This window comes from Panicum hallii, chromosome 6 (genome assembly GCF_002211085.1).
Source record: "Panicum hallii strain FIL2 chromosome 6, PHallii_v3.1, whole genome shotgun sequence".
Taxonomy (NCBI): domain Eukaryota; kingdom Viridiplantae; phylum Streptophyta; class Magnoliopsida; order Poales; family Poaceae; genus Panicum; species Panicum hallii.
Window position 1 is genome coordinate 38,748,451 of NC_038047.1, and position 69,455 is coordinate 38,817,905.

Below are 69,455 nucleotides of genomic sequence, written 5' to 3' on the forward strand. Positions count from 1 at the left end.
TTTTCTTTCCCCAGAAATAATTTGTGAGCACCGTGAACTATCGTTAGCTGCAGACTGCGGAGCTTCGCGCCATGGTCTTCCGAGGCCATTGAATGTGTGTGTGGGTGTGTGCAGTATGCATCATCAGCTGTTACTTCGTCTCTACAGATTTCCGTTGCATCAGCTGTCAAAAGCAAGGTTAATTTCTTCAGCTTAGCAGTTCATCATCCTGCAGATCCCTCCCTCAGTTGCATCAGATGCGTGCGAAGGCTGGTCTCCTGTACCTGACCAAAGATAAACACTGTAATAACCTACTAGCTTACTTATAGAGTTCAGTATCTGTTGTTGTTCAGTATGTGCACTCCGGATGGAAAGTTCAGGATTTGGACCGGCGCGACGGAGGTTAACAGATTCAATTATGCAGTGGCAAATGGTCCAGAACTCTGGACATATCTTCCCTACCGAATTTGTCAGGCTCCATGGTCCAGCCACAAGGAGCAAACAGTTCCAAAACATGGCATGTCATGCTAGTCCTGCAGCGAACTCTAAACATGGCAGAAGAGGTGCAGATTTGGACAGAGTATAATGTCTTGTCTGCACAGGAGCTTGTACAAAACATGGCATGCCATGCTAAGACTGCTTCTGGCATATTGTCCAACCGGAACGGCTGGATTATAGCAGAAAACTAAATGTTCAACTAGGATCTGGTGTCAAGGTTTCTTAAATCTAGGGATTTAACTGGGAATTCAAACTTAAAGAATTAAGAAAATAGGATGAAATGCGAACGGTAAATCAACTAGGACAGGGAAAAGATTTGACCTGACCGTAGTCCGAAAAGTACCTGCAGTTTTGCTGCCGTAGCTAAGAGCTCTTTGCATTGATCAAGAGCAACCTTTTCCTGCCTTGCCATAACCAAAAGTTCAGAAACTAATGATGTCCTATCTTGGACCTGGCAAGCATGTCCTAGCGTCAATAAGAGAAGCAAGGATGTCCTATCTTCCACCAAACAATGTACTTAGCAGTTTATGGTTGTTACTTTATAAAGAGAACAGTTTATATTGATTTTGATGTTCCAAATTATCGAAGGAAAAATATTTTCAAGAATTGGGAACTAAAATCTGACCTTAGATTGCAAGTAGAACATCGAGGAACTCAAAGCTTGCATAACATCAACAGCTGAGCTTATAGCATTCCTAACTGCAACTCTGTCAGCCTATTCATGTCATAGTAATGTCAATATATCCTAGTAAAAAAAAAAGCAGTTTTTTCATAAGTTCAAGCAGCTATGTTGTTCACCACACACCTGTGCTCCTGATATAACTGGAAGGCACAACGTGGTTGCTTGAAGAGCCTCCATCGCCTCAACTACAGTACCAGTGCTCTCTTCTTCTAGTACCGGCCATTGCTCAAGGTAACCAATCTGAATCACAATAGCATGGTCAATAAACTGAATTTTTTATTTTTTCACATGACCCAGTTTCAGAAAGCAATAGAGAACTAGGATTACCATAAAAAGTTTTCCTTCCCTATAAATTTTTTAAATACATTTCAATAATATCCAAACCTTTCAAAGTTCCTATGATACTACACTCATGAACTAGTAGAAATACAGATAATAATAAGTGATACGTGAATACGAACCTGCTCTGTTAGAATGTTGTACAGATTCAGCTCTTGCTGAAGGCGTTGCACATTAATTTTTGTTATTGTTAGAGCATCACGCAGTGTCAAGGTACTTTCCAAAACACTGTAAAAAATGTTCTGTTTGGACAGGGGAAAAGGTATTATGTCAGTTGAACGTTGCGCAAGAAAGGGGCATCAAGAAAAGTTATGTAGTGAAGTTCATCAACAAATGGTCACATCAATAAATTATATAATTTCACCTGAAACATCTCTGACGGATTACAAGAGTACAGTTGCATCATTAAACCAAACATTAGGTTAAACACAAAACACATTATGAATAAAGTAGCTAGCATATGATTTTCCAATAAAAGTTCTTGTCGAGCCATTGAACAAACAAAAAAGGAGAAGATGAAATGGCCTCATCTGAGTTGTTCTGTATATTATCTGAATAAATAAGGACTACCAAAGAGCATGAACTAATTCAACTCAGGTAAAACGAGACTAGAAAAGGAACATAAGTAACAAAGGGTGTTAGATTGCCAGTGTTACCTCAACACCATTTTTCTGGGGTAGTACTGTATCTTCTGAATGTGCATTCACAAAGCGCCACTGCAGGTATCTATTATTCAGCAGGCGTAGCTGATGGACATTCTCAATCTGGCCTGCATTCTTCTTCCCTTTCCGGGCATCAACGATATAGTTAAACACAGGTTGTTCAGCACCTGATTGGGCAGCTGAAGGGGCACATTTTGATCTGCAAGGTGTCGAAGGCCTCGTCCGCGACGGGCTCTGGCAGGACCTGGAAGTAGATGGTGCAGCTGACAAGCCCTGTCTTGGCGACGACGATCTGTGCAGAACCGGAACAGGTGAAGAAATGGCCTTGCTCGGGTGACAAGTGGATTCACAGCTTTCCGACGTCTGAGAAGAGGTGTCACTGCTAGAATCTGCATTATCGTTTCTTCTCCGGTGAACGATCATTGGCATCTCCTTCGACGGTCGCTTCAGACTCTTGCCCGTTCCTTCAGATGGATGCAACCTCCTTGGAGAGCATCCTGATGAAGCATTTGGTGAAGTAACGGACCTGCTAGTCCTTTCAGCAGGAGCAGCGCTTGTCGAAGTGAGACCAGCAGAATCCCGGCCAGTCATCATCCCCGGCCACCGGTGTCGCTCGGTGGCTCTGTTGGCGGCAGATTCTGGTGACCGAGCATTCTCACATTGGTCGCTGATGTTGTTGGTTCTCCCTCTAAGAGGACTCCTCTTCCTCTCAGCCGCGGCTCCTGACCGCAATTTAGTCTGCTCTGAAGGTAAGCCATGGACTAGCCTGTCTATCTTCTTGGCAGGGCCTGCTGCTGGCACGGACTCTGGCCGGACCGAGGGAGACGAGCTCCGTACAGACGCCCACAAGCCATTGGAGGCCTTCGCATTCCTTGCACGGGGAGGAGCGCCGTGTCCGTGTGCTTCGGTGGCCGCGTCACGGGCCGGCGAACTGGACCTTGCCGCGGCAGGGGAGGAGGGCTTCGGCCGAGAAGACGGTGCAGCTGAAGGCGCGGCAGGCCTTGCTCTTTCAGCCGACCGCGCTCTGTTGCACGTCGCCGAGCCGTCGGCTGCCGGCGCCCGGCCGGGGCTCGGGGACGCGCACCGCCGCCCTGCAGGAGCAGCCGGCGCCGGTGCGGCTGCCGGTGGCGCGACGGGCTTGAACCTGGAGGGGACCTCTCTTCTCCGACCAGCCGGAGCAGCCGCAGCATTGTTCTTCTCGGACGGCACGAGCGGCGGCCGTCGCTGCGCGCCATTGGCCGCAGCCGCAGCCGCAGCGGCCTTCCTCCGCTCACCCTTCACGACGGCGTCCATGAAGAAGAAGAAGAAGAAGAGGAAGAATAGCTGCGCGCGCCGAAAGGCACCTCCCGCATCGGCGCGGCTCTCATCAAGCTACCGCGCCACGCCTGACGCCCCCTCTCCCGCGGCGAGGCGACGCCAAACCACGCGGATCTACCACCACAACAAGACACGATCCAACCACCGGGATAATCAGCCGAGGTAGAAGCTTGCATTAACCACCTTAGACACGAGAGAAACAAAACCCAAGTCCCCCCACCCCACCAGCACCGGCGCCAGCGGGGGGCAGGAACCCCGCCGGGCCTGTTCATGGACGCGAACGGCGCCGACGGCGCACGCTCCCCACCGGCCGATAGTGCCGGATGGCGACAGCCGAGTGCCGCGGCCATGCGCTCGGCAAGGAGGCATGGACCATGGGGAATTCCGTTGCTACCGCGCCGGGTCGCTCTCATCACGGGGATACCGTTGGCGCCATGCCATGGGCAGGTCGGGAACGGTCCCCTAGCTGGAAGAAAGCTCTCCATACGGCGACGTGGGGTCTCAGAGCCATGGCAAGAACAGATGGTGGGCACTGGATGAACCGACGAAGCTAGGCACTGTGAACACGGTGACTGAACTAGTAGCTCCAAACCGACCCGCTACCGTTTCGTGCCGCTACTCGCCGGCTGCGACGCCACAAGGGTTTCATCTGGAAAATCTCTGCGGCCGACAGAGACACATGATCGAGCCATGGAACTTTGTGGCCGAAGCAGATTTTCAATACAACTGGAAGCAGCAGGGGGAAACAGCGATCGCTCATCCGCAGCAGGGGACATGTTCGGTTCGATGCAGACAAAAGAACACAAAATCCAAGACCCCAGAATTTAAAAACGATGAGGAGCTAAACCAGAAGACGCTGACATGGCGGGTTTACCAGCACGCAGCGGTGGCCGACGATAAACTAGTGTGGTGGAACGCAGCCTGATGCATCCAAATTGGCTTCGAGTTGAGCAGTCTGCCGTCAGGCAAAAGGCAGCTCGCCGGAGTCGTCCGAGACGGGCGCGCCGCGACACACGGTGCGCGCGCCTTGGGATCTGAACTTTCTGAAGCGAGCGGCGCCATCGGTCTGAATGCGCACAGCGAATCAAGGCCGGATCGCACGGAAAGGGACGCTTGACTTGGGCGCAAAGGATTTCACCGTAAAGGTGCCGTACGGGTCGGTCACAGCACAGCGCGACGAGGACGCCAGGCCAAGGAGAAGCAGCGCATGCAGCTCGAGTCGGTCCCAAAAAAAATTTCTCGTTTTCTTCTTCCCAAATAAAAAAGGGTTTCGGTTTGAGCGTCGGAGTCGGAACTGAAAACCTGCAGGGAGAAGTTTGAGAAATCTGGACAGTTTTCGAAGGCAGCGAGGATCCATCGCTGGGGCTCCGAAGAATTTCTCAGGAAATGGCCCCCAATGCAGCGCGAGCGCATCGAATCGGCGCCGCTGGACGTGGGGCGCCAGGACGCCATTGGAACACCGAAGCACTACCCGATCCCAACTCCCAAGTTCCCGACAAGAAGCCGGTTCGGACCTCCCCAGGACGCGAGTGTGGAGAGTCCACGGCGGAGGAACTCGACGACGCGAGCCGATCAAAGGAAGCCAGCAAGCGAGTAGCGAGAGGAAAGTCGCCTACGCCTATGCCGATGTAAAACCGCGGTTGAAGGCTTCAGGCTTACCTCGGCAGCAGCACGTGCGGAGGATCACCGGGCACGGTCGTCTTTTGCCGCGGCCGCCGCCTCGTCGTCGTCCTCCTGTGGCGAGTGGCCCGCGGTCAGTGGGCGCGCGCGGGTGCGCCCGTGCAGTGGCGTGTAGCGAACTCCTGCAGGTGTTCGTTCTGCAGGGACTCTGCTTCGGGAGGAGTGTTCCTGCGGCGATCAGAACTGAGAGCTGCTGGCCAGCAGACGCGCACGGCTGCTGGCACGATGGCAAACGGCGCTAGCACGACCGGTTGGGTTTTATAGGTGCACTCACGGTGTCGTCCCCAGTGCGTTTCGAAATCGTAGGAATTTCTTTGAATAATCCACGGAAATTTCAAGCAGACCATCACAGTTATTTCTACCTCTATTTAGTTGATACTAGCCTATCAACCCGTGCTCCCGCACAGACTAACTAGAATCAATCTAAAAATAAAACTTATAACTAATAATTATAATTATCTATCTTATACCTTTTTCATCTATTAAATATTCTAACACATACTCTAAAGTATATATTATTATCTAGTTGCAATAGATTTCGTTTTGCATCACATTTTCATGTGTGTTTGATATATATTTAATTGAGCCATTTGTTTGTAAATTGATATTCTTATCTTTTCCATCATACATGAATATATGGTGAAGTGGGTAGTATTTTTATATAAATAATATATTAATATTGATAAAAATAGTAATTTAGAATTTTATATTGGGACACTTTAATATTTTGTTATAATTATATAATTTAGATTCATATTTAGGGGTTACTTTAACTTTTAATAATGAAAAAATAATTGGATACTTTACATGCAAATTTAGGGAGTTATTTGCATTATTTTTATAATGGCATACACGAAAATAGGGCTATTTAGATTTTTTTTATAATCGCAGAGGTAGGTAATTTATTAGGAAAAATAACAGATTCAATACTATTACGATTAGAGTTGTCGAATTGATGACCGGATATTTCTAATTTTTATAAGTATTTCTAGAATTTTAGAGTGTCCACCTAAGATCTCAGGTGGCTTCAAAATAAACCCCTGTAAAAGATTCAAATTTTTGATGTGCTAAAAATGTTGCTTTGAATTGTGGTATAAGTTATGTTTGGGTATCGCCTAAGAAATGTAATATATCGTCTTCTTAACGCATTAGTGTAAGTCATCGAGCCAAAAACAATACTGTTCGGGTGTCGCCTAAGCAATGTAATACTGTTGCAGCTAATATCGTCTTACAAACGCATTGGCTACTCACTACAACAAGCCAATACGCTAGGGCTGATGGATGCATTCATGCATATAGTCATACTATGCTTCATGTGTATATACTTCTCAAGTTTAGATACACGCGCTTGGTTTTGACCACTTTATAAGCAAATGTTACTTTGGTTTCCAAGCTCAACCATCAGCCTAACCCTTTTATATTAGAACTATTTTGGAATTACAATGCCAGTTGATATTATTATTGTAGTAGAATTTGCTCAACGAATGTAGTAAACCGATCATCATAAACATTTGCTCTAGCTTGGCACTACTTTTTTTTTTCTTTTCCACTCCGTTAACACTGCCACCTGGGCCAAGGCGTTCTCTATGTGGTATGCGTCATGTTTCCAGATGGATCCAAGATAATCTTTTTTTTTTGAAAAACTGCAGGAGCAGTGCACTGTCATGTAAGGGAAGAAGCAAGAGAGTTCGAGTTCAAATTACAGACCGATATTACATAAAACAAAAAAGCACTCAAACTCAACAGATACTGAACTAAACGTGGATAAAAGGTAACGCTGGGCTTCCACAAGCCACCGTGCGCATTCACACTTCAGACTTGATTTCCTGCATAATCTGGCTCGGTTGCATACTATATGATTGGAAGATGCGCCTGTTCCTTTCTTTTCAAAGGTTCCAAGCCACATATATCAGAAGAGCCGCCTTCACCTTTCTCACCTTCTTGTCGTTTGATACCACTGATAGATTCCACCAATCTTCTATGTTCAGATGTTGCTCAGGGACCTGTACCATTCCTTCAGTCCAAGCACTTGCTCTTGTCCAGACATCCATTGCAAAGGAACATTGGATGATTAAGTGTTGGGCCGACTCATTCGCCTGATTACACGAAGAGCAGATCGGGTTGCATTGCCATCCTCTCTTCAACAAGTTATCAGCCGTCAGAAACTTGTGTTTGCCCCCTGCTTGTGCTTGCCATACTGTAAGACCCAATGAACTGAGCTTCACAAGAAGACTTGGAGTTACATTTACCATCAGCCGTCCACTTCCACTGAATTTGATCTTGATTGCCAATGGATCCAATATATGCCTCTGATTTTGTGCACGTGACATGTAGGACCTTCTAACCTGCTGCCTAAGGCTAGTCTCAATGGAAGATTCGTTCTCATTAAATAGGGAATTATGTCAGTATTTTTTATGACCTGGTAAAAGATTAGGGAAGAGAAATGTGAAAGGGATTTTACCGAATGAAACTGGATGTACACTATTTTTAAGACTGTGAAACATGTTGAAATCGGCATTGGGAACTACACTATTTTCAAGACTAAGAGGATTTCATTTTATCTGGCTTCATCCAATCATGTGCATCACAGTAAAAAGCGATGTCTAATCTATGGAACCGTGAAATTAAATCATACATAAGAGTCCGTATCTCATTTTTAAATGACATGGTACTTTGAAAAACCGCGCAATAAAATTTTTCACAGGGAATAGACTAATGTGTTGCCCGTTTTGGTGATCACTTCGGATGTGCCTGCACTGCACGGAACGAAAATTTGAGCTGCAACAGGGCTTGCACTTCGCAGGCTATTCTGTCAGTAAGCAGTCGCTTTCTTCCATTTCGTTCCGAAACCCAAAGTCGAGATACCATTTTTTTTTTCCAAAAAGCCAGAGGTGACGGGATAGAAGTGGTCCGGACGGCGCATAGCTACGCGCCAGTTCTGTACCAGCATTATTGTAACAAGTTGTGTTCTGATTCTGAATGTAAACCTAGAAGATCGGATCATTCAGAGGCTAACCGAAAACTTGCCTGAATGTAAACTTGCCGGCATGCAGTGGCCGCAGCGTGTGAATCCAGCAGCTAACTCCCCGGCGGCTGGATACACCGGCGGGGGCCTATGCACGCACGCATGTGACGGAAGCTAGTAGCAGAGTCCATCTGGCCCACTGGCGAGTGAGAGACTGATCCGGCGAAAAGGCGCGGTGGCTGCGCGCGGCCGCGTCGCTAGCTCGCGCGGGGTCCCGGCAAGTCGTCGGCAGCGGCGGGCACGGCCGTGCACGTTAGCGGCGTGGCATCGGCGTTCGGTAGCCCGGTAGGGGGGCCGGCGGCCTCGGTGCACGATCGAGCTAGCGCTCGACGCGCGTCCCCGGACCACGCCACGGCCTAGTCGCTGGCACATGCCGGATTGAAGACGGAGAACCCGCGAGTCCAGGTCCAGATCGGATCCCAGGCTTCCCGGCTGGTCTCGTCCTTCGGCCAGCGAGCAGCCCAGCCCAGCACTGCACTGCGGCGGCTTCGTCCCCTGGACATTTTGAATGTGAGCTTTTCACTCTTAGAAGATTTTCACCGGATACTTGAAAACTGCAAGACTCTCGTGAAACAAATGGCATGCTGGCTTGTGGTGTCGTACTTTCTTTCTTTCTTTTTTTCCGGCCTCCGTCGTGTTCGCTTGCAGGATCCTTTCCATATATGGGCATAAAGGAATTGGACCATGGGAGCATTCTCTACACTTTGGGTTGGCACGTGGAGTGGATCGGATCGGTGGAGCAAAATAAAAGAAACCTCTAGCCTCACGTCTAGGCTGGTAAAGGATTTTAAAATTTACTTTAGATAATTTAATAGCTAGGTTCTAAAAGAATCGAGCTCTGACCTTATACATTTTTAAACTAAAAATATACCAATGTCAAATTGAAGAGACCACCGGAGCTCCGTTACCACCGTGCCCACGTCTCCTACGCGCTGGTTCGTGCCGGCTCGTCGAGAAGATACCGAGCTGGCTCGCCTCAGCTCGTCAATGAAACGAGCGGAAAATCCAACATGGCTCGGCTCGCAAAAGCTCGAGCCAACTCATTTCAGCTCGCGAGCTCAAGTCTTCTGTTGTAAAAGGAGAAGCACGAACACTAAGCAAATAAATTAAGCGAAGCATAGATCCACTTTTGAGATAAACACATGGGAAATAGGAAGAAAAATCAATCTGTACTTACTTGATAAAGCACACAAACAAACAAAAAAATCCCAAGACTTGCCTCCCAGAAGCATCAAGATCGGCAGAAACAAGCTAATGCAGAATAAGCCAACAAGGAATCATCAAGCAGACTAAAAACATGTTGCTGTCGTTGCTGTAACGCCCCAGTTCTAAATATGGCTCAGTTCTACTCGCACGTTGAGTAAAACACGCACTCGCACCAACCCCGCTTACGCTTTTGTCCTCGCTTCGCGTAAAAGGGTTAACCCGGAGGTTGAAATGCACTTGGCACTTGGGTTTATACGTTGGTGAGACTTACCCTCAACTAGCATGGTGGGACAACTCCCCACACATGCCATGCCACTTACACTTGGGTCACTAGTGGGCTCAAATTCATCCTTGTTGGACCGGGATGTCACATACACCCCCCCTAAAGGACCCGACGTCCTCGTCGGCAACATACCCGCACACTGGGGCAATCGACCAGGAACTTTCCCTCTTAGCACACGTCGTCCATGCGTCTAGTACCGGCACACATGCCATGCCGTGTGACCACACACGGGTCCACACGCGCCATGCGTCATATGTCCGCGTTCCTAGCACGCACACGCCCGTGTAACCGCGAGGGTTGGCTCTGATACCAATTGTAACACCCCAGTTCCAAATATGGCTCAGTTCTACTCGCACGTTGAGTAAAACACGCACTCGCACCAACCCCGCTTACGCTTTCGTCCTCGCTTCGCGTAAAAGGGTTAATCCGGAGGTTGAAATGCACTTGGCATTTGGGTTTATATGTTGGTGAGACTTACCCTCAACTAGCAAGGTGGGACAACTCCCCACACATGCCATGCCACTTACACTTGGGCCACTAGTGGGCTCAAATTCATCCTTGTTGGGCCGGGATGTCACAGTTGCGCATTGCCCCGTCATAATCTTCTTCCTGCTCTGCTTTCTACTCTTGTTTCTCTGGCTAGCGCTGGCACCTGATGCTGAGAGAAGAGAGGGAGCGAGGCAGCCACGCAGCAAACTAGCTAAGGTGGAGGGCCAGATGGGCATGGCCGCATAGCGCTGCTGGGCCACTGGCGGATTGAGGCGCGGCGCATCGAGGGAGGCGATGGCAGGCGGGGATGGACAGATTTGCAGATGTAGGATCACGAACTGGGGATGGGTGTGCCGCCGTCACTGCTGTAAGCATCTAGGCCCTCAAGATATGTTTCGGTAATTAATGACAACCATTATTGTGACTAATGAGTTTGTGCAGCTTTATAGATCATTATCGCTCATTTGGTTATATGTCAAAAGAGGCCTCTAATTCTCTTTATTCAAAAAGGCGATCTCGGTATTCAACTCAATAATATGTCAAGACTAAGGATCTTTCTAGTCCTAAGTGTCATAAGGTTGAGAAGGACACTTAGGTTAGTATAGGTTTTATAGTTTTGTAGTGATCGCACTATTAAGAGGGGTTTAGGCTTACTAACTTGAGCATGGACATGGTCATTTGAAAATGGATGCACACAATGGTCACTCAGGTTTCTAGAAGCTCAAATAAGTGGTTCTCAACTTATATCTCAAGAATATTTGGATTACATTCAAGACTCAAGTCAGAAAAGGCAAAATCAGGAAAATCCTTAACACCGGTTTAACCGACGCCTCAACTTTTCTATACGTCGATTAAACGAGGTCACCAGAGTCTGGACAAGTCAATACACCGGTTAAACCGACGATATTTGAAATTGGACGTCGATGCAGTTGTCCAGAGACTTGGTTTTTCAGTTGATTAATGGATGACTACACTCACCGGTTAAACCGATGCTACGACGGTTAATCTGCCCAAGCTGTAACGGCTAGTTTTCAGAAGGGGTAGTTTACATTCACCGGTTAAACTGACGATGACTATTGGAGGGACGTCGGATTAACCGGCGCTACGCAGTTTTCTGGCAGCTTTTTCTCCAACAGCTCTATTCGTGTGAGCTGCCTATATATACCCCTCCAATGGGTCATTCTACTACTCTTGACACCAGGCAACATCCAAACACTCATACTATAGTCAAGAGCCACTTTGAGCTTCATCATTTCACACACTTGTTCATTCAATCATTCAAGAAGCAAGATTAAGGACTTGAGTAGAGATAAGCTTGTGTGCAACCGTTCTTGGTGATCGGTTCTTGCTCAAGTGAAGGCCTTAGCTTGTTACTCTTGGTGATTGGCATCACCTAGGCGATCTTGGTGATCGAGGTGATTCTCGCGGAGCTTGCCAAGGATTGTGGGAGTCCGGAGAAGAAGATTGTACGTGGCTTGATCTCCACCACACCGGGATGGTGAACGGAGACTCTTAGTGAGCGCCCTCGTCTTGGTGACTTGGGAGGTGACAATACTCCTTGTGAGTGTCACAACGTGGATTAGGGGTGTGTGCCAACACATCGATACCACGAAAAAAAAATCCGGTTGTCCCTTGTCCATTTTACTTATTCAAGCATTATCTTTCTTGCAAATATTTTCATTTGCTTGATTTAGTGATCATTGCTTTGCTCTACCTTGCTAGGCTTTACCTCTTTTTATCTTTCCTAGCTTGCGTAGGTTGTTTAGTTACCCGGTTGGTGAATTGGTGTCTTTCTAGTTTTGCATAGGTTAAGATTGCTTTACCTTGTTTTAGAAATCGGAAAAGGCCCAATTCACCCCCCCTCTTGGTCCATCGATCCTTTCAATTGGTATCAGAGCCTCGTTGCTTATTTGGATCATTAGGCTTCACCGCCTAGAGCTATGGCCAAGATGGGTGGTTCGCCGCCTCACTTTGAGGGCAAGAACTTTGCCTATTGGAAAGTTCGCATGGCCGCATACCTTGATGCGATTGCCCCCGAAGTGTGGTCGGCAACTAAAGTCGGGTTCACCGGAACTCCCACCCCCGAACAATTAAAATGGAATGCTGAAGCTAGAAATGCAATTTTCGAAGCTATCAGTGAGGAGGTCTTTGCTAGAGTAAATGGCATGGACCTAGCAAGTGATATTTGGAAGGAGCTCATTGAAATTCATGAAGTTTCCACCAAAGTTCGTGAGCAAAAATATCACTTGTTTAGAGCTAAGTATGATTCCTTTAAAATGCTAGCTCATGAAAATTGCAATGATATGTATTCTCGCTTGAATGTCATTATCAAGGACATTAATGCACTTGAAATATCCAAAATTGACAGTGCATCTATCAATCGCAAAATCCTCATGCTCCTCCCGAAGCTCAAGTATAATATCATCAATGCTATGCTTCAAAAGGAGGATCTTGATACAATGGAAGTAGGAGAACTTGTGGGGGAAATTCGCGCTCATGAAATAAGCATTCTTGGTATGTCCGAAGAGCCAACTTCAAGCAAATCAATTGCTCTAAAGACCAAGACAAACAAATCCCGCAAGCTCAAGATGATCAAGCAAGATTCAAGCTCAAGCAATGAAGAAGATGATCGTCATGAAAGCTCATCCGATGTTGAAGATGATGGAGAACTTGCTCTCATGATGAGAAAGTTCACACGCTTGAATGAAAAGATCAATAAGAAGGGTTTCAACTTTGATTCCAAAAAGGGAATGTTCCGGCCAATGGATGTCAAGAACAAGATTTGCTACAATTGTGGCGAAAAAGGGCACATCCGTCCAAATTGCTCCAAGCCGGATAAAAGAAACAAGGACAACAAGAGCAAGCATCGCCATGATTCAAGCGATGATGAACAAGAGGAAAGAAAGAACAAAAACAAGAGATTTGGGAAGAAGAAGACCCATGACAAGAAGACCAAGCTCTTCCCAAAGAAGAAAGGGCACACCAAGAAAAGTTTTTTGGTAGAAAAATAAGAGTGGGTGACCGATGTCTCATCAAGCGAAGACTCAAGTGATGAAGAAGACATTGTCACCATCGCCCTCACCAATGAAGAACCATCTCTACCTCCGCCTCCTATGTGCCTCATGGCAAAAGGTAACACTAAGGTATGTGAGGTAGATAGTGAAGATGATAGTGATGAAGAGCTTGATCCTAATGAATTCACTAACCTCATCAATGAGTATACATCCGTCATCAAAAGGGAAAAGGGCAAAGTCAAAATTCTTGAGAGCACTAATGCCAAGTTAGACCTTGCCCACTCCGACTTACTTGGTAAGTACAATGACTTGCTCAAAAAGCACAATGAGTCACTTGTACTTGCTAAGCAAGTTGAAGAGAGCCACAAAAAGCTCAAACAAGAGCATAGTGAGTTGGCTCACAAGTATCAAGAACTTAAATTTGCCTATGAAGTTATTGACCCAAGTCTTGAGAAATTTGCTCATGAAAAGGTCAATGCTTCTACTTCATGTGATGACCTACTCATTGATGCATATGCCACTAATGTTGTGCCCAAGCTTGACTCTTCTAGGGAAAAGGAATTGATGGATCAAGTGGCAAGCCTCAAGAGTAGTGTGGAAAAACTCTCAAGAGGAGAATACATCCACAAGGAGATTCTCTTTAACAATGCCCGTGACTATGGCAAGAGAGGTCTTGGTTCATTTCCGGAGCCAAATATGGCTACAACTCCTTCTCCGGAGATCAAGACAAGCTTCATCAAGGAAGTTGGCTCATATTGCCAACATTACCAAGTCACCGGGCACCACACTAGGGAGTGCACTTTGCCATCACGTCCTCTTCCTAAATTACCCAAGAATTACTCATCAATGTTCCAAAATAACCATTTTCTCTTGAGTAAAGTGAAGGGCAAGGTGAAGGCCAAGTTCATTGGCAAAATTGCTAAGGAGTTGAATAAGAAGCTCCCCAAGCAACTTTGGGTCCCGAAAGCTCTTGTCACACATGTGCAAGGCCCAAAGCTTGTTTGGGTTCCTAAAACTCAAGAATGAATTCTCATGTGTGTAGGTGAACTACAAAGCCGGTGGAAAACATTAGGTACTTGATAGCGGTTGCTCTCAACACATGACCGGCAATGATAGCATGTTCACCTCTCTTGAAGACCCCGGCGATCATGAACATGTCACCTATGGTGATAACTCAAAGGGGAAAGTCTTAGGTTTGGGTAGAATTGCAATTTCAAAAGATTTATCTATTTCAAATGTTTTGTTTGTAGAAGCACTTAGTTTTAATCTTATTTCTATTGCACAATTATGTGATCTTGGACTAACGTGTGCCTTTGACAAGAATGGTGTTGTAGTGACTCATGAAAAAGACAAGTCATTGGTATTCACGGGGTTTAGGCATGGCAATATCTATTTGGTGGATGTCTCTTCAAAGCAAACAAGCACCATGACTTGCCTCTTCACCAAGTCGTCTCTTGGGTGGCTTTGGCATAGAATAATTGCTCATATTGGCATGAGCAACCTCAAGAAAGCCCACAAGAAAGGGATGATCACCGGCATAAAGGACGTCACTTTTGACAAGAACAAGCTATGCAAAGCATGTCAAGCCAGGAAGCAAGTTGCAACTCATCATCCTATCAAGACGATGTTGCCTACCTCCAAGCCGCTCGAGCTACTACATATGGATCTCTTTGGTCCAACTTCATACAAGAGCATTGGTGGTAACCTCTATTGCCTAGTAATTGTTGATGATTTTTCACGTTATACTTGGGTCATGTTTCTAGGCGATAAGGGTGAAACTCCGGAAATCTTCAAGTTATTTGCGAGAAAAGCTCAAAGGGAATATAATTCCCCAATCGTGAAGATTCGGAGTGACAACGGCACCGAGTTCAAAAATATGAAAATTGAAGAATGGTGCGATGAAGAAGGAGTCAAACATGAGTTTTCCGCCACCTACACGCCTCAACAAAATGGAGTGGTGGAAAGAAAGAACAAGACACTCATCACCCTACCAAGAGCAATGTTGGATGATTATGGCACGTCCGAGAAGTTTTGGGCGGAAGCAATCAACACGGCGTGTCATGCATCCAACCGAGTGTATCCTCACCGACTCCTCAAGAAAACTCCATATGAGCTCATCACCGGGAGGAAACCAAATATATCATACTTTCGAGTCTTTGGTTGCAAATGCTTCATTTATAAGAAGAAAAGGCTCGGTAAGTTTGAAAGTAGATGTGATGAAGGTTTCTTTCTTGATTATGCATCAAACTCCAAAGCATATAGAGTATTCAATCAAACCTCCAGGTTAGTTGAAGAAACATGTGATGTGGAGTTTGATGAATCTAATGGCTCCCAAGAGGAGGTTGTTGGCTATGAAAATGTAGGGGATGAAGAGATTGAAGAAGCCTTAAAGAAGATATCCATTGGGAATATCAAGCCGGAGTAGGTGCATGAAGACAATGATCAAGAGGGAGGAACTTCCTCATCTTTGCCAAACACCTCCACGGCACCCCAAGTGGATGAAGATCAAGATAAAGTTGATCCACTACCTCAAGAAAATGTGTCAACGCCAACACCCCAAGTCCAAGAACAAGAAGAGCAAAATGTTCCACCACAAGCACAAGTCACTCATGATCCACCCCAACAAGCATACACGCAAATACCGCTAGTGAAGCATGGTCGCATCTCAAAGGATCATCCAATTGGTCAAATCATTGGTAGTCCTTCCAAAGGAGTAAGAACTCGCTTATGCTTCATTTTGCGAATATCACTCGTTTGTTTCTTGTATTGAACCCACTAGTATAGAGGAAGCACTTGAGGACTCGGATTGGGTGATGGCCATGCAAGAAGAGTTGAACAATTTCACCCGCAATGAAGTTTGGGTCCTCGAAGCTACTCCGAAAGATAAGAACATCATCAGCACAAAGTGGGTCTTCCGAAACAAGCAAGATGAACATGTGGTGGTGGTGCGCAACAAAGCAAGACTTGTGGCAAAAGGGTTTTCTCAAGTCGAAGGTTTGGATTTTGGTGAAACTTTTGCTCCGGTCGCAAGACTTGAAGCTATCCGCATCCTTCTTGCTTACTCTTCACATCATAATATTAAGTTATATCAAATGGATGTGAAAAGTGCTTTCTTAAATGGCTTTATTAACGAACTTGTTTATGTTGAGCAACCTCCCGGGTTTGAAGATCCGAGAAATTCTAACCATGTTTATAGGTTGCACAAGGCACTCTATGGGCTCAAACAAGCTCCAAGGGCTTGGTATGAGAGGCTTCGTGACTTCCTAATCATGCAAGGCTTCAAGATCGGGAGGGTGGACACAACTTTGTTCACAAAAGACGTCAACGGGGATCTTTTCATTTGTCAAATTTATGTTGACGATATTATCTTTGGCTCAACTAATGATTCACTAAGCCATGAGTTTGCTACCATGATGTCTAGGGAATTCGAGATGTCCATGATTGAGGAATTGACTTTCTTCCTTGGTTTTCAAGTCAAACAAATGAAGGAATGGACATTCATCTATCAAGAAAAATATACTAGAGATATCTTGAAGAAGTTCAAGATGGATGAATGCAAGCCAATTAAGACTCCTATGGCTACAAATGGGCATCTCGACTTGGATGTGGACGGTAAACCAGTTGATCAATCCCTCTATCGTTCTATGATAGGGTCTTTACTTTACCTTACCGCATCTAGGCCCAATATAATGTTTAGTGTGTGCTTGTGTGCCCGTTTTCAAGCTAACCCTAAGGAATCACACCTTTCTGCTGTGAATAGGATCCTCTGGTATCTCAAGCACACTCCTAGCATAGGCTTGTGGTAAACCAAAGGCGCTAGCTTAGATCTCTTGGGATACTCGGATTCGGATTTTGCCGGAAGCCGTGTGGATCGCAAGAGTAGCTCCGGGGGCTGCCACTTGCTTGGGCGTTCTCTAGTTTCTTGGTCGAGTAAGAAGCAAAATTCCGTGGCTTTGTCCACCGCGGAAGCGGAATATATAGCAGCCGGTGCATGTTGTGCCCAAATTCTATATATGAAGCAAACCCTTTTGGACTTTGGTGTGAAACTAGGAAGAATACCACTCCTTTGTGACAATGAAAGTGCCGTAAAAATTGCCAAGAATCCGGTTCAACACTCTCGCACAAAGCACATTGATATTCGCCATCACTTCTTGCGTGATCACGAAGCCAAGGGGGACATTTCCCTTCAAGGTGTGAGATCCGAGGAGCAATTGGCGGATATTTTCACAAAACCTTTAGACGAGAGTACTTTTGTTAGGCTAAGAAATGAGCTTAATGTGTTAGATGCGACAAACGTCATGTAAGTTGCCATATCATATAGAAAAATGCATACATATAGGACTCTTGTCTATCCATGGTAAGATAGTGATGAGCAAGGGTTTAGCTAGAGGTGGTGGTCCACTTGTTTTCCTCTAGGCTTGTAGAAAGGCTCATCATGAAGAAGCTTTCCGTGGGATCAAACTTGACAAGTAGAATTTAAATTCTCGCTATGCATTTCTTGTCATATAGTTGTGCACTTTATGTTTACCTCTCTTTCGCATGTGGTTGTAGTTTGCATTATCATTGCATGCATAAGGGTCACAAAGGAGATCACTTGATGAAAATGAGACTTGTTTTTACGTACAAGATCTTAATTCATGAGAAGTGAAAAGAGTAAAGTGTTAGGTGCGTTATTGCCTAGTGAGCAAAGTCGTGATGAGTATGAAGCTTTCCTTCGTCAATATTCCTACGACATAGCTCATACATTTTAATTTGGCGCTTTGTCTCTCTTGCGACTTTTCCTTAATTTTGAAAAGAAAAATTATTTGAGCTAGTAAGCTATCCTATTTAATTTGAGGGGTAAAGTCGCCTATGCAAGTCCATTAACTTGAGTTTAGTTGAATCTTATAAGTGCATTGGACTTAGCATAGAAGAGTGAGCTGAGAGAGGGTTTTTGGGTTCACCGGTTAAACCGACGTTCAATGGATCTATACCCATCGGTCTAACCGGCGTTACTAAGTTTCAGGTTCAGCTCAGACATTTCAAGCGTTCAACCGGTGTATACGAAGTTTGCATCATCGGATCAACCGGTGAACATATCACGATTCAAACCTGAAAATCAACTGTTGTTTGCGTCGTTCAACCGACGAGTTCACTTTTCGGATCATCGGTTCAACCGGCGTACTGATAATGTTTTGGCAGTGTTTCTGGTAAACTACACCGACGCAATCAACCGGTGCTCAAAACCTAAGCGTCGGATCAACCGGCGATAAGAAAATCTGCGGGGTCCACATGTCATATTTCTCTCTTGACCGCTCACGACTCCTCACTCGCCTTCGTTCCCAACTCAACCCGTCGCTGTTTGCCGCCTCCTCAGCTTCACCCTCACCGCCGTCGCCTCCGCCACCGTGCTGCGCCACCGGCCGCCGTCACACCGCCGCCCTCGCGCTGCCGCCGCTTGCGCACGCGCCGTCTCTCCCGCATTGCATCGCCGTCCGCCGCTACGCGCCGCCCATACACGCCCGCTCTCAACCGCGTCGCCCTAGCCTTGCGCCGCCCGCACACAGCCACATTCTGCGCCCCTGCGCAGCCCCGGCGCCGCCGCCACCGCCTTCCACACTGCCGCCGCCTGCGCCCGCGCCGTCGCCACCACCACAGCGCCGCCCACGCTCCACCGTGCCATCGCACTGCACCTCCACCGAGCCGCCGCACACACGCATTGCACCGCTCTCGTGCATTCACGCCGTGCTCCCTTTCGCTCGCCGTAACTCGCCGCGCCGCGTCTTTGTTCCTGTCGGTGATCGAAATGGGTCGTGACAAGAGGAAGGGTAAGGAAGTTGTGGTCGAGGAGCCCGCTCGCAAGCGGACCCGTGCAGCGAGAGAGGCCGAGAGGGCCGAGATGGTGGCTAAGGCCGTCGAGGAGCAGGCATCTGGCCGTGCTCGTCCGTTCGCCATCAGGGATACGCCAGCCAGGGGCAGAGGCAGAGGCAGAGGGATGGGTAGAGTCCGAGGTGCCAGGGCCACCAGAGCCGCGACAGCAGCAGCAGCAGAGTCTGATCAGTCGCTTTCAGCTGCAGAGACAGATTCAGATACAGAGACAGCGCAGTTCGAGCAGTCACAGGGGCAGGGCACACAGTCACCAGCTCTATGACGTTCTGGCCGCACCCGGCAGACGTCCCCCGCAGGTGACACTTCACCAGCGACTGAGCGTCGCACCGGACCGAGGACGCGAGGAGGCCACCAGCCACAGGAGCCTCGCAGGTCCACCGCAGCAGCAGCAGCAGCTCGTCGAGCCGAGGCCCTAGCGGCCGAGCGCGCAGTGTTCCGCATGGACACTGTCGTGCGTCTGGAGCCAGGTGTGCTGCTCCAGAACTTGACCAAGGCCAATGCGGCGAAGGTCAAGAGGCTCAGGTGGAGTGTACAGGAGGAGGAGTGGTTCCCCGTGACACGTGACAGCCGGGTCGATCGTAGATTCTGGACACTTCTTCAGGCCAATTTCTACGAGACCTATCAGAGGCGGGGCCACAGGATCTTCCCGCACAGAGTGCTTGACTGGATTTCACTGAGGACAGCCGCAGGGGGAGCCGATGTCAGGGAGCACTTTGCTCACTTCAGGGGTCTACCCAGGTTGCTTTCGATTGAGCGGAACAGATATATTGAGGACTGGGTCAGAGTCTTTTATGCCACAGCATGGATTGCCCCAGAGCGCAGAGCAGTACATTTCATGTTTGGAGGCCAGGTCTTTGGTCTGTCCAGAGCGACACTTGCAGGGATTCTTGGAGTTGACCTAGTTGACGTCTCTCTGCACGAGATGGTCTACGGTGATGCAGATCCACCACGCAGGGCTATGATTGGCGGGATTGCACCTTCTCACGAGGCGATCTCACAGTGTTTCCGCCAGCCCTTTCCGGCCTCCTACGCCAGAGTCCCTAGCCTGCTGACCCCAGAGGCTTACGCAGTTCACATGGCACTCCGGAGGACTTTGCTCCCGAGGAGTGGCTACCCAGAGGGATTCACAGGTCTGCAGCAGCTACTGCTTCTTCACATCCTTACTCACGAGCCGTTCGACATTATTGACTTCATTTTGGCTGAGATTGAGGATGTCATCACTGACGGGATGGGTGTCGTGCGTCAGTTTCCTTATGTTCACTGGATCAGCTTCATTTGTTCTATGATTGTGCCAGCTGAGTCCCCCGTCAGTGCAGTTTACAGACAGGACGAGGTCCCATGGTTTCCAGTCTACCGTCCGACAGCACCCTCAGACAGGAGGAGAGGCAGACAGGCCGATCGAGCTGCTATGGCACAGTTGGCACCCGAGGTACAGGCCCGAGTGGCCCAGGAGGATGAGGCGTTACTAGCCGCTGAGGCACAGCTTCCCGGAGGAGACGATGAGATACATTGGTCCGACCTAGAGTCAGACTCCTCCGAGGATGAGGAGTACTTCCCTGCACCAGCCCCAGCTAGTCATGATCATGAGGCAGGGGGGTCCGGAGAGCCAGCTCCAGTGTCAGCTGCTGCTACTACAGTTTCAGAGTCTCAGGTGTCTCAGCCGTCTGAGCTCACCGCACTTCTGCAGCAGCTGATGACACAGCAGAGGGAGGACCGTCGAGCACAGGAGGAGGCCAGGAGAGCCCATGAGGCCCAGCTTGCAGTGATACAGAGAGAGGCCGCCCGAGAGCGAGCTGCTATAGAGGAGCGTTTTGTCGGCCTCATTGACAGAGTATCTCAGAGGATAGACGCTCAGTTTCAGCAGATGCAGCAGGGCATGATGGCGATGTTCGGGATGATCTCACAGCTATACTCTCACACCGGACTCGCCCCACAGCAGCCAGGACAGTCAGGCCTTCAGGGCGTTGGAGCACCACCACTTGCAGTCACACCAGCTCCAGCCTCCACTGCTCCAGCTTCTTCCGCGACCCCGGAGACCATGTTCTCGATGTCTGCACTTTTTGGGTCTGCGGGTCGCCCTTTCTTCTCTCCTCTGCCAGCGACTTCACTTTTCCAGGAGTCTCCCTCAGCAGTTCACACAGTCGCCCTCCCAGCAGTACCACAGCCGTTACCTTCAGGGGGAGGTGGAGAGGGTTCCGTGCTTCAGCAGTCTACGCAGCCGGCAGCTTCAGCACTCACCACTTCAGATGTTGACACATCTTCTGCTGAGCCGGTTACTACTTCGACGGACCTTCCTCCAGGCAGCGCCAGCACACGAGCCTCCACGACCGCTACTCCTCCAGTCAGCTCAGCGCCTGCTGGCAGTTCAGATCAGCAGCTCCCGTCTGTCACTGAGGATCCACCGTCCGACGACGACGACGACGATGACCCGGATCGATTCCTTGCTGTACCTCGTCAGCTGGATCCGTAGCTTGCTCCTTTTTGTGCTTTGATGCCAAAGGGGGAGAGGGAGTGAGAGTCAGGGGGAGGGTAGCATTAGAGAGAGCTCGTGACCAGGATTTTGATGTTTCTTATTGTATTATATTCGGTGTTAGTTCATGGATATGTACATTTGTCGTTTGAGCATGCTGAGCTTTTGAGACATATCTATGGATTTCGTTTGAGCCATTGAGTTCCTTGATTCTCTCTTTTCGAGTTTGCTTGTGTTTATTCATGCCTTATCTCTCTCGCTTTCTCGTTATTTATGTTTATATTGTCATCAATCACCAAAAAGGGGGAGATTGTAAGCATCTAGGCCCTCAAGGTATGTTTCGGTGATTAATGACAACCATTATTGTGACTAATGAGTTTGTGCAGCTTTATAGATCATTATCGCTCATTTGGTTATATGTCAAAAGAGGCCCCTAATTCTCTTTATTCAAAAAGATGATCTCGGTATTCAACTCAATAATATGTCAAGACTAAGGATCTTTCTAGTCCTAAGTGTCATAAGGTTGAGAAGGACACTTAGGTTAGTATAGGTTTAATAGTTTTGTAGTGATCGCACTATTAAGAGGGGTTTAGGCTTACTAACTTGAGCATGGACATGGTCATTTGAAAATGGATGCACACAATGGTCACTCAGATTTCTAGAAGCTCAAATAAGTGGTTCTTAACTTATATCTCAAGAATATTTGGATTACATTTAAGACTCAAGTCAGAAAAGGCAAAATCAGGAAAATCCTTAACACCGGTTTAACCGACGCCTCAACTTTTCTATACGTCGGTTAAACGAGGTCACCAGAGTCTGGACAAGTCAATACACCGGTTAAACCGACGATATTTGAAATTGGACGTCGGTGCAGTTGTCCAGAGACTTGGTTTTTCAGTTGATCAATGGATGACTACACTCACCGGTTAAACCGATGCTACGACGGTTAATCTGCCCAAGCTGTAACGGCTAGTTTTCAGAAGGGGTAGTTTACATTCACCGGTTAAACCGACGATGACTATTGGAGGGACGTCGGATTAACCGGCACTACGCAGTTTTCTGGCAGCTTTTTCTCCAACGGCTCTATTCGTATGAGCTGCCTATATATACCCCTCCAATGGGTCATTCTACTACTCTTGACACCAGGCAACATCCAAACACTCATACTATAGTCAAGAGCCACTTTGAGCTTCATCATTTCACACACTTGTTCATTCAATCATTCAAGAAGCAAGATTAAGGACTTGAGTAGAGAGAAGCTTGTCGGGTTTTATCCGGCTGCCCACCAAGGGGTATACCCAAGGTGGTAGGTTTTAGGTTGGGATGCGCCGAGATCAGGAACTCGAAGGTGCAGACAACACAAGATTTAGACAGGTTCAGGCCGCAATATGCGTAATGCCCTACGTCCTGTATGATGGTTTGTATTGCCTTGGTGTTGATCTGGTGATCTTATCTTTTGAGGGGGTCCCTGCCCGCCCTTATATATCCGGGGGGACAGGGTTACATGAATCCTAGCCTGATACTAGCTTAGGAATCGTACTCAAGTACAACTCGAGTAGTTTCCTTCTGTATCGACTAGTTCTACTCCGCATGCGAGTAGAATACAACATAAATGAGGTACAGGACATGTCCTATCCCCTAGTCCAATACGGACTCCTTAATGTACACAGCCCCGTGGCCCCGGGTCTGACAAGCCCCCGAGCTCTTCGTAGCTGAGCACTGCAGACTCTTCGAGTACTTCCGAAGCCATCTTCGACTTCTTTCGAAGCTCCGTCTTGAAACTGCTCTTCGAGTACTCTTCTGACTACATCGAAGCTATGAGGTGCTCCTGCCCCAAATTCTTTCTTTTATATGGGGTGCGATGAATAATCGCACTCCATATGGAGTAGCCCCCGAGCCTTAGGTTGAATCAAAGAATCAAGCTGAGGGTCAAACTAGCCTTGAATCTTTCCTTCTTATCCTTCGAGTACTTTCGAAAAATAAGTAGTCGATGCCACGTGTCGTACAGCCCCCAAGCCTTGAGTCCAAATCTTTTGGAAAAAAGGATCCCAAAGGTCGTGGCAAAAAAGAGTTCCTTTTGAAAAATAAAGTCTGCCCGAGCCCTTCCGCCACCCAGCATAGTCGAAGATCTTCGAGCCCACCGCTACAGCCCCCGAGCCCTTGTGAAAACAACTCGTGGCTGCAAGGATTCGAAATGGCCCCGAAGAAAAACAACCAGAAGGACCTGAAAGAGGCGCAAGCAGCAACTGGAGAATGGACAATTAGTAAGTGTTCTCGCAGAAATTTAGCAAATTTGGTATTGGGGGGTCTGCTTCAGGAAAGGGATCTCATCAATTGGCGACTTCCTCTTCGCGATCCATTTCCCATGGAAAATGTCGGTGAAACTGTTTCTTTCTGCTCTTTTTCTGAACGAGGATTCGCCCTCCCCACTTGCTCCTTCTTCCGTGGTCTGCTCTACTTCTATGGGATTGAACTGCAACACCTCAACCCCAATTCAATCTGCCATATCTCCATCTTCATCCATTTCTGTGAAGCTTTCCTCGGAATTGAACCGCATTGGGCTCTTTTCCGCTATCTTTTCCGTGTGAAGCCCCAGCCCACCTCGAAAAATCCTTCTGCAATAGGGGGCGCTGGAATCCAGCTTAGGCAGCACGCTAGTGATAAATACATATCATATAAATTTCCGTCAAATGTCCCCGGGTGGAAACAACACTGGTTCTACATTGCGAACCATGCCCCCCAACTCCCTGTGCGGTCCGGTAAGCCCCCTGTTCAGCGTGGCGAATGGACATTGGAGCCAAATGAAGCCGAGATGGACCAAGTCAAAGAATTGCTCGAGTTGATTGCCGCGCACAAAGAGACAGGGGTAACCGGGGCATCAGTGATGCTATCATTTTTCAAACGCCGGGTCCAACCCATTCAGCAGCGCAATACTTTAGGATTCGAGTACTTGGGATTTGAAGACCCATCCCGTATGTGCGCAGAAGAGCTTGGGGACGATGCTGCACTTATGCGCGTCAGGCGAATTCTACTAGATGTGGATGCTGTCCCATATGTTCCAGCAGGGTTTACAGCCCAGAATCGACCACCAGCAGTAAGTGTTCGACTTCTCGACTTCTTCCCTTGATCTGACGAGTTGATACTAACTGATTGTCAATTTGTCTTAATACAGGATTCATCAGCATTGTATCGGAGTTACCCGCCACACCCCGATCTGCCCCGGCCTTACCATACGCTGCCCAGTGCCGCCAAAGCACAGAAAGAACAAATTGTTGGCAGCGAATCAGCCACGGGCAGCCGGGCGGCTGGGGAGAGGGTGCAAGCCGACGACTCCTCCGGATCATCCGTGGACTGGTCGGACGACGCACCTCTCGTTCCCCGGCGACGTCGGGATATGAGGAAACGCAAAGCCAGCGCCACTGACCTTGCCGGGTAAGTGTTTGTCGAACTATAAAAACTGTCGAGTTGTTTTGCTGAACACTGATGACAACCCTGTCTTGCAGCCCCTCGTCTTCCTTGCCCGGCTCCCAGCGCCAAAAGGTAGCAGAAGTGCCCCCCAGCAGAAAAGGAGCACCAGAAGCCGAGCCCATAGAGGGCGAGAGGGCCGATCCATCACCTTCTGTCGCAGACGATGTGACAATTGCCGTGGCAGGCACGATGTCGGGGCAGCTCACGCCCTCGACTGAAACAGCGCCGCCACCGGCAATAGGTGTCACGGACATCGCCGTGCCCGAGCTGCCAGCCCCCTCGTCCTGTACACCAACTCCTCCAGCCACGAGTACCGTGATAAAGAAGCCGTTGAAGTTGGTATGGAGGAAGCCGACAATGACGCGATCCCAGATGTAAGTAATGCCTTGGACCTTGCCCTTAGCCATGTGTAAAGATCACAGTAAAAATGTTGTGCTTTTGTCGTAAGCAGATCAACAGCTGCGGTGACACCAGAACTCGAGTTGGCGCCACCGGCCCCCGAGCTGTCGCCTGGGCAACCCGACGCGCAGGAGCCAGCAGGGAGGGCAGATGTAATCATGCTTGATTCACCACTACCCGAGCTCCAGCACACAGAACCCGAAGCCCCCGGCAATGAGCAAGTCGAGGCTACCACTGCCATTCCCGCCGACGGTGCAGGTAAATGATCCCACTGCCTTGTGCCACAATCATTGCTATATTAACACTTGTCCTTTGCAGGGACCTCGCAGCCGTCAACTTTGGAGGGTGCGGGTGCTTCTTGCGAGGCACCCGAGTTGCTGACCCCTGTAGGAGAAAACACCAATATACTCCAAGAGGTGCACCTCCCAGGGGATGATCTGAGCCGCCTGCGCCAAATGATCAAGGCGATCGACTCATTTGCTCTGGTGAGTCTTGACTAGACCACTGGTAACTGTATGATGAAGTCGATATCCTCTGACGCCCAAAAACATGTAGGCCATGAACCAGAAAACTTCAACGAAGCTGGAAGAGTCCACCAGGCGTATCGACGAGCTGCTGCAGGAGCGAGCCGGCTTCGAGCAGAATATCATCGAGCTCCGAGGCCGACTCAAGGAACAGCGGAAAACCCATCAAGGTATGTTGAACTCAATTCTCGGAGTCATACCCGTAGTCGATAACTTCATGATCTGAAACCTGCTTATCATCGCAGAACTTAAGCAGCTATTAAATTATAAGGAGGAATTGCTTACTGATTTGAAGAACATGCTATATCGCCGCGCAGATGAAGTCGAGGGTCTGCGGAAGGTGATGGCCGACACAGAGAAGCAACTAGTCAACTGCCTCCAGCAGATCAAGACTTTGGGCGAGGAAAAAGAGCAGCGCCAGAAGGAATTCGATGATTTGAAGGTGGCAGCTCAAGAACTCGTAGAGATGGTGGATCCCCGGGAAGACGGTGCGGAAGATGGGCAACCACTACTTGATCGTCTTCGCGGGGCGCCACAAAAGATCCTCAATTTCGTCACCGAGGCTGCCACATCTTACGTGGGCCATGCCCTAGGCCTTGTAAAGTCCTTCTGGCCAAAGGCTCGGCTAGAAGTACTCGCGGAGGGTGCAGCTGCAGATTGTTCTGATGAAAGCTTCCGCGAGTATTTGCTAGAGGTCCGGCCTGTAGCTGAAAAAATTGTAGGAAACATGGTCCAGGATTGAACCATTAGTACTTAAGACTTTTTGTAATATAAGAAACCACCTTTGTTCCTTTGTAGCCTTATGTGCAGACTAAAAGCCCCATCTGCTTTGAAGCATAGGCGTGCTACCTCTGAGTGCAGCGACTCAGAGAGTAGTCGATTTAGCCCTTCGCGAGAGCTCATCGGGTGAGCTAGATAAGATCCTGCCAAAAAGGATCCACTCGGACCCGGAACGCGCAGTCTGTGGCACGACGACTAGGATGCTCATGGCAAACAGTCGAAAACTACCCTTAGGTGTAACCACCGCAGGAGTAGCCAAACGAGTTAGATAGAACCCAAGCCAGACGGGCCTAACCAGTTTGAAAGAACACGATTAGCATCGCGACGACCTTTGTGCCGACGGCAAGTAGTCGATTTTATATAGAATTTGAGCGTGGCCAGAAGCCGCCACCCTTATATTCAAGAATTTACGTTTCGGGCTGTGTGGCATAAAGCCGCCAAATCGACCCAGAAAAGTAAAACTTGCCATTGACGCATACAGAAATTGGACACGGGTCTGCTTAGGGGTAGAACCGTCGCAGGTGCTGGATGTTCCACGAGTTGGGTACATCCTGACCATCGGGGTGCCGAAGTTGATAAGATCCCGGTCTTGTAACCCTCTTGACGATGAACGGTCCTTCCCATCTTGAGTTAAGCTTGTGCAAACCCGACTCATCCTGAACGCGACGAAGGACAAGGTCGCCAATGCTAAATGACCTTTCCTTAATGTTGCGATCATGATATCGCCGGATTCCCTGTAGGTAACGGGCTGACTGAACGAGAGCAGAGCAGCGAGCCTCTTCAACAGAGTCCAACTCCAGCTGTCGTGCTTCGTCCGCCTCGCCTTCTTTATACATCTCAACCCTTGGGGATTTCCACATGATATCTGCTGGAAGAATCGCCTCGGAGCCGTAGACAAGAAAGAACGGGGTCTGCCCTGTGGCCTTTGAAGGTTGAGTCCTGAGCCCCCAGATTACGTGTGGCAACTCGTGAATCCACTTCCCGCCCTTTTTGCTGTTGGCGTCGTAAAGTGTTTTCTTGAGGCCATCGATAATCAAACCATTCGCCCTTTCGACTTGCCCATTTGCCCTTGGGTGAGCCACTGAAACATATTTAACCTCGATGGATGAGTTTTCACAGAATTCCCAGAATTGGTTGGCCGTGAAATTTGAACCCAAGTCAGTGATAATAGTGTTGGGGAAGCCGAAACGATGTAAGATGTCGGAGATGAAGTCGACCACCCTGTCTGGGGTAAGCTTGGCGATCGGCTTGAACTCGATCCACTTGGTGAACTTATCGATAGCCACCAGAACATGAGTAAAACCTCCTGGCGCCGTTGTGAAGGGCCCAATCATATCGAGGCTCCAGCAAGCAAACGGCCAGGAAGGCGGTATGGTGATGAGGGTGTGGGCCGGGACATGAGTTTGCTTACCGAAGAACTGGCAGTTCTGACATCGACGTACCAGATCTTCGGCGTCGGACACGGCGGTAGGCCACCAGAAACCGGCTCTGTATGCTTTGCCAACCAGTGACCTTGAGGCGGCATGGTTACCACACACGCCCTTGTGTATTTCTCGCAATATGTCCAGACCATCTTCTGTTGTGACGCATTTCATGAGTACTCCGGATCGTGCGCTCCGCCGATAAAGTTTGTCTTCGACTAGGACAAACCCCTTGCTCCGTCGCATGAGGCGGGCGGCAGCAGCGCTTTTGGGGTCCATCCCGATCGGTAAGATAAGATCTCGGATGAAGTCGATGAAAGGTCCTCTCCAGTCCTCACCGACCAGCAGTACCTCCCGTTCTGGTTGTACGGAGCCAGTGGTGGTGGAAACCGGTGGTGAAGGGCTGATGGACGGGTGCGTCAGCTCCTGAACGAATATCCCTGCCGGGACTTGAGCTCGGGTTGATCCCAGCTTGGATAAGGCATCGGCAGCAACATTGTGTTCCCGCAGCACATGGTGAATTTCTAGGCCAGAAAATTTGTTTTCTAGCTTGCGTATTTCTTGTACATAAGCTTCCATGGTCACCTTGTTGCAGTCCCACTCTTTGTTGACTTGTTGAACGACCAAGAGTGAATTGCCATATACAAGTAGGCGCTTAATCCCTAGTGATATCGCCAAACGGAGCCCGTGAAGCAACGCTTCATACTCGGCTTCATTGTTGGATACCTCCCAGAGAATTTGGAGGACGTATTTGAGTTGTTCGCCTCTCGGGGAAACGAATAAAACTCCACCGCCGCCGCCATCGAGCTTGAGAGAACCATCAAAGTACATGGTCCAATGCTCTGCCTTGTCAACTGGAGTTGAGACTTGATTTTCCCTCCACTCAGCCATGAAGTCGACTAGAGCTTGGGACTTGATTGCAGTTCGTGGCTTGAAGTCGATCGACAAAGCCCCCAGTTCCACTGCCCATTTTGAAATGCGACCCGTGGCATCTTGGTTGTGTAGGATATCCGCCAGCGGGTAGTCTGTGATCACGACGATCTGGTACTCTTCAAAGTAATGGCGTAATTTCCTTGAGGTGATCAATATGCCATAGAGAAGCTTCTGGACCGCCGGGTACCGCACCTTAGACTCCGAGAGTACTTCACTGACAAAGTACACAGGCCTCTGCACGCCAAAGGCATGGCCTTCCTCGGAGCGTTCGACAACAATGGCACTACTTATAACGTGGGTAGTTGCCGCCATGTAAAGTAAAAGGGTCTCACCCGGTAATGGAGCCGTGAGGATTGGGGGCGACTGTAGGTGTTGCTTGAGATCCTGCAGAGCCCGCTCGGCTTCCTCTGTCCAGTGAAACTTGTCCTGGTGCTTTAAAAGTCTGAAAAAGGGGAATCCCCTCTCCCCGAGTCGGGAGATGAATCTGTTAAGAGCCGCCATGCACCCTGTAAGTTTCTGCACGTCTTTGATTGTGGCGGGTGCCTCCATATCAGTGATGGCGGTAATCTTCTCAGGGTTGGCCTCGATGCCCCGGTTACTGACTATGAACCCAAGCAATTTACCTGATGGAACACCGAAAACGCACTTGGTCGGATTAAGCTTCCACCGGTACTTCCTTAGGCTGGCGAAAGTTTCCTCCAGATCCGGGATCAGGCCCTCAGGACTCCTGGTTTTGACAACCACGTCGTCCACGTAGGCCTCTACGTTCCGGTGTAACTGATCAGCAAAGCACATCTGAATTGCCCGCTGATAGGTAGCGCCAGCGTTCTTCAACCCGAAAGACATCGTCTTGTAGGCATAAGTCCCGAACGGGGTGATGAACGCGGTCTTGATCTGGTCCTCTTCCTTGAGAGCAATCTGGTGGTACCCTGAATAGCAGTCGAGAAAACATAGCAGTACACAACCTGCGGTCGAATCGACTACCTGATCAATGCGAGGGAGCCCAAAGTGATCCTTTGGACAATGCTTGTTGAGATCGGTATAATCGACACACATTCTCCATTCTTTATTCTTTTTCAATACAAGGACTGGGTTAGCTACCCACTCTGGATGGATTACTTCCTTAATGAATCCAGCCGCGAGGAGTTTAGCTATTTCCCGTTTGATAAGCTCCCATTTATCAGGGGCAAAACGACGAAGTCGTTGCTTCTTTGGTACAGCTTGTGGGTAGACGTTAAGGCTATGCTCGATCAGCTCATTGGGCACCCCTGGCATATCTGATGGCTTCCATGCGAATATGTCTCGGTTAGCCCGCAGGAAACTGATGAGCGCGAGTTCCTATTTGTCACCCAAGCCCGCGCCGATGATGGCTGTCTTAGATGAATCGCCTTCTTGGAGCTGGATCGTCTTGAGAGCCACCTCGCCCGTCGACTTGACGCCCGATTTACTCACCTTCTTCGTCGGGATGTCCAGCTCAGCTTGAGAAAGTTGCTGTGCGGCCGCGAGTACTTCAGCGGAAGCATCTGGCACGCGGGAAGTCGATGCATACTGGATGGCTTCTTGGTTACAATCATAGGACTTCTTCAAGTCGCCTCGGAGCGTGAGCACACCGTTACGTCCTGGCATCTTGAGAAGCAAGTAGACATAATGTGGCACCGCCATGAACTTGGCGAGCGCCGGCCTCCCCAGTATGGCGTGGTAGGAAGATTCGAAGCTGGCCACCTCGAACTTGATGAACTCGGTACGATAATTCTCCCTCGTCCCGAAAGTGACTGGAAGAACAACTGTCCCAAGCGGATGCGCGGCATTGCCAGGAACAATACCGTAAAAAGGAGCTTTGCTCGGAGCAAGTTTGTTGGTGAGGTCCAGACCCATCTTCTTTAGTGTACTGGCGAAGATAAGATTGAGTTCGCTCCCGCCGTCAATAAGAACCCGAATAAGCTTGACTTCTGCGACCACGGGATCCAGCACCAGTGGGAACTTCCCAGGCTCGGAGAAGCTAGTCCATTGATCGTCACGGGAAAATGATATGGGGACCTCCGACCATCGGAGTGGTCGTGGTACCGCTGGTTCAACTGACAGGATCTCTCGTAGCAGCAACTTCTGTTCCCGCTTGGAGCAAAAATCTTCGTCACCGCCAAAGATAACATTGACGGTCTTGGAGGCATCCTGGAACTTAGGCGTCTCAGATTTGTCTTCCTGTTCCTCGTCTTCGGGCTTTTTGCCCGTCGACTTGTTCTTCTTGCCGTTCCCAGGAGAGCCGAAGGTGCGCTTGAGCTGAAAGCAGTCGATCGCTGCGTGTTTGGAGTTGACACACCATGGGCACTTCTTCTGCAAGAGTTTTTCAAACTGCTCCTATGTGGTCGACTTCTTGCCCCGCGAAGGACGGTCCACAGCCGCGACGAGATCGTCTGGCTTGCGCTTTCGGGAAGAACCCGAAAAATCCCGCTGGCCTTTGTCAGCCCGGTTGTCGTTGTTGCGCTTATGGTTGAGGTCGGTACGTCTTGGAAACCTCTCGCGCATCTTTTCTTCTTGTTCAGACCAGTCGTGCATCATGTCGCGTAAACCTGCAACTGTCTTTGGCCTGTTACGCCCAAAATCACGATATATACCTGGGTCGGTGAGGCCGTTGTAGAAGCAGTCGATAATGTCCTCTTCTGAGATGTTGGCGATGGTGGCCCGCACATCGAAGAAACGGCGGGTGTAGGATCGGAGGAGTTCATTGCGCTCTTGCTTGCACTGGGCGAGGTCGTGCCGGGTTCCTGCTCGAGATATGGCCCCCTGGAAGTTATCGATGAAGACCTTCTTGAGGCCTTCCCAGGAGTCGATGGAATCGCTGGGGAGACTTTCCAGCCAAGTCAACGGTGCAGGTTCCAAAGCCATCGGAAAGTAGACGACCTTGGTAGTGTTGGAGCCGCCAGCCACCTCAATGGCAGTAGAATAACAGCGGAGCCATTGCTGGGGGGCCTGCTTGCCGTCATACTTGGTAATGCCAATTGGCTTGAAACCCTCCGGGTACTTGTAGTTGTTGAATCTCGCAGTGAACGCGGGAAACGATCGCTGCAGTCAGCATCGTCGCGCTCGACTACCTCGCGCTCCCGTCGCCTCGAGTCGAGGACTGACCGGGCATCGCGCCCCTCATTGATCTTCTGACGAAGATCAGGTTGGTGACGTGGAGGATTGGGCTGCCTCGGGTTGTTTGCCGGAGGTGGCTGTCGCCTTCCACCGGTGATCTGGCTTCCACCCACGCCATCATTGTTGTTGCTGCGTTGGGGTCGCGGGCGATGACCCGTTGTTCGACTTGGGGCCTGGCTTCGGCTGTCTCCGACGTGTTCGTCCCTGACGAGCGATGCCGGAGCCTGCTGGTCCAACTGGACCCACGCCCGTTGGGCGTAGATTAGTGCTTGTCGGACGTTAGGGTCGTTGCTTCGCTCGAGTAGTGCTGTTACCCGAGCAATGTTGGCCACAGGAGTCCTGAAACCACGTTCATCTGCCGCGGCGAATTCGGCGTCGAGTTCGCGCTGTGCAGAACGTATGCGCTCGTTGGCGCGCCTTCTGCGAACCGCACGAGCTCTGTTCCTTGCACGTCGCGCGTCGCGCTCGGCGTCGTTCTCGTTCTCGGCTTCTGCGGTGTCTTCATCTTCCGATATGCCGTCAAGTGCGCCAATGGGGATGAGGGCGTCGTCGTCCCCTTCTTCCGCCATCAGGACTTGGCGAGTTGCGAGTTCTTCGGAAGGGGCTTCGACTAGCTCAGTCGAGCCCTCGGATATGGCAGCCAACGCCCTGCCCTCCTGAAAAGGCAAAGGCTCCAGATGGGCTACCAATCGGTCTTCATGTCCGAGTGAGTCGGACAAGTTCATCCCCCTCCAATGAACAATTCGTCCTTCGGAGGTGGTGGTGATCATCAGCCCGCAAGCGGCCAGGTGATCTTCAGCCTCCCGACATGCGATGGCCCCGGAACCTCCCGCCTGGAGCAAAGAGTTCAAGTCCTTTTCCAACGTGGAAAAAGGAACAGTAGAAACAGACGCTGCCTCGGTCTCCCTAGCAGAGTCAGAAAACGACAACTCGTCGAGATTATCGACAAAGTCGTCGAGCTTTGCGGCGAGTGTCTTTAGCTTGAAGGTGTCGTCGACGGTGTGCCGACGGGAACCGCCGGCGCCGTTGGCAACGCAGACCCACGAGCCAAAAACAAAGGTCGTGCCCTCAGGGAGCACGGGACTGGGGAACTTGAAAATCGCCATCGAGTTCTCCAGCGGATCTCTGATGCGCACCCCTACCTGGCGCGCCAGCTGTCGGGTTTTATCCGGCTGCCCACCAAGGGGTATACCCAAGGTGGTAGGTTTTAGGTTGGGATGCGCCGAGATCAGGAACTCGAAGGTGCAGACAACACAAGATTTAGACAGGTTCAGGCCGCAATATGCGTAATGCCCTACGTCCTGTATGATGGTTTGTATTGCCTTGGTGTTGATCTGGTGATCTTATCTTTTGAGGGGGTCCCTGCCCGCCCTTATATATCCGGGGGGACAGGGTTACATGAATCCTAGCCTGATACTAGCTTAGGAATCGTACTCAAGTACAACTCGAGTAGTTTCCTTCTGTATCGACTAGTTCTACTCCGCATGCGAGTAGAATACAACATAAATGAGGTACAGGACATGTCCTATCCCCTAGTCCAATACGGACTCCTTAATGTACACAGCCCCGTGGCTCCGGGTCTGACAAAGCTTGTGTGCATCCGTTCTTGGTGATCGGTTCTTGCTCAAGTGAAGGCCTTAGCTTGTTACTCTTGGTGATTGGCATCACCTAGGCGATCTTGGTGATCGAGGTGATTCTCGCGGAGCTTGCCAAGGATTGTGGGAGCCCGGAGAAGAAAATTGTACGTGGCTTGATCTCCACCACACCAGGATGGTGAACGGAGACTCTTAGTGAGCGCCCTCGTCTTGGTGACTTGGGAGGTGACAATACTCCTTGTGAGTGTCACAACGTGGATTAGGGGGGTGTGCCAACACATCGATACCACGGAAAAAAAATCCGGTTGTCCCTTATCCATTTTATTTATTCAAGCATTATCTTTTTTGCAAATATTTTCATGTGCTTGATTTAGGGATCATTGCTTTGCTCTACCTTGCTAGGCTTTACCTCTTTTTATCTTTCCTAGCTTGCGTAGGTTGTTTAGTTACCCGGTTGGTGAATTGGTGCCTTTCTAGTTTTGCATAGGTTAAGGTTGCTTTACCTTATTTTAAAAATTGAAAAAGGTCCAATTCACCCCCCTCTTGATCCATCGATCCTTTCAGAGCAGCGCCGCCGCCGCCTCCCGTGTTCCTGCGTTTGCGTGGGGTAGGCTGCGAGCTGGCTGTGCAAGGGGAAAGGGATGGGTCACTGTCTTCAGCGATGAATGGGCCGTATAGATGTTGGGATTAGGGTCTGCTTCTTGCCATCAGCTCGTTCGACTCGCGAGCCAATCATAAGACGAGCGAGCTATCGAGCCACGAGTATTTTAACTAATAGCGATCGGCAGTGGCGTTGAGCTAGCGTGCTAACAGTGTTGAAAATCCATCTTCCCTATTGGATTATTCACGACGCCAACTAGACATGTATCTAGTGGTGTTAAAAGCAGCAAAAGCAACCAGGCACACGTTTTTTTTTTTGAGATGGTCAGACACACAAATTGGTGCTTCCTCTCCTAGTCACTTCCTTTTTCTTTTCGTTTTTTTCTTTTTCTTTCTCTTTTTATTGTGGCCGTGCTCCCTTTCCAAAAGGGCCGTCTTTTCTCAGAGCGCGGTGTATGGGCCTCAGAATATCTTACTGCGCGCGGCTCCAGGCCTTGAAAACTCCGGGCCACGGCAACTCTTTGTAGTAGGGTCCATATCCCAATTTGAACCGGTAGCGGTATCGGCCCAAGCCCAAGAACGCCATTAATTTCCATTTCTTCCGTCACGTCCACCAGATCGGAATCCAGTCACGCGAATTCCCTGACCGGTCATCGTCGACTCGTCGTCCCATCCGGCTCCGGCTCCGGCGACCCCCTGCCCCTGCTCCTCCACCGCTGCCGCCCGCGGTCCGGCCGAGATGGGGAGCACCTCCTCCATGCTCACCCAGTACGACATCGAGGAGGTCCAGGACCACTGCAACCACGCCTGTGAGTCCGCTAGCTCTGGCGCCTGGCCCCCTTCTCCGATCTGGTCCGGTCTGATCTAATCTGATCTGATGCTTCGTGGCGACGGGCGCTAGTCTCGCAGCAGGAGATCGTGTCCCTGTACCAGCGCTTCTGCCAGCTCGACCGCAACGGCGGCGGCTTCGTCTCCGCCGACGAGTTCATGTCCGTCCCCGAGTTCGCGGTCAATCCACTCTCCCAGGTGCGCCCCCCTCCTACCACTGAACTCATCTCACGTCGGGCCGCTCTCCTCCATTTCAGCAATATCCTTGGTTTTGCCAAGTATGCTAGGGGCTAGGAAGCATGCTACATTGAGGGTTTTGGATGGTACAAGTGAATTGTGTGATCGAGGTCGTGTTGTTCCCTGATAAATTGCGATTGAAGGATGCTTTGTTTCTATCAGAGGCTCCTGCGGATGCTGGATGGGCTCAACTTCAAGGAGTTTGTGGCGTTTTTATCTGCGTTTAGCCCCCGCACAAGCCTGCAGCAAAAGATTGAATGTCGGTATCAGGTTCTTAAAATTCCCCATTAGCTTTATGTCCATATGTAGTGTGGATGTTCTCTCAAATCTGTTTTATGTCTGATTATGCTATTTTCTATCTGTAGTTATTTTCAGGGTTTATGACACTGACTGCAACGGGAAGGTTGCATTTGATGACATCTTGAGCATCTTGCGGGATCTGACGGGTTCGTTTATGACAGAGCAACAGAGACAGGTTTGTGCTTTGGATTTCTGGTGCCTTCTTGTGTATCACATGTTGTAGCAGAAAAAGTCTGGACCATTACAGCAAAATAATTAATAATCTTGACTTGATTCCACTTGCTGCTTGAATGGCTGGACATGCCACATGTTTTTCACATGTTGCTTTCAGCCAGCGGTTAAGGGGCCACAACCTTTGGGTGTGTCCATGTGAACTCTTGATTTTGTACAAAAATAGCATTCTTATGCTGTTGTCTACTCTTTAGTCATGATATTGGTGGATGCACTTCTTGCAATGGTATGAACTGCTAGTCTGCTAGATAGTTTTACCAGAGAAGTTATCTTGCCAAAACCAAATGCCTTTACAAGGAGTTCATCTGCAAATTATATTTGTCTTTCTCCCAAGGAAAAGGCACTGTTTTATCATTCATAATTGCCACCATGTGGCAGGTTATGTAGTATCCTGGAGTTAAGATTCATTGCTCTGGCCTACAGTAGGTTTGAAAATGTTTATTGTTCTAACAATTTGCTGATAGTTATTTAAGGACATTTTGGTCACTATGATTTTGGGCTATCACCCCACCTCTTCTCCCTCTGCTGTACTCCTTTCTGGATGTACTTATCTGAAAACACATCTTGTGCATTACAGAAAGTCTTGACTCATGTGTTAGAAGAAGCTGGCTACACAAAAGATTCACATTTCACTCTCCCAGACTTTATGAAGGTAAGCTCTTCCTCCTTTAGCAGCTAAATTTACTCAGTTATAAAAGTAATCACCATTCATAATCTACTTTGGGCATAAAAAATTACTTTCTGCATATCAGGTATATTATCTGTGTATCAGTTCGATTGATTAAACTTGAATTATGCTCGTAAGTTGATGGTTGTTAAAATTGAAATCTAACTGTGATCCTATTTCGTTATACTGAGTCATTCTTAATACCAAGTGTTATGACAACTTGGCAAGTATTGGAGTACATGATATTTCAAATCTGTTATTTGAAGGAGAGACACTTCTGTTGAAGAGCTCCTGTTTGTATTGCTATAAAATAACCAGCAACAGTCTACATATTACATTTAAAGCATAGGAGGCTTCAGAATATTTCTGAATAAGGATCTCAATATTGACAGTGGACAATGTAAAATCTGTACACTGCTTGTGAGCAAGTTAGAGCTGTCTCCTGAAATGTAAATTTTTCAGACAAGATTCATCTGATCCATTTCCTGCTAATTTCATACTGCTGAATCCATGCATGAAATGTTTCTATTATGGCACCTGCTGTCTGCAAATATCTTTATAACCAAATCTAGTCATAGAACCATCTGCCACCTGCTATTGTCCATTAGCTTATCTTAGTCAGATATTCACAGCACATACACAATTGCACATTATCCCTTGTTTTGCAGTATATCAAATAATTGAAATCGTCAAGCATAATCATATCACAAGGCTACTATGGAAGAAGGATATACTTACCATGTTATATTCTGAAATATATGAAGTAATTATCTATATTGTAAAGTCGTATCTTTGTTTTAAGGTACCTTGGAAATTCTGTACTATTCACTTATAAAGTTACGGCCCATCAATGTAGCCACCACCTGTATTACATTATTTCAGTTGAAAGGAAGCATCAAATTTTTTTCCTTGACAAACTTGTATTCCATTTTCAGATTCTTGGCAATTCTGAACTCAAGATGGAGGTCGAAGTTCCCATTGACTAATAACTTAATAAGTATCTGTATAGTTGTATCGTCATGCTGTTGCTCAGAGTGTGTTCATTTATGTTAGATTGGGATGATGGTTTATTTATATCCTTGTAACTCAAATCATGATCAGAGCTGTAATTAAGCATACATCTGTACTTGCTATTGGAGGTTTAGTTGACTCTGACATATGCTCCTTTCCACTTGTCTATGCCTCATGTGATGTTCCATATACCCTTACTGCCATAAGGTTCACTGCCAAATATGTCAACTTTTTCCCAGATAATAAAGGCATCAGTGAATATAGGGTTCTTATTAGTACTACTGCACAGTACTAGTTAATATCTTGCGAAAGGTCATAATCTGTATCATTTATTGTTAGGATTAATCTTGTATATATGTGTTGATTAACTCGCGGTGTGCCAAAGAAGAAACTGGAAACATGGTGACCATTTCAGATTTAATTGAAACATAACAATACTAAATTCATTCGGCCAGGGCGCACAAGGTGCCTGGTTGTTTATTCTCAGATATGCAGGACAACAGAAGTCAAAAATATTGCGTTGCATTTGTGCCTGTCATGGCCAACTTGAGGAAACCCTATAAAATGGTAGATTCTCTTCAAGAAAAATAGCTAGATTCTGGGTGGAGACTGATTTTCAGATAACCTCCAGATTCACATCCCAAAAATAAATCGCACCTTCCTGTCTTTCTCTCTCTCTTAAAAGGAGGCGTCCAATGTTTTCCGTGGCCTTCCTCTCTTTCAAGAGGAGGCGTCAATGTTTTCCCCTATTAATAGACAGTATCCTGATTACCTGCAAGTTCTTCCTCCCATGCAGGAAGGGATGGCAGAACTATTGGAGTTTAGCAAGGGAAACATCTTTAGCTCGTCGGTGTCAATCTTGGTAAGTTTGTAACTACTCTATTGTGCTTATACCTTTTCCAAGTTATGTCCAATGGATAGAAATGGCGAGCTCAAACAATTTATTCTTAATTGTTGCCAAAATCTCTTACCTTTTGTTGAAACTGACCAGACAATCTCTTGTGCAACAATGAACAATGTTGACCATTCAATCTGTATCACAATTCTTAGTTTGACATGTATTCTTGCATTTGCCATTGCTACCACCTTCACGGTTAGCGCAACTTCTGCTATTTGGTTTCAATGTGCCTTGATTCCTGGTAGCACCGTTTCATCCAGTATGCTTGCCTTCTAGAATGAGCTTGATTGTGCATCTCCAAATTATTGTTGGCACATTCATGGATCAGTAATTAGTTCCATGGCAGAAGATCCTTACCCACCATGTTGTAATACATAGTTTCTAAGTTTTTTTTCAATATCTGTGCGTTGGTCTCCTGGCCAAAAGGATTGGTGCTTCTGTTAGCAGACAAAACTTAGGCCATGAAAATTTTCATTTTATCAGCAAGCAGTTTAACCTAACCAATTGTTTTTTCCTTTTGATTCCATTATGGTTGTACCTTTCTCTGCTTGTCATCAAGAGATAATAATTAGTAAAGGAAAATTCAGACCTGGTGTCTAATCTGCACTGAAGTTTGTAGATTATGGGTATCACAGGAATACATGTAAGTAAAACATAGAATAATGTTATATTGAAGTAAGAGTAAAGATTAAGTTGTAACTAGGATTGAGATCAGGACCTACACATATGTTAAATTGGCATATATAGTTTGCATACAGGACCTGTCATGTTTAGCACTTGAAGTGATGGTAGAAGGCCAAGTGCCAATTGGTTGAAGCTTCAAGAGATGTTATGTTGGAAGGATTGTCAAGCTTTTTCAATTGCATTGATGTGTAAATGATATATGGTCGTCTATTAGATAAAAAAATAATTGCTTCTGGCTAGGATGGAAAATGACAATTTCATGAAAAACAAGATACTGTGTGGGAAGCTGTATGAGGGGCATATAAGATTCCTAGATAATAGAGTACATTGTAGAATATTGGTGATACATACATTCCTGTTCTGAAGTTTTACCACTGCTCATGCTTTTGTAAGGTAGTAAGACAGAATTTCTTGAGGACTATTTACTTTTCTGGAACTCATAAATTTCTGAAGGATTCAAATGCAATCCTCTGTTGAAGTTTCAATTATTGAAACACTGGAATGTCTTGTTCTTCTCCTCTCGAATTTGCAATTATCAAATGATAGAGAGAACTCATAAAGCTAATTATGCCCATGTTCTAGTGCCTGTTTCTTGATAATATTAATTTAATATCTCCTCGTAAGAAGTGAATGAGGTATTCTCCATGCATAGGATTAGTCAACTCATACTTCTTATCCTAGTTTTCTGGTAGTACATCTTCGAGAAATCAGAACGCTGATTGAAGTTTACTTAAATGGTACAGGTCAAATAGATGGATACAGATTTCCATGTTAACACAAATGACGAACATTGAACATCAATCGGGGCCTTTTACCAAGATGGAAGAAAACGATACTGTTCAATTACAGAGAGCAATATTCGCCCAGTACATTATGATGAAAAAGTTATTTATGGAGCTAGAAGTGGAAAGAGAAGCTTCAGCTACCGCTGCAAGTGCTGCCATGTCAATGATTCGAAAGCTTCAGAAAGAGAAGGATGCAGAGAGGATGGAAGCATGGCAGTACAAAAGAATAGCTGAGGAAAAGATGAACCACACTGACGGAGCACTGGAGATTCTAAAGGAGGTGATGGAGCTAAAGGAATTGGAGATCTCGTATCTGAGGAACCAACTGCGGGCGTATAAACACAAGCTATTAGATGCTGGCATTGATGATTCTGACATTGCTGATGAGAAAATAGTTAATAATATACCTTCTTTTGAAAGCAAGAACATGGAGAATCTTTGTCATAAGATCAGAAGGAATTTCTCTTTGCCAACTTTGCGGTTGAATAAACTATATACTGATATGGACATCAACAAAAGTGGTGGAGTACAATCAGCAAGGAGCAGACCGAGTGACGATGGATGGGAGCATATTTCAACAGATGGTATGGCTTTAGAGCCCAAGAAAAGCTTGTCAACAGTTGTCAACAGTACAGAAAAGCAAACTGAAGAACCGAAACCTCCAAGCAGTGGTGAAGCTTTACATGACTCTCAGCCATTGGAAGAGTCTTCATGTTGTTCCTCGTTCTCAGTGAGTCATCAGACAGATATATTAAGTGAACAGGTCAGGGAAGATTTGGAATCCACGGTGAACCATGATAGACCCAAGGAGTCTTATTTAGGTACTGAAATGGGTGAACTAGCAGTTCATCCTCTAAGTGGAGTTGACCCGCTCAAAATTCCAGAAAGAAGCAATGTGACGACTGATTCCTCATGTACTGGAAGTGAAATACTTACAGAGGAATCAGAACTGTCTCCCTCGGTTGCTGCCAAAGGGCGAGGGCCACGTGGTCTATCCAGGTTCGCTGCAACAAGAAAAATTGGATCCATGAATAATGTTGATAGACATGCCCGTCGAAGCTCCGGGAGTCAGACACCGCGAGCTGGTGTTGAGAGAACCAGATCAAGGCTAAAGCGGGTGCAAAGTGAAAAGATGGTTGAGCTAGGTGACCCTAAAACTAACAAGGAGCAGATCATAATGCTGAAGGAGGTATACGAGCAGCTTGGCATGATAGAGTCACACATGCGACCTTCTGGTTCTCAGGAAAGCCCCCGAAATGACACATCATTAGATTCTGTTATGGAGGTATTTCTATTAAGCCTACTTTATGGACATTTTTTGAGCTCTTTTGAGATAACTTGCATCACTCAAGTGCAATATCATATTACTGTTGAGGTCATTGAATAAACTAAGTTGATCATCATTTCTTGAATGTCATAATTAGTAGTAAATACAACAATATCTTTGACTAAAATCAGAGTACATCCATAAATTATCTTCAATGATCCCAGCACTGCTCTGTGCTGCTTTTGACATGGTGTAGACTTCACCAGGAACTGCTCAATGTAATGCTATGCACCATTTAGAGCCAATGATCCTAGATCGCGTTCTCTTCTACTCAGTAAAGTTTATGTTGACCGCCACTGTTTCATCTGCTTGTGCCCACGTAGAACAAAAAATAGTAAATGAGACATGAGATTCTCATGAAGTAATAAGCATGGAGCCTACACACTTGCATTTGTTGCCTTTTCTTGTATAGAGCTACCTTCTCTAATAATGCAAAACTTTTGCAACAGGCGGCTTTGTCCTTCTCCATATAACCATGTCAGGCTTGTGCCATCTGAAGCATGTCTTTGAGGCCATCTGGTGGCAATTTAAGTTTCTGAATCTGGCGGCACATTACCGCATACTTCACAATTTTGCAAGGGATAGCAAAAACAAAGGCGAGCCCTTTTCTGTTTAAATATCTCCTTCACCAACGCAGTACAGTGAAAACTGGGGAATGTGTGGGCACAGTTCACATTGTTAAATCTAACGCCATCCCAAAAGTGCGTATGTTGTAAGGTTGTTCACTTGTTTGCGCAGGCATTTGCCTGTTCGATTGCATCTGATGTGTATATAGATGAAGGCAAGGAAGATAAAGGGCGGGGTGTGGAGAAGGGCAGGTGCAGGATTGGCTGCAGGTATCCTTTGCTGCACTGAGTACTCATTCACACAGTGGCATCCCCCTGCCTGAACATCTCAGTTAGTTACTTCCAGGGCCTGAAGTGCCCTAAACACACGTCATGAAAGAAATTCGTGATTTGGCTAAGACATGTATCTGCGTCGTCGTCAAATTCCAAATAAAAACTTGGTCTTGACACAGTAACAAAAAAGAGAAATCAGACCTAGCCGAGTCTTTCTTGGCAACAAGGGGGCTTTAAGGCTTTCTTGACAAATCAGAGTATCTGGAGACATGCCCAAAAGGTTCCCTCAGAGACCACCGTACAATGTCAGCACAGCAGCAATTCCTAAGGACCTGCCTGAACCTTCTCTGTGCACACGTCGAATGGTGGATCTGTTGGTCCAGAAGTTGGTTCCGCAGGTTCTGTTCTCTCAACCTAGGACCACTACGCGTGGCTTAGCTATTTTCGTAAGCAACAGCTACCCCTAAGCTGTGTAGAAGGCATCATGCCATCATCGATGCAACCCAAAGCTCAAAGAATATACTAGTATTCTGAATCATAAATCACCAAGCTGGAATATTGCTGAAGGCATGCAAAAACTTTGTCACCTATCATTTCAATCATCCTCCTGTCCAGGCCTACTGCTGCCTTTGCCTCCAAGCTCCAGCTGGTCCTTGAATTCTCCAGGTACACCAAGCCGTTGTTCCCATCGCCGTTTCACGCGGACTGATGCGTGTCGTGCTAGATGAGAACAAAGACATTTGTTCCTCTCAGACAAAACATCTCTAAATAAAAAGGAAACGGCAAAAGTCAACTGATTGGACATGGATCAGTCGCATGGTAATTGCGTTTAGCCTGAAGGTCACACACACACACACACACACAATCACACATGGGCGTTTCATGCACGAGGGAACTGGGCCAGGCCGGTCACCTAAAACTGACAGAATTTTTTCCGCTGATGACCAGTGGCGATGGGATTCAATGCAAGGATCTCATTCTCTCTGCGGCTCCGTGTGATGGGCGCACGCGACGATATGCCTGTATGCAACGCACCTGGCATGGGCGGCTGGCCGGCGGGACGAGCAACCGCCAACCGCGAACCAGCAAAGACTTTCTCCAGTTCGGCTGGAGCTGGCCGCGACATGCCGTGTGGCATGGCGATAGGATAGACCCCTTCTGAGCTACTCAGAGTTCTGCTCGATCAAGTAGTGTTCGGTCCGGACCAAACCGACCGGCATCATGGTCTCAGAGTTTGGGGGTGTGGCTCCGTGCCATCAACAGCATAGTGACTCGGGTGATGGGGCGCCATGGCATAAGTTTTTTTTTGCTTCGTCAGGAGTGCGTTGTGCTGTCAGGCGCCCGAAGCTAGAACAGGCACAGGATGGCTGTTTCGATGTCAAAGTTCTGCAGGTCGAATTGCTCCAGCAATACAGTTTTTTTTTTTGACCACATGCTCGAGCAATACAGATACAGTTAAGGTCATGATCTGCAGTCTCTTGCTGCGAACCTAACTGAATTCCATAGTTGGTGCTGGTTAGGGGTTACTGATAAATACAAGTGGCTATGACTTTTGACGTCAAAAAGTTCTGTTGGGGGTTGATCGGATCTGCCATAAAGTTGCGCCCATGATGTCACAAGGTCCCTGCACATTTATTGGCTTATTTTGTTTAGAACGTTTAAGGGATTTTTGAAAGGAAAAACTATGTTTCTTCCATCTCTCTTTCTTATCCACTTACATTTCCAGCTAGGGAATAAAGTATGAACTGCCTGAAGCATGTAGAGGGGGATAAACAACGAGTGCACGAAGGTGAAAGAAGATGTTGACCATGAGAAAGAGATGACTAGAAATAGGCCCGCCAAACCTGAGACCGTAGCATTCTCTTCTTCTATTCTTGTGCTTTCCGAGGTCCACTGAGGCTGGCCGCAGGTTACTGATACCACCATGTCCTTCCCATGAGCACCTGGTCAGCTCCTGTTGAAGAGCACTAGGAGAAAAGGCTCGCCGGGATCCCACGCAAAGATTGCCAAACTGGGCGCACCTTTTATTCATTTTTTTATTTCTGTTCTTTATATCCCCTTCGTTTTCTGTATCAAAATGAAAAAAAAATGTGCAGGGTCAACCATTCATATCAGAGATCAAGACCTTAAGCCAGTCGTCACGTTCAGAAATGAGCTGCTTTCAGGCATCACCGGAACTGGAAGTGACAACCGAAAAGCATTGGAATTTACGATTGGTCAGAAAGACCGATGCTGCAACGCGTGCCAAAACTTCCCCGGCGCGCGTGAAAAATGAGAACTCGGCTGCGCAGCTAATGCTTGCTTGAGCGGCAGTAATCGGCCTCGCAGACTTGCTTGGAAAACAGTCGCCCCCAATCGTGAAATTCTGCATCAACTTTGACATCTGAAAAATTCTGAATCGAGTAGCAGCGCCTTTCCGTTCTGCGTCTGGGCACGGCACGGGCCTTCCATCTTGGACCCCGGTAACCCGGGTGCGTGGCGGCACTCAAGGTTTGACCTCGCCGGTCAAGGCTGAGCGAGTGGCCGGATCTGTGGGATCGGCAGCTCGCAATCTTCAGTTTTGCACGCCGAGTCAGCTCATGCTCTTGGCGCTCAGAGCTCTGCTGCCGGGTTCGGGCATACCGGCTGCAGAACCATTCGCTTACCGTTTGTTCAGTCAACAACGGTTCTGATTTCTTTCTTCTTTTTTTGGTCAGTTTTTCTCCCGAGTCCCAACCATGGAAAACTTTTTGCTTCTACCTTGGCAGTTGGCACGGGATCGACGGCGACGTCGTCCCTGTACTGTGCTGCGCCACACGAAGTCAAACCAAAACCCCGCCCAAAACTGACAAATGCTGTGCACGCACGGACGAGCTCGATCGGTGGTTCAGAGTTGGGTGCTGGTACCGGGGCACGTCAGAGCTCTGGGGGCCCGGCGGGCGGCGACCTGGCACCGGAGGTTGACACGGCAAGTAAAACCCGATGAGATGGCGCCAATGTCGCCACGAGATCCGGCTGGAAGCCCAGCCAATGCGGCCGTGCGGTAACTAGCGAGCAGCGACCGACAAAGGGAAGCGGCCGGTCGCGGCAGCGGCGCAGCGCGAGCCGCGAGCAGAGCCAAGGAGAAGCGGGCAGAGGAGGTAGAGAGCAGCTGCCGGCTCCCTGTTTCTCACTTCAACCAGGGCCCGACTCGTGCTGCCGCCGCATCACCTCGGTCAGCTGCGCGTCTTTAAAAACCCCTCGGGTTTCCACCTTTGGGCAGCTAGCTAGCGGCGGCCTCACCTCGCGACTGGCCGGCCACCCCGCGCGGCGCGACACCTCTTTGCGATGGCCAAGCCCCGGAGGAGCGCCGCCGCCACCGACGGGGATCCCAGCGCCGCTGCGGGCCTCCGCGGGGAGCCGGCGCCGAAGCGGGCGCGGAGGAAGAGCGGGCCGCGGGAGAGCCCCTCGCAGCGCAGCTCCGCGTACCGCGGCGTCACACGGTAAGCAAACCACGCCCAGCCGGCTCGGCTCTGCTCTCCCGTGCACTTTCCCTTGCCTGGCGGGCAGCGCGGCTCACCGTCACCGATCGGCGCAGGCACCGGTGGACGGGGCGGTTCGAGGCGCACCTCTGGGACAAGGACGCCCGCGGCGGGTCGCGGGGCAAGAAGGGCAAGCAAGGTTGGTGCCCGACCGCTGATCTCTTCGCGATTTCCTCTTCATGTGTTCTTCCCTGTTCGCGGCGACTGACCTCTCTCTCCTTCCGCATGCCGTCGCTCGGTGCTTCTTCCGCGCGTCCGAGCAGTTTATCTCGGTGAGCAACCTCCTCGATTTCTCAGCACGAAACGGCGCCGCCGGCCACGGCCGTGTCCTGGCGCCATTGGGGCCGGTTCTCATCTGACTCTTCCTCCGTTTTCCTCGGCGGCGTTCGCAGGCGCGTACGACGACGAGGACGCGGCGGCGCGCGCGCACGACCTGGCGGCGCTCAAGTACTGGGGCCCCGGCACCGTCCTCAACTTCCCGGTACGCGTGCGGCCCGTCTCGATCGATTCACAAACCAGAGTAGCTCGACTTCTCCCTGTACCGTGCGCAAAGCCGCCGCCGAATCGAGCTCTGAATCCTGAAACCGGCCCGCGCGCCGGGAATTGCCCTGCAGCTGCACGGCTACGACGAGGAGCTCAGGGAGATGGATGGGCAGCCGCGGGAGGAGTACATCGGGTCGCTGCGCCGCCGGAGCAGCGGGTTCTCCAGAGGGGTCTCCAAGTACAGAGGCGTCGCGAGGTACCCAGTGCCGCCACCGGCAATGCTTCGAGACCGTGCCGGTCGCTGAACTGATGAGGACGCGCCGGTGGTTAACCCAGAGCTGAGCTGACACGTTCCTGCTCTTGCCCCCGCAGGCATCACCACAACGGGAGGTGGGAGGCGAGGATCGGGCGCGTGCTGGGCAACAAGTACCTGTACCTGGGCACGTACGGTGAGCACGCGTTCCCCCCTGACGAGAATATATTCCCGCCGTGTGAGTCAGCATGGGTTATCCAAAAGGCGGCCGGCTGGTGTCGTTAGTAGATAGGTGGCTTTCATGGTTTCAGAAATGAACGGGTTTTGTTTTTGATGAGAGGGGAAAAATGCATAAAGAACTTGAGATGCAGAGATGCTCCTTCCACGCATTCTGAAACTTTGCTGATGTGTTTCCCTGTTCGTTTTTAGCTGGGTATACTGAAGTCAAAAGGTACGATCTTTACTGGGGACGTGTCCAGAGTAACCAGAATGTTTTAAGTCTGAAACTGGTTTAAAGTGGATTCGATGGCTCACTTTAGTCACTAACAAGCCGTTACAGTTTTCAGCTGTATCTGAACTTCGAAGTGTTGAGATTTTGTGAAGAATAAAGACTTTATTACGGCTTAACTTAATTACTCTTCCATTTGCACGATTGTACGTGGCCAGCAACGCAAGAGGAGGCGGCGGTGGCGTACGACATCGCGGCGATCGAGCACCGGGGGCTCAACGCCGTCACCAACTTCGACATCGGCCACTACGTCAGCCACTGGCAGCGGCACCGCCATGGCGCCGTCGACGGCGGCCTCGGCGCGACGGACGCCGCCCCGCTCATCCCGTTCCAGCTCCCACTCCCGGACGACGACTCGCCCGAGCGCCCCGCCGCCGTCGGACTCGACGAAACAACGGGCGCCGCGGACTTCCACGATGGCGACGGCCACCCGCAGCGCCAAACCGCCGCGTGTCCCTTTCTCGGCGACGGCGCGCAGCCTGCTGACCAGGCGGGACCGCCGGCTCGTCACGCCGCACCCACGCCGTCGGCGCTCGACCTGCTGCTGCAGTCGTCCAAGTTCAAGGAGATGATGGAGCAGGTTTCAGCCGCGGCGGCGTCGGCATCGTCGTCGTCGTCGTCTTCGCCTTCGCCACAGCCGCCGTTGTCGCCGCAGCGGCAGCCTGAGATCATCGGCGGCACGCCGGCTCCGTGCGGCTTCCCGGATGACGTGCAGACGTTCTTCGACTTGGAGAACGAGGACGCCATGGGCTTCACCTTCGCAGAGGTTGACACGTTCCTATTCGGGGACCTCGGCGAGTACGCGGCGCCCATGTTCCAGTACTGCGACCTGGACGTCTGGTCTGCATTGGACGGCTAGCGTTAATACACCTTTTTTTTCTTTTATAAAGATTCTTATATAGGATGAGAAAGGGTTACCAAGAGATCAAGGGTAGAGAATTAGTTCTTTCTAGTAATTCTCAAAATTTTGTTCCAAATATCTCGAGGCGTTCAAAAATTCACATAAAGAAACTATAAATGATTGACATTAATATGTCATACATTTTTGTATTGTTCAAATACTTTTTCCACCACACCTCTTATGTAGCAATCCCTTAAAAATTGTTTTCAGACAAGTGACACTTGCGATAGAGAGGTTAGGGCACATGGTTACTATGTGGGTTCTGGCGCTCTTTGAACAAGAGGTAGTACCGTGAGATTTCCTCCGTTTTAAATTGTAGGTTATTTTAATTTTTTTAGGTATATAGTATTTATTATACATCTAAAAAATATCTAGATACACAGTAAAGATTATGTATCTAGAAAAATTAAAACAACGTATAATTTGGAATGGATGTAGTAGACTTTAGAGCGAGATGCCACGACCAACAAAGCCATATGCAATAAATTGACAAGGGAATGAGCTATTCAGGGGCAGATATTACTACTGCGTGGAGAAGCATAAGGGAAAAGAAAAGAACAATCAAATTTTGATTAAATGGACGACATTGACCAACCAGTAAGATGCAAAAAAAAAAATCAGAAATCTGAGATAAATAATCACCCCCTTTTCATATCATCAAAGTACCCATTATCCCAAATTGTTTTCGGTTTCTGTTGATCTAGAATATAGACGTTTTTTATGCCATTAATTGTTAGCTCGTATGACTTTTATATGAACCGTGTAACTCAACATTTGGCCATCCATAAGAAATTCTCGGGCCATTGACTGGAATCGACGAGACGACTATACATCTTCCAGTGTTTGAGATGCGTGCAGTGGCTAGGAACGGATGAGATTAAAGTGGAGCGGGAGAGCTGGTTCACCGTGCACTGATTTGAGATAAGGAGCTGGACATATGTCAACCTGTGGTTTGCCATGATGGATGACTAGTTGGACAGATTCTTTTTTGGATTTGAATCTTTTATTTCAATTTTCTTTCCAACCGTAAATGGGTTTTGAATTCCTTTTGAACCTTCGTTGCTTAGAATTTATACTACAAAACAAGATTCAATATAAATATATTTTAACTTTTTCAATTTGTCTTTGAAAATTAACATTGGAAATACAACGCTTCAACATCTTGAATATACATGTTCAACACTTTCGATTTACAACTTCAACATTTTAACATAAATGTTTAATTAGAATATTAGAATTGTTGCACTAAGTTTGAATAAATGTTGAGTCTAGTAGTTTAAAATGTTGACTATACTAGTTTGACACCTTTAACATATTTGTTGACAAATATTTAGCAAAAAAATGAATCATAGATACATACTAAAAAAATTAAAACAAAAAAGAAACCTAACACCGTCCAGTATGTTGGTTGTCGTGCTTGTGCAGTTGTGCTCGTGCTGATGCAGTGTTGTGTCATGATCTCCTGTTTTACGGATGCTGTCATGTGCAGACGTGCAGTGATATATGAAAAAAAATTCTTTTTACAACACTTAACTTTAGGATGAATCCATGTTTACTTCTTAGACAATGAAACTGTCCGCATGGACTTCTCAGACTTGCGATACCAGACATATGACCTCCCTTGTTTCTCTCAGTGATTTTCTCATTTTCATGTTTATTTTGGCTGAATCTTTGAAAAATCATAGTAAATTATAAAAAAAATTATAAAATAAAAAATTTAATTTTGTTGGACTCCACATGAGTAGATTTATGAAGTGAACATATGATATGATATAATTTAGTAAAAAAGTTTTGTTGTATTTTTAGATACTGTCAGATCCGGGACCACAGGACCACGGAACTACGCACATGATGCAGATATTCTAGGATAAAGGATAGGATATGGCCCACACCCTACACTAGTTGTAACTATTTGTACAAAGTAGGACTAGTCGGAATAGAAGAAAACTACCCGAGTATTACTCGGGTAGGACTGCAGAGCTTATATTTGGTTAGGATTTCCACGTAATGCTATCCCTCCAGACTATATAAGGGTATCCCTCGGTGGCCTTGGAGGTTAAACATCGACAGCTGACGCGCCAGGCAGAGGTGTTCATCGAAGATCCTCTAACGAGCTCGATGGCATCATTCTACCTCACCATCGCGCTGGAAGAAGGCGTGGCTTTCATCTTCGGTACTTGGGTTTGCATCGTTAATGGCTCTGGTAGTTTCGATAGCCACCTCGCAACCCTAGGGAGTTGGAGGCATCAACACCAACATCCAGCCGTGACATCGACGAATTCGCCGACAATCTCGGTGAAATCCAAATTTCGGATCTAATCGGAAATTGTGAAAGCGAGTCCAGATCCAACTCGGCCCCTACTCGTGACGGGTCCGAACTCGAGTCTTCGTTCGGATTTCACATCATAGCCACCGTTTATCGGGAGGCACTGCAGCCTGAATCCCTATCCGCATTGAAAAATGACTTGGAAGATCTATTTCAAATCGGACTACGACCTCAGCTCGCGCCGCAACATCGACATGCCCCTACTACTGTAACTTCGTGAGGACGCTTCGTGACCCGCCGATGATTACTTCAACCACTCGTCTCGACTAGAAAACTAGTCAGGAGCGGACCTCACACCGTTAGTAATTAGTCGGAATCGACTCCGACTACTCAAGTATCATCAACAAACCGTCATGGTTCCATCGATGAACGCTACGGCCTCATCAGCAATCGCCCGCGAATCAAGCTAAGTCATCCTTTAATATTATTTTTTTTATATATCTCTGGATATTAATCATGTGCCTCCGTGGCCACACCATAATTGTGTTCCCGACTACTTATGCAGCTTCGGGCTTGTAGTCGGGTCTACACCTAACGAGTGTATAATATGCACTCCACGGGCATTCTCTTTTTTGTGCGCAGCGCCGACTGCTCTAGTTTTCTCTTGACGGTCGCTAAAATATCAGGGTAGCATATGCTTTAATCCGTGAGACCTCAACTCTTCTGTATGCCTATGTTTCTACACGTACATGCGGCCATGCTCCCTGCGCTATGGGCTATGGCTATTAGAGATCATGTGCTTAAATATAACAGGCTATCTACCCAAAGAAATTATATGACCTAGCAAGAGGAAGACACAAAAAATTTTATATGCATTTTACAATGATGGAATTCGCTCCTGACTTGATATCATGTATATCAGTTATAACCTATTTTTTTATTTACCTTGCAAAGGACCACTGCTGAGTAAGGTATGCTCCTGAGAGCTGCCTTACATGGCTATCACTTTGTCGGCACAGATCACTCGGCATGCTTTCGGCAGCTCGTCTAGCTCTCATGCTCGGGGGCTGGGCATGACAAGGCACTTGGCGTGCCTTACTTGTCTAGCTCCCATGCTCAGGGGTTGGGTGCAACAAGGTACTCAGCGTGTTTGTAACGGCTTGCCTGGCTCCTATGCTCGAGGTTGGGCGCAGGAAAACAACTCGGCATATCTCATGCGACTCATCTGGCTCCCATACTCCAGGGCTATGCGCAAGGAGAGATTATCTTCGGATAAAATTTATTTTGAGCGGTAATTTAGGATTCTTCTAGGAAAGTTATTTATTTAACCATTTTTTTAGGGATCTAATTCAAAAAAAGGAGTTTTCAAATTTCCGAACCAATTTACATATTTTAACCATCAATTCAGATTCTTAATTTTTACACAATCCATACCACGATCTTTTGATCATTTTTTCCAAATCTTAAGATTTGGACTCAAGGCTCGGAGGCTGCGGGACACGTGTTATCGACGGTTTATTTTTTTCAATTTTTTAAGATAAGAGCAAAAGATTTAAGACTAATTTGATCCTCAGCCTGATTCGATTCAATCTAAGACTCGGAGTCTATTCAATATGGAGCGCGAGTTTCATTGCACCCCATATAAAATAAGACTCAAAAACTACTCCGGACATGAGCACCTAACAGCCTCGAAGTAATAAAGAAGTACTCGGAAGATACCTTCAAGACGGTGTTCGGAATACTCGAAGGTGCCTTCAGAAGTACTCGGAAGCCTGTAGTACTCGACTACGAATAGCTCGGGGGTTTGTCAAACCCAGAACTACAGGACTGCGCATATAGCGTAGATATTATAGGATAAGGGATGGGACATAGCCCACACCCTACACCAGTTGTAACTACCCATACAGAAGTAGAACTAGTCGGAACAGAATGAAACTACCCGAGTAGTACTCGGGTAGGACTCGTGAGCTCGTATTTGGTTAGGACTTCTATTTAACCCTGTCACCCAGACTATATAAGGACGGGTAGGGACCCACTCCAAATATTATAATATCTAAGATAATACAAACCACCACTTAGGACATAAGGTATTACGCTCTCGGCGGCCCGAACCTGTCTAAAGTTTCGTGTTTCTTGCACCTTCGAGTTTCTGATCTCGGCGACATCCCACTTAAAATCTACCACCTCGGGATATCCATCGGTGGGCTTGGAGGTTAAAAATCGACATATATATACTTTTTTGTGATTAATTCATAGCTACAGTTTTCATGGTACAATTATTGTAAAATTTTTATGGTGGGCTAATCATTATATTTTTGAGCTGTAGTAAAAATTTCATGCTCATCATGTATGCTTGAGCAAAATTTAGTTACTCAAGCATACATGATCCAATGAGCATAAAATTTTTACTACAGTTTAAGAATACAATAATTTTTACTATAATAATTTAATTGCTCAAGCATACATGATCCAATGAGCATGATACAATCATGTATGCTTGACCAACTAAATTTAGTTGTTCAAGCATACATGATCCAATGAGCATGAAATTTTTAATACAACTTAAAAATATAATGATTAGTTCATCATAAATATTTCACCATAATTGCACCAAGAAAACTATAGTTATGAATTAATTACAGAAAAGTATATATCTAAATGTACAATAAATTTTTTTACTAAATTATACCATATCATATGTTCACTACATAGATCTACCCATACGGAGTCTTATAAAATTGGATTTTCCACTTTATATTTTTTTATTATGATTTTTCAAGTATTCATCCAAAATAAATATAAAAGAAAAGGAGAAAAATCACGGAGAAAAACCATCAAAAAAGGTGATATCTCCGGTATCGCGAGTCTGAGAAATCCAGATGAATGATTTTATTATTCAGAGAGGAAACGCGGATTTATCCTAAAATTTAGGAGGTAAAAAGAATATTTTACATATATAGAAGTCCCGGTGAATTAGGATGCCTTTGGTTGGATTTTTGCGCCTGTTTTTGCTTTTGCAAAAGCCAAAAGCCAACTAAAGGGCTTAAACGCCCTAGGTGCTTTTGCCCAAAAGTAGATTTCGCCGTAGTACAAATGCAAAAGCACCTACCCCCTGCTTTTAGTGGTTTTTGGGGCAAAAAATTACCCACCTACCACTGATTATGAAAAAAAATATTCATTCTATCCCACCTCCCATCCCCATCCGCTCTATCCTTTCTCCGTTCCCATCCTGCAACCTGCCCCCCTCCTCCCCCCGCCCAGCGCCGCCGCGCCGCCCCGCCCCGGCCCGTCGCCGCGCCGCCCCGGCAGCACCACCCGCCCCGCCGCCGCACCGCCCGCCCGCCGGGCCCGCCGCCGTGCCGCCCCAATGTCACGCCGCCCCGACGCCGTGGATCCAGAGTACCCCGGCAGCCCCACCCCAACGCCGCCCGCCCAAGGCCGCGCCACCCCGGCAGCCTCGACATCGCACACAGCACACAATTTCCCACAGCACACAGTTTCCCGCAGCTCATAGCTGCTCTAACCAAACGGTCTTCTACTTTTCCCACAACAGATTTTTCACAGCAACTTTTCCACAGCCCATAGCTCACAGCAGCTCTTCCAAAACCACAATCTAACCAAACACACCCTTAATCATCCTCGTCGTGGCCCGAGAGCAGCAAACCCGCAAACCGCGAAGGCCTAGTTTTTTAAAGAAGGCCAAGGCCTTATTTGGGCCGGTTCAGCCCATCTCTGCACACCCCAGATTGGCCCATAACAATTAACAAGCCTATAAACGAAGGAAACGGACCAACCCCAGCAACCGCCGCATTTCCATTTTGCCTTTTTCTTCCCGCCTTCCTCTTCGTCGACCACGCTCTCCACGCCGCTCCCCCCTCCGCAACTGCTCCAAGTTTTCCAACCCCCGCCTTGGAACGGAACCCTAAGCCCTAACCGCCTCGCCCCCCTCCGCCGTCGCGGCGGAAATGGGGGGCCCTCCGGTCGCCGCGGCCTCCACCTCCTCCGCGCCACCCGGGCCCCGGCGCCGCTCCACCCGCCCGTTCGACCCCCCGCGTCGGGACGATCAGGATCAGCCCCCGCGCGCGCTGCATTCCGAGCACGACTCGACGTCCTCGCAGCCCCGAAGCCGCTTCACCCGCCTGATCGGGCTCCGGCGGCGGGGAGATCAACCGGCCCCGCCCCCGCGCGCGTCCCCGGCCCCGCTAGCGGCCGAGGCGGTTGCGCGTCCTCCCTCCGGGGCGCCAACTCCCCGCCGCTCGGTCCGGGTCCACCTCCGCGTCCGCGGCCTTCCCTCGGCGGCGTCCCCCTCCACTCCCAGGCGGCGGCGCAGATCACCCACGGCGCCCCGGCCCAAGTCGATCGAGGCGAAAGTGGAGGAATGGGCCAAAGAGAAGGCAGCGTCGGGTTGCCCCCAGGAGGAGTGCGTCCTTCCTTTTCTCCTGAAAGGCGCCCCCAGGAAGGTACGTACATGGCTGAACGAGTCTCTCTGTTTCGTATGTCTTTTGTTTGTGGTGTCGTTGCGTCTGAATTTGTCATCAAACCAACGCTCTAGTCGGCTCGTTGCTTCTCTGGTGCCTTGATTTGGTCACGGAATCCTGGATTTTGGCCTTTTGTTGATGTTGAGTTGATGGTAAAACCAGAGCACTAATATTGCCAAATTTGCGTGTCCGATTTCACATTCGAACGTTGGGACTAGATGTTTCTTAATTTGTGCTCACAATATATGGATGCATTTGGTGTTAAAGAATGAGCTTGATTGATGCTACCTTGCTAAGATATGAAACCAAATCTCGTGGGAGTCTGGGAGACAGTTAAGCAGCACCTGCATTTCCAAATCTGAATGATCATGTCTATTGTAGGCCTGTAGCTTTTCATTTGCTAGCAATACTAGGTTGCTCATGTGCAGGACCAGATTATCCTGATCTTTTTTAGGTTTTACACATCCTAGAATACAGTGGTAAAATAAAACATGCAAATACTTGATGGCTGTATAATAACATTAAAAAATATACATCCGTTTCACTTTGGACCAATGCAATCCTTTTGAATTCAGAGAATATCACATTGTCGCATGTTCCATCCTTCTGTTCTTTTTGTAGTAGATTACAATATAGTCTGCTGTTCTAGATGAAATTTGGTCCTGCCAAGAATTTTGCACACGCAAATGTAATGGCTGTGAATTTTCAACTATATCAAGTAAATAATGTTGATTTTATCTTAGCATCTGCGCTGTTTTAAGAAGGAAACCAAAAATTGCTGCAGGTGCATTACAAAGTGCAGTGTGCTGATTTATTTGTGTTATCCATAAAGTACCTTGTTATTTTCTTCATGACAGACCGACCAACATTGATTTTATTCTTCCTAACACAACTGTAGATGGTTGGCTTGTGATATACATACGGCTTGTGATATACATATATACAGTTACCGACATGGCTCACCAATAAGAAAACTGATGTGGATTCAGAACAAAGGACATCTATTATAATTATCTTGATCTGTTCCTCATGGAGAAATAAATTTTATGAACTCGGATACCACCATGAAGCTAGTGGACTTTGAGAATTTACAAAATGGTCCTATGGGATTAAATCAGCAGATTAAGGACTAAATTTCCATAGGAACACCCACTGCATGACAATAGGAATTGGGAGTGGGATTCCACATTTTTTGCACAACTGGAGTAAAGAAACCAGTTGCATTTCCATGCAAGCTGTTTGGCTAAGATTAAGGGGACTGCTTCAACAAAATGATAAGAGAAAACACAGGCAGTGGCATAATTCAAGTGTTCCATACAGACGGAGTCAGAGAAATTTTAGAAATATGGTACATCAAAGTAATGGTTAACTTTATATGTTCAGAGTATACCCACATCAAAGTAGTGACTGTTCATCTACAGCAACCTGAAGAAAGGGTTGTATTGATCTGGGCCGATATTTCCTGTGTAATCTTCCATTAGAAAAACACGGATGTATATGATTTTGGAAGGTTCTCTGGACCAAATGATTTGAAAACACATACAAATTGTTGAGTATCTGATCATCCAAGTGTGGTAGAACTGACACAAGGAGGCAGTCAGACCGCAATAATGAAGTTTAAATAGGCAGAACTTTGGAGGCATTTCTTAGCTTCATGATTTGTAGGTATGGTTGCTGATAAATAAGTGAAGAAGTAAAATAGCGTAGACTGTTGCATAAATCTTTGCATAGATGACAACAATGACATCAAGGACATCAGGGAATGTATGTATATGCCAATTATGTAAGCGATGACAGAAGGGATGGTTGGTCAATAAATGAAGAAATGATGTCAAGATTTCATATTACAGCATTCTGATTTACTTGAAAGGTTTCTGCAGAAAAGTGATGTCTTCACAATTCCTACAGTACTGGTCCGGTCCATGATCTTGTCTTAATTGAGGTAGAAAAGGAACTATGGTGCTCTGATTTACTACAAAAAGTAATCGCAAAATCCTTTGGATTTAGGTCGAGTGCCTGATTTGCTCAAAGAGTATTCTGCCGGATGAAAGGATGCAATGTTCAGTTAATCACTGTGATGTAACCTTGCACAAGTCTTGTTCTGGAAAAACAGATGGATGCTGCCCTCGGCATGTGAGTTATCTGAAACCAAGCTGTAGATCTAACATTTCATTTCATGCATAGCCTTGCAGATTTCACTTTTTAATTTTACTGGGTGTGGTGCAGTCAGGATATATAACTGAGTTGTGTCGATCTTTTGATCAAACAGCAACATGTTCTGTAGACGTTTTGTTGACTTCAAATATGAAAGTTGTAGTAGTGTTGGTAGGTGCTGTGACAGGGAAACTTGATTGATTCAACCTTAGTATTCTTGTCAGAAAATGGTACTCAGAGGTCAACTTTAGTTTGACAAAACTGTGATGTACTAGGGATGTTTATTTGTTCATTTGATTGGTAAAGTTCTATTTACTTTTAGAAAAGTTTCATATAACTGACTGTGCTGTATCTTCTTATTCTTCTTGTTAACTGCATAGATATGTTTTTACTGTAAAAGGAGGACATCAAGACACCGTGTGCAACGCACAGTGCCTATGTGTACTGTATGTTTACTGAAGCAGAACTGTATGATTGGTTCTGAAGATCTTTCAAGCTCAATGATTTGTTGGAGTATTTGGCCATCAACAAGTGAGGTTGATGCCATGCTTCATGCACATTATTTGCTGCTTTGTTTTCATTTACACATATATTTTGTTAGCATCTCCAATGCTTGCAAAATACTATAGAAGATCGAATTATTCACATGGACATTATTGAGACTTTTATCCATTATTAGTTCATTTACTCCTAGAGTTTTTTAGAAAGGAGTCACCCTCTGCTTTTATTGAAAGCATATAAGAGTACTTCATTTACTCCTAGATGACAGCACATGAAAACTATACTTTAGTTCTGGATAATAACAAATAAGACTTGTCAATTAGAAGCCCATTAACCTTATCTGCTTGTGTTTTGCTTCTATACACATGCTTATTTTGTTCGGAAAAAAATTACACATGTTCATATGACAGTTGGATATTGGCTAGATTATTTTTTGCTTTTCCCATAATTTCAGACAGCTGATCCTATTAACCTTATCTGTAAATGTTGAATTTAATTCCTCAATAGTAGAAACATGTTATTGCAACAGTAGGATATTAGTAGATTACTTTGCACTCTGCTTAGAATTTCATACGTTCTAGTATTTTATGATTATAGAGAAAATCATAAAATCACTTGTACTGTTAAAATGTATATGGTGAAAATTATTGGACGTCTTTAAATCGTCCATATAGCTCTGTAACTTCATGTAGGTACATGTACTAACAAAGTCAATGCATAGGCCTTGGGATAGATTGAAACTTTTAAACCTCAAATCACCATCCCATATTCTAACCAATTCCTTTTTCCTGGATCAAATCTTGAGGCACTCTAAAGGGCTAAGGTTGTTGCATATACCTTCATGTACAAGTGTTCTGCGTTAGACTAGCATTTTCGAAAACCTGCTCTATGTCTTATCAAGATTGGATGCTTATTTGTTATACCTTTTTATTGCGGTAAAGCTTTGACTGTTACTTTATTGGCAATTTTGCTGAGTTCATGATATTTGTTTCTCACAGGATGCTGGCCCTACAAATGACATTAAGGTGATTAATATTTGGTTTTGTAATTTGTTCGTGTTATTGAACATAATAGAACCTTTCCTATTTTTTCCAATATTAACTTCTTTGTAATGGTGGTCGCTGAGATATGGGTGGATCAATCAGCCAATGTGCTGTTACTCTTCTATTTTTGTTTTTCTCATTGTCAATGAAAATCTTATATTAGAAGCAAATTTCAAAAATAAATTTACTATGGGGATCGCATTTGTGTTTTGGATTTTTTTATTTTGGATGATTATTAATGGAGCAATCTGGCAGTAAATCCAGAGAAAAACAAGGCAACATTTGGAATCTTTTCTAGTTTTACAGGCCATGATTTCATTTCAAAATTGTTTGACATACTCTTTTGACATTTGGTCCATTTACAGGAAGCCTTCCGGCGTTTACCACTCCCATACACTAACCAAGAGTTCAATATTAACCCTATTAGTACACAGGATTTGGAAAATGAGAGGGATCCACCTCCGTATGTACATATAAAGCGCAGTATCCTTTGTTAGTTTTAACATTAATGTTCACAATTGTATATGGTGTCTCATATTTGTTAATTTGTGAGCTGTAACTTTTATTGCAGCAGCATCTGTTGTTTCCTTAATGAACTAAGATGTTTTTATTGTCAAGAATAAATGTGACAGTGATGCAATTGAAACTGGATGTGCCAACTGTGACCATGACTCGACCTGTGAAAGATGCCCCTGCAGGTACCAGCTGCTTGTCCCATTTCTTGTGCTGAAACCTGTCAGATGTTTGCCAATTGTTTGCCTGTAGTGTCAACTTTTTTACTAATGTTCCATTGAACACATATCATTAGCGCACTCCAACTGCTACACTTCTTGTGCCTGCTGGGCCAATTGTTTGCCTGTAGTGTCAATTTTTTTACTAATTATGTTCCATTGAACACATATCATTAGCGCACTCCAATTGCTACACTTCTTGTGCCTGCTGGAGTATTTGTCATTTGTAGTCTACAGACTGTTGTATTATGTCGTATGTGTAAATTTTTACCATCACATGCTGAAAACAGTTCACAAAATTAAGACTACTATTGCAGATGTTCATTGGTCAGCTGCTCTCAGGCTTGTCATTGCTCAGTTAAATGCTCCAACAAACCATTTCGCAGAGAGAAAATGATTGAGATCATTAAGGTAAGGCTTCAGTTTTCTCAGAAGGCATATAGTGCTTATTGATATTCATAGAGTACTTGCACGTACTCTATGTAAATATTTAAGTGTTATGTTATTTATCTACTGTTCTTGCTTGACATGAGATTCAGTTCTGCAACAATATAAGATATTTTACCCTGTTGTCTTTATTTAGCACAGCTTGTTTTTGTTTGGTGCATCTAATATTTTGGGCTAGCGAATAACTGCCTGATTGTGGTCTAATTCTGTAGACGCAGCAATGCGGATGGGGTGCTATTTCTCTGGAAACCATTGAGAAAGATGATTTTGTGATAGAGTTTGTTGGAGAAGGTACCAGCTCTCTTGTTTAGTTTGTTTAACTATTGGATGTAATTCATTCAGTCCTCTATTAATTGGCTATTCCATATGCTCTCTTGGACTTCACAGTAGAGCACTATTTACATGTGAAATTTCTTCACACGTGGCATGTCAATATGAATTTATGGGATTTTAACTGTGATGATTGTTTTAAACATATGGATACATATGGATTCATTGCTTATATTAGTTTTGAGGATACATATGGATTCATTTTAGCTTAATATCAAATTTACATATGGCCATATGGAAATAGTTTTAATATTTAACTCATATTGTAGAGTACAATACTTAAAATGTAAACCTGGGCGTTGTAAAGTACATCAAAATTTTGTGTCTGTTTCAGGTAGTCACCTAGCATGTTGCTAAATATCACTACAACAATTATGTAAGTTCAGCTTTGTCTAATTGTCTTAAACAGTATTTATGGAAGCAAGGGGATGTATCATCCAATGAATTATTTTCTGCTGTAGTTTTTGGCATGTTGCGACAATCTTTCAAACTTATGAATGACATGTTTGGATATATCTTATTGGGGCCCATTCCCTCGACTGCTGTGATTTCTGATGGTGTAATACTGGTTATTGAAATCCTTAATGTTACAAAAAAGGAAATATTTTCCTCATTTCCTGAATATGATGTTATTAACTTGAGAACTTTCCCTGTCTGTTAGAATTAAAAACTAATTGTTCTCTGCAAATGTATAATTGAAGTATGGCTTATATGAAAAGTAATGGTATTAATGACAATGCTAGATTTATGCTCAAAAGCCTACTTTCTTATTAATGACATCGTTTTTTGTAATTTGCCATCTCCTTTCAGTCATAGATGATGCAATGTGTGACGATAGGCTCCAGGACATGAGGCAGCGCAGAGATCAGAATTTCTACATGTGCAAAGTCAGCAAAGACTTTGTAATTGATGCAACGTTTAGAGGAAATGCTTGTCGCTTTCTTAACCACAGCTGCCAACCTAACTGTCGGCTGGAGAAATGGTAAGAATGTTTCACCCATCTTTTGTATGCTATATGCTGGCTTCTATAGTAATTCAGTAATTTGTTAGGGTTCTTTTTCTAGTTAAGTTGGCAACCGCTACTAACTTTTTATATAAAATATACAGTTTGATTCAACTATTTTTTTTATTGCCAGGCAAGTAAAAGGCAAGACAAGATTGGGTGTGTTTGCTTCAGAGGCTATTAAAGTAGGAATGCCCTTGACTTACAACTACAGGTACTTCAGACTTGCTCCCAATAATCCTCAAGGTTTCCAATTGTTTTTTTCCAGAACCAGAACTTCGGCTATTCGAGTAATGAGTAACCATTTTTTATTTTCACATGTGGACTGTTCAAATTTTTCACATGTGGGATTACTTGTCCCTTATATTATTTGTCATGCTACTGTTCAAGTTCATAATTCAAAACTGAAACACATATGTGGTTGCATTTATCCAAGTAGCACATGGTTGTGTGTTCTACTTATGCGCAGTCATGCTGTTGCTATGTTTTCTAAGTTGTCATTATTATAAATCGTTTTACTCAGTATGTCACAGGTTCATGTATTTGACAAATATGTAATAATCAGTTAGACAACAAATTAGATTGTAGAGCTATTAGTTAGAATCCACTGTCATTGGTAATTTACCTGGAATTGGTATGCCTGTGGTCATATTGCACAACAACTGTCGTCCACCCATGGCTGATGTTAAAGTTATGGATCCTTAGTGCAACTTTACGGCATTTCTTTATTACTACCGATTATACCTGTCGAAGAGCAACTTGATTTAGGCTGAGCTTATAATTGTCCCTACTTCCCCTATATTACTTCAGTTGAAAAATTGCTGTTAGAATCCACAGAATATATGCTCTTCTTTTGTTAAGAAAATAGTTCTTTGATGTATAATAGTTCTCTCCCGTTTTTGTAGATTCTCCACTTCTTTTGGTCCCGAGAAAGAATGTCTCTGCGGGGCTCCAAACTGTCGAGGGAAATTGTGATAGGTAAAGATTGATCAAGGAAGATGTACACTGTCAGAGGTATATAACAGGAAGGCCCAAAACAATGGGAAATAACAATGGAGTATATACTGAGGGTTGGTTAAGCACAAACTCTCTCCAGCTAGTTCAAAAAAAAAACGTAAACAGTCACGAGTGCTATCATTTTGTCTAACATGTAACATGATGAATCATAGACATAATATTAGTGTTTGGTAGTTACCACTATTAGATTCTTTAGCCTAGGATCACTTCTGTTCTGTTAAGAACAGGAGAGAGACATGAGAGGAGTAATTTTGTGGAGTGAAGCTAACAATGTATATTTCTATATTACACAAGCTTGGATACACATGAGGGGTACATGTCCTTTTGTAGGAATTTTAGGTCGGTGCTACAGTAACCGACATGTCAGCTAAATCAAAATCCAAATTTACTACTACTAGCAGCTGTCAACAGCTGCCTATAACTTAATGGCTAAGCAAAGTATATCTGACCCTACTGGTCAAAACAAAACAAAACTCATGGATTATCTCACAACCACCACCACTATTTCTTCTGATTTTACGATTTAGTCAGTGTTATCTGCTGTTCTTTCAACTGTACAGGTTTTACTCTGTAAATACTAAATACACAACGTATTCACGGTACTGAGGGACACGCTTGACAGCTTATCTGTCCTTTTTCCTCTATAATTTCAAAAAGTAAAATGTATGTGCTTCTTTCTTCGATCTAGTCTCAGTATAGTGAGCCACATGGTGTACTATCGAGAATAACTGGCATTCACTGGGTTAGTGACTTTGTCCCCGTGTGTGAGATGGTGCTTGAAATTGCCATGTGATTTCGCCTGTAACAGTCCAAATTTGCTTGTTTTGATCTGTACTATAGCCATTGTTTATCAACAGACATCCTTGTTTCAGTCTTCAGAAAAGGCACCAAAGGGGAATTGAGCAGCTAGTTACCTTTACAGGTCACAAAAGCAGTCAAAAATGACTGCGTGCCTCGCAACTTGCAACACATTCCCTACATACATGCTTGCACTGCAAAAGGTTGCCCTAGATCAGTGGACCGGAATACCAGAGGACTGCGATGCTGCATGTGCTCGTGTCACCAGATCAGCAGTAAGAACAGCAGCAGCAGGAAAAGAAAAAGAGGCCTGTGAAAAGAAGCAAAAGAGAAGCCATCCTTTTTCTTTACATCTTTTTTCCAGGGAAAAGGACGGCAGCTCCCATCAGAAACTACACACTGTGGTCTAAGCTCTAAAGCACCTAGTGGTAACTTTAATTCCAAACTGGCTCGCAACAAATATTACCCAACCCTCACTCAGTCACTCTCTACCTGTAATTTTTTTTCCAAGCACTCTGATCCTAGTCTGAACTTTGATGCTATGAATGATGAACTGGTTCTTCCCGGCAGCTGCTACCTCGGCCCTGACAGCTCCATCTCCTCGACCATGTCGATGGACCGCGCCTCGTCGCTGCTGAGGCTGCTGTCGTTGTCGTGGAAGTCGTTGAAGAAGACGGAGCCGTTGGAGTCGTTGCGGTTGTCGTAGCCGAGCGCGTCGTGGCACGGCGGCGCGGCCGGCCGGTTCGTGGCCTCCCACTTCTCGGCCAGGCCGTCGCCCTCCAGCATCCGGACCACCTCGGACATCTTGGGCCGGTGCGACGGCTGGAACTGCGTGCAGAGGAGCGCGACGTGCACCATCTCCGCCACCTCGATCCGGTCGTAGTGCGGGCCCAGGTCCTGGTCCACCAGCAGGTCCAGCATCTTCTCCTGATGCACCTTCCTCACCTGTTGTTGGGGAAACAAAACAAAGCAAGATTTAGCCAAGCACTTCGCCCCTAACAAGAATGCACCAACAATGTTCAATTGTTTTCCTACTGGTGTTCGCATGATCAAAGAATAGAGTAGCATTCAGAAATGCAGCTTTTAATTGGATGCCGAGTACAGTGCACAGTTTAAGTACAGGAAGAGTTGCATTCGAAAGGCTGCTCAGATAGATGATCAGCATTTAGGTGCAGCTCGATCAGGAGGAGCACGCATGGTTTATTGCAAGTACCCCAAGCTGGTACTTCCCAGTGCTTCCAACACCAGGGGAGGGTACACGGGTAGGGGACCAGAGTTTGGCTCAGTTATTGGCATTCAGATCGACCTGGGACGACATCCTGTGCCGCATCAGGTATCCAGATGCCGTCCTGGTCGATCAGTACTATACTCGCTAATGAATGCGCATGGCCGTGTGAGCATGCGGCATGAATGGATCTCTTTCTCTCTCCTAAACGATCACTAAGCTTGCATCGAAAACGACATGAATTCAAAAGCTTGCTAGCTTACCAAGTTTTGCATTGGACAGAGAAGTAACAGAAAGCAGTAGAGAGGCGTACGTACCCAGTCGAGCATGACGCCGCCCTTGTGGTTGTGCCCGGCGCCGGAGCCCTTGCCGAGCTCGAGCGCGCGCTGTCCCGTGACGAGCTCGAGCAGCAGGATCCCGAAGCCGAAGACGTCCGTCTTCTCCGACGACTGGCCCGTGGAGAGGTACTCGGGCGCGATGTGCCCCACGGTGCCCCGCACCGCGGTGGTGACGTGCGAGTCGCCGTGGTCCAGCAGCTTGGCGAGCCCGAAGTCGCCGACGACGGCCTCGAGGCGCTCGTCCAGCAGCACGTTGGCGGCCTTGACGTCCCGGTGGATGATCTTGGGGTCGCACTGCTCGTGCAGGTACAGCAGCCCCCGCGCCGCCCCCACCGCGATCCGCTTCCGCGCCGCCCAGTCCAGCGCCGGCTTCCCTGCAGCAGCGTCGTCAAGGCCGGCCGGCCGCCGGCGGGTCAATTAAATTAATTAATACCACGGCGCGGTGCGTGCTCGACGCGTCGGTGGCGTCGCGTGCGTGCACGTGGCTACGGCTGCGGGCAGCGGCGTACGGTACGGCGTGGCAAGAGAGGGAGATCGCCGACGTCACGTCACCGGCGTATCCCTGCCCTCGGGATCGACTGGCCGGCGAGCCCCAGAGGCCAGAGGCTCCTGGCCGCTGCAGGCCTGCCGCCTGCTGCTGCTACGTGTACAGTTGACATACGGAGCGAGAGATACGATGCGCACGGCCTACGACAGCACGGGTGTTTATAGACGAAGAACGTACCCCAGCTGCTGCCCGGTTGTTTGCAGGTGATGTGGACCAGCGGCCTCCTAGCTTGAGTGATGTTAAGGGGGGCTCGAGCTAGCAGTCAGTACTTATAGTAGGCAGCTGATAGCCAGCTGAGCAATGATGCCAACGAGTGCTGAGGATTTGCTTGGCACTGCCGCATGGGACACGCGGAGATGCAGGGCGGAACAGTGACCGGACGGGGCACACGGGCTCGGTGTTCGCGCTACGCAGGGAGCTACAGCGAGCTAGCTAGGTCCCCAGCCTGCCGGAACAAAAGAAGAAGCCGACATGCCCTTGGCTGTGCTGCTGTTCCAGCGGCGCCCCCACGCCTCCTGGTCCTCCTGGAGACCAGGACCACCATTTCCCCGAAGAAGCAGCCAGCGTTGCAGCCTATCAAGCAGCAACCCTGATCGACCTCCTGCCCCGTCATGAAGCATCGAGTGGGATGCCGGATTAGGACGGACACGCGTGCGCGCGAGCAAAACACCCGAGGCAACCCACGCGCGCGCGCGCGGTTACTCCTCCACAACCGGAGGGCTCGCCGCGTCGGTAATGCCATGCCCGTGGGGAACCGACCGCGCATTCACGCGGCCCCGGCGCGGACGGAAACCACGCGACGCGAGTGCAGGTGCAGGCGAGCGGTGTCGCGGCGCACGGCCGGCACGGGCGCGTCCGACCGGCGCGGGTACGGCGACGCCGACGACGGGCGCGGGCTGTTACGCGCGTCACGCCAGCCGTGGCGGCAGCGCCGGGCGATAAATGCACGCTGCCGCCGCCACGCTCGTCTAGTGGTCAGCGGGTGCGCGCGGTACTGGCGCGCTGCAACCAGGGTACCAGCACGCGCGGATACGCTACCGCGGGTTGTGCTTCGCGTCGCGCCGCGCGGTGGCGGGCGGGGTGGGGGCGGGCCGCGCGCGGCAGCGACGGCATGCGCCCGGGCAGCAGCGCAGGGTGGCAGCCGGGGATGCGGACAAATCGTGAGTGCGGTGGTGTTCTGGCCTGTGGTCTCCGCCCGCCCATGGCAGGCGCCCCCGCCGTGGTCCCCCGCGCGCGGCAGCGGCAGCGCCCCAAGTACAGGGGGCCGCGCGCGCGACCACGCCTGACTCCCCCTGGGTGGCGGGTACTGTGCACCTCCCCTCCCATGACTCCTGCGTGCACTTCCGCGCGCGGGGCCCGCACGGACCGACCGCCGGGACGGGCGGGCCCGCCGGCATGGCACGAACCTTGATGCGCCTCCTCCCTAAAGGTTCGCTACCGCTGGAACGCGTACGGTGAGCGGTGACGGTGGCGTACCTCGGAGGCGCGACGCGACGCTGCCGTTGGGCATGTAGGGGTAGACGAGGAGGCGCTCCCCGCCGGCGGCGCAGAAGCCGACGAGGCGGAGCAGGTGGCGGTGCACGGCGAGGCTGATCATCTCCACCTCCGTGCGGAACTGCGCCTCCCCGGACGCGCTGGCGGGGTCGTTCAGCCGCTTCACGGCCACCGTCGTGCCGTCGGGGAGCCGGCCGCGGTACACGTTCCCGAACCCGCCCTTGCCCAGGATGTGCTTTGCCGCGAACCCGTCCGTGGCGGCCTGCAGCTCGCGCAGCCCGAACTGGCGCACGTTCCCCAGCCGCGCCACCGCCACCCCGCCGCCGTCCTCCAGGTCGCGGCCGCCGCCCCGCTCTGCAACAACCATCCAAACACCACGCGTCCGCGGGGTCGTTTAATTTCTCATTCAGGGAGCTAGCGCCGCTGTCAGGGACGTTGGTGATGGGGACGTACCGAGGATGCCGAGGACGGAGGAGGGCCCCCCCGAGTGCCGGCGCTTCCGCCGCCAGAGGAAGCAAGACACGGCGAAGAGCACAAGGGAGGAGGCGCCCAGGCTTGTCCCTACGCCGATCGGCAGCCGCGCGCCAGCCTTTGACCTCCCCGCCGCCGCCGCCCCTGCACGCACACACAAGACCAAACGCTGATCCCCAGGCACGAGCAGACGCACACCATTCAGGCCAGACCGCGCCACCAGCTACAAGCCTACGCACACAACTGTTCCGGGCGCGCACGCCGCAAGCGGCGCTGCGACGGCGCCCCGCTCCGGCGGCACGATGTCTCCTCGACCGCTACACGGCGAAGCGAGAGCGCAGAGTCGCAGAAGCAGCAGCAGCGACGCGTGCATGCGCGCCCACGATCGACGCCACGCGCTCCGAGAAAGCGAGGAAAGCAAAGCGCCGAGCACGACGAGACAGGAGTGGGAGTGGCGGAATGGTCGAAGACAGAGACAGAGCCGCAGAGAGACAGGAACAGGAAGAGTGTGCTCACTGCTGCTGCTGCCGCCGCCCGGAGTGGATTCCAGCGGGAAGGGCACGGCGGCCGGCGCCTGCGCGGCGGCGCACTCCCCCGCGCCGGCGGCGTTGCTGCTGCTCCCGCATATCATCGGGTTGCCCACGATGCTGCACGCCACACGAACATTAAACAAACAAACAACCTTGGCATTAGATTCGATGCTACGACCACCACCACCACCACCATCATCATACAGTTCAGTTTCTTTATTTAAAAAAAAAGAAGAAGAAAGCAAAAGGTGATCAAACTAGTGTGGAATCGTGGATTAGGATAAGACGATCGACCGGGCTCCGGCGATCCATGCTTACTTGAACGTCCTTGTCGGGAAGACCGGGACGGGGCCAGTGAGGTTGTTGAAGGACAAGTCCCTGGGAACCAACGAGCAGACGCATTGGGTCAGTCACGGATTGAATTTCAATTTCGATATAAACCGCAAAAAAGGGAACGAAAGCTAAACATCGGCAAGGAATTGAGGAAGCCGATGGCTTCGACAAGACGCTCGCGTTCGTGCGTGGGTGAGGACGTACAGGAAGGAGAGCTGCGGGATCTTGGCCAGCGACGCGGGGAACGGCCCGGACAAGCTGTTGTTGTTCAGCCTCCTGCGGCGAAGAACGGACAGGATAACGAGCAAGCATGAGCAGCCATGGCCATGGCACTACTCGGAACGGGGATTGGGATCTTTTGGGAGGCTCTCACTCACAGGTACCGGAGGGTGGAGGCGCGGCCGAGCGTGTCCGGCACGCGGCCGGAGAAGCGGTTGTTGGAGAGGTCCAGCGTCTGCAGCCGCGGCAGCGCGCCCAGCTCCGGCGGCAGCCGGCCGGAGATGTTGTTGTTCTGCAGCAGCCTGGAAAAACCAAAGCGAGACGGGTCGGCAGCAGGCAGCGGATTCAGTGACGGTTCCCGTTCAAAATTTTCCTTCACCCCATGACGCACGACGGATGGACGGGTCGGCGAGGTGGTTTGGTTGCTTACACTTGCTCGAGATGGGTGAGGTTGGCGATCCTCCCGGATAGCGTCCCCGACAGGCCCTGGCTCGGCGCTCCCCTGAAACGTGAAGGCAAACGCATCGGTGTCAGCTGCAACTAGCCCGCCGGCCGGCCATTATTGCCAGGCTCTTCCTAGGGCTGCTCACGAGACGGCTGACGAGAGAGAGGCTGCTGAGCTTACAGGCCGATGACGAGGTTCTGGGCGGAGCAGGTGATCATGGCCCAGCTGCAGGGGTCGACGGAGTCCTGGTCCCAGTTGCCGAGCACGCCGTGCGGGTCGAGCAGCCCCTGCCGGATGGCGATCAGCGCCTGCACTGCACGCGGGAAAGCTCGAGGCCAAAGCTCGCAAATCAACCACCGGAAGTGCAGCTAGTGTCCCGAGCGAGTGTCGGCAAGGCGCCTGCGGCGTTACCTTCGGGGTTGAGGGGCTCGGAGGCGGAGCCGAGGGGCGGAGCCGAGGAGAGGAGGACGACGGCGAGGAGGGAGAGGAGGACGCCGCCGGAGGAGGCCATTGGGAGAGCCGGCCCTGGGGAACGGGAATGATGAGGGTGCGGTGCGAGAGGCGCCCGAGCGGGGAGGGGGAGGAAGAAAAGTGAGAGCTGGGCGGGCAGGGGAGGCAGGCGGCAGGGCATAGAGTGGAGCGGAGCGGGGTGGCTTTGGCGTCGACGCTTTTTCTCGTGTCATGCAAGAGGGGAGGGGGGAAAAGAGGGGAAAGAAAGCGAGGCCGGCCGGGGCGACGGATCGATGTGATGCCGATCGATGCGGGGCGGTCTGCAATTCTGCATGCCCACTCATCCCTTCGCCGTGGCATCTTTGGGTGGCAGCGACAGGGAAGGGGAAATGATCATGGACGCGAACCTGACGGGTGGGGCCCGGTGATGAGTCCGTGGGGCCCGCCGTGCAGTGGGTGCAGGGCTCTCGGCAAATGCCCGGTTTCTTTTCTTGGGTGTTACGTGCAGAGACATGCAGTGCGACTTGGGAGTTGGGAAGTGCAGGTGCCTGAAGACTGAGGAGTGAGGACCGGATGAGGAGGTCAGTGGGGTTGATGATGGCAATTAGGCCCCATGACCGTTCAGCCAAGATGATTCATGGAGTTGTTAATGCTATGAAACATAAAAGGTTAGATCCGATTGTCGGTTTACATCTAACTGCCAGAGGGCCCCGGGAGCCGTGCAGGGAATATCCGTCTCTAAGTACAGTTTGATCTGCAGCACTAGGTAAATCAGCAGGCAGCTCTAGTACACGCGATCCTTGAGACCTTGGCTAC

General features: G+C 48.2%; 6 protein-coding genes across 8 annotated transcripts in view; 4 read left to right on the forward strand and 2 right to left on the reverse strand.

Moving 5' to 3' along the window:
- LOC112898510 (QWRF motif-containing protein 4-like) overlaps positions 1-5,368 on the reverse strand; it is a 5,538-nt gene extending 170 nt beyond the window's left edge. The window contains exons 1-7 of one of the 3 annotated variants that reach the window (XM_025966849.1): positions 5,137-5,368; positions 2,155-3,591; positions 1,621-1,740; positions 1,283-1,399; positions 1,103-1,192; positions 821-928; positions 1-263 (exon numbers count right to left, since the gene is read on the reverse strand). The exon at positions 1-263 is cut by the window's left edge and continues 170 nt beyond it. In XM_025966849.1, coding sequence (XP_025822634.1) covers positions 204-263; positions 821-928; positions 1,103-1,192; positions 1,283-1,399; positions 1,621-1,740; positions 2,155-3,453 — 1,794 coding nt within the window. In that variant the 5' untranslated portion in view covers positions 3,454-3,591; positions 5,137-5,368 and the 3' untranslated portion in view covers positions 1-203. Of the gene's footprint in view, positions 264-798; positions 929-1,102; positions 1,193-1,282; positions 1,400-1,620; positions 1,741-2,154; positions 3,592-5,136 lie in introns of all 3 variants that reach the window. The other 2 variants (XM_025966848.1, XM_025966850.1) reach the window with 2 other exon arrangements.
- A 29,607-nt stretch (positions 5,369-34,975) lies between these two features.
- LOC112897162 (calcineurin subunit B-like) lies at positions 34,976-37,803 on the forward strand. Its single transcript, XM_025965382.1, has 6 exons — positions 34,976-35,176; positions 35,269-35,393; positions 35,595-35,691; positions 35,798-35,907; positions 36,541-36,615; positions 37,566-37,803. The coding sequence occupies exons 1-6, from the start codon at positions 35,107-35,109 to the stop codon at positions 37,614-37,616; spliced, it is 528 nt and encodes a 175-aa protein (XP_025821167.1). The 5' UTR covers positions 34,976-35,106; the 3' UTR covers positions 37,617-37,803.
- Positions 37,804-38,162: 359 nt separating this feature from the next.
- LOC112897742 lies at positions 38,163-42,357 on the forward strand. The gene is made up of 3 exons (XM_025966136.1): positions 38,163-38,503; positions 39,967-41,293; positions 41,785-42,357. The coding sequence occupies exons 1-3, from the start codon at positions 38,337-38,339 to the stop codon at positions 41,806-41,808; spliced, it is 1,518 nt and encodes a 505-aa protein (XP_025821921.1). The 5' UTR covers positions 38,163-38,336; the 3' UTR covers positions 41,809-42,357.
- A 2,964-nt stretch (positions 42,358-45,321) lies between these two features.
- On the forward strand, positions 45,322-47,956 carry LOC112896349 (AP2-like ethylene-responsive transcription factor At2g41710). Its single transcript, XM_025964290.1, has 7 exons — positions 45,322-45,635; positions 45,731-45,813; positions 45,938-45,946; positions 46,067-46,155; positions 46,289-46,413; positions 46,530-46,606; positions 47,077-47,956. Exons 1-7 carry the CDS (start codon positions 45,481-45,483, stop codon positions 47,775-47,777), a joined length of 1,239 nt encoding a protein of 412 aa, XP_025820075.1. The 5' UTR covers positions 45,322-45,480; the 3' UTR covers positions 47,778-47,956.
- A 9,194-nt stretch (positions 47,957-57,150) lies between these two features.
- On the forward strand, positions 57,151-61,805 carry LOC112896275 (histone-lysine N-methyltransferase ASHR3-like). The gene is made up of 9 exons (XM_025964200.1): positions 57,151-57,253; positions 58,217-58,243; positions 58,627-58,744; positions 58,863-58,959; positions 59,310-59,403; positions 59,652-59,730; positions 60,580-60,751; positions 60,906-60,986; positions 61,678-61,805. The coding sequence occupies exons 1-9, from the start codon at positions 57,155-57,157 to the stop codon at positions 61,745-61,747; spliced, it is 837 nt and encodes a 278-aa protein (XP_025819985.1). The 5' UTR covers positions 57,151-57,154; the 3' UTR covers positions 61,748-61,805.
- Positions 61,806-62,879: 1,074 nt separating this feature from the next.
- Positions 62,880-68,803, reverse strand: LOC112896361 (probable LRR receptor-like serine/threonine-protein kinase At2g23950). Its single transcript, XM_025964302.1, has 11 exons — positions 68,601-68,803; positions 68,370-68,502; positions 68,175-68,246; positions 67,903-68,046; positions 67,730-67,801; positions 67,511-67,570; positions 67,179-67,309; positions 66,645-66,806; positions 66,174-66,545; positions 64,130-64,524; positions 62,880-63,532 (listed from the first exon to the last, which is right to left on the reverse strand). The coding sequence occupies exons 1-11, from the start codon at positions 68,698-68,700 to the stop codon at positions 63,161-63,163; spliced, it is 2,013 nt and encodes a 670-aa protein (XP_025820087.1). The 5' UTR covers positions 68,701-68,803; the 3' UTR covers positions 62,880-63,160.
- Between the last annotated feature and the right edge of the window lie 652 nt (positions 68,804-69,455).

Coding starts and splice junctions, on each gene's coding strand:
- LOC112896349 (XM_025964290.1), top strand. CDS start 45,481: ATGGCCAAGCCCCGGAGGAGCGCCGCCGCCACCGACGGGGATCCCAGC. Junction 45,636..45,730: donor GCGTACCGCGGCGTCACACG/GTAAGCAAACCA, acceptor CGATCGGCGCAG/GCACCGGTGGACGGGGCGGT. Junction 46,607..47,076: donor CCTGTACCTGGGCACGTACG/GTGAGCACGCGT, acceptor GTACGTGGCCAG/CAACGCAAGAGGAGGCGGCG.
- LOC112897742 (XM_025966136.1), top strand. CDS start 38,337: ATGTTTTCCGTGGCCTTCCTCTCTTTCAAGAGGAGGCGTCAATGTTTT. Junction 38,504..39,966: donor GCTCGTCGGTGTCAATCTTG/GTAAGTTTGTAA, acceptor TAAATGGTACAG/GTCAAATAGATGGATACAGA. Junction 41,294..41,784: donor CATTAGATTCTGTTATGGAG/GTATTTCTATTA, acceptor CTTTTGCAACAG/GCGGCTTTGTCCTTCTCCAT.
- LOC112896275 (XM_025964200.1), top strand. CDS start 57,155: ATGTGTACTGTATGTTTACTGAAGCAGAACTGTATGATTGGTTCTGAA. Junction 58,745..58,862: donor GTATGTACATATAAAGCGCA/GTATCCTTTGTT, acceptor TAATGAACTAAG/ATGTTTTTATTGTCAAGAAT. Junction 59,731..60,579: donor GATAGAGTTTGTTGGAGAAG/GTACCAGCTCTC, acceptor ATCTCCTTTCAG/TCATAGATGATGCAATGTGT.
- LOC112896361 (XM_025964302.1), bottom strand. CDS start 68,700: ATGGCCTCCTCCGGCGGCGTCCTCCTCTCCCTCCTCGCCGTCGTCCTC. Junction 68,247..68,369: donor CAGAACCTCGTCATCGGCCT/GTAAGCTCAGCA, acceptor TTCACGTTTCAG/GGGAGCGCCGAGCCAGGGCC. Junction 68,047..68,174: donor CTCACCCATCTCGAGCAAGT/GTAAGCAACCAA, acceptor TGGTTTTTCCAG/GCTGCTGCAGAACAACAACA.
- LOC112897162 (XM_025965382.1), top strand. CDS start 35,107: ATGGGGAGCACCTCCTCCATGCTCACCCAGTACGACATCGAGGAGGTC. Junction 35,177..35,268: donor GGACCACTGCAACCACGCCT/GTGAGTCCGCTA, acceptor GACGGGCGCTAG/TCTCGCAGCAGGAGATCGTG. Junction 35,394..35,594: donor CGGTCAATCCACTCTCCCAG/GTGCGCCCCCCT, acceptor TGTTTCTATCAG/AGGCTCCTGCGGATGCTGGA.